The sequence below is a fragment of the Erithacus rubecula genome, assembly GCF_903797595.1.
Source record: "Erithacus rubecula genome assembly, chromosome: 1".
Taxonomy (NCBI): domain Eukaryota; kingdom Metazoa; phylum Chordata; class Aves; order Passeriformes; family Muscicapidae; genus Erithacus; species Erithacus rubecula.
In genome coordinates, this window is record NC_136658.1 from 34,268,402 (window position 1) to 34,340,490 (window position 72,089).

The following is a 72,089-nucleotide window of genomic DNA, read 5'->3' on the forward strand; positions in this document are numbered from 1 at the left end:
ACTGTTAAACTACAGCAACATCCATTTTAAAAAATCTATTGCCTGTTCTCTAATCACTGCAGGGAACAGGATACAGGAACAGAAGTTTTCTCTCTCCTGTTGACTACAAGCTGGAGACATAGGCTTGTGTGAACCTCATTAAGTTCCCTGGGGCCGAGTGCCAGGTGCTGCACCTAGGTCAGGGAAATTCCAAGCACAAATCCAGGCTGGGCAGAGAATGCATTGAGACTAGCCCTAAGGAGAAAGACTTGGAGGTGGTGGTGGTGGATGGGGAGCTCATCATGACCTGGCAAAGTGCACCTGTGGTCCAGAAAGCCAGCTGCATCCTGGGCTGCACCAAGAGAAGTGTGGCCATCAGGCAGAGGAAATGTGATTCTATCCCTCTGGTCTGCCCTCCTGAGATCCCACCTGCAGTGCTGTGTCCAGCTCTGGGGTGCAGTGTAAGAAAGGCCTCTGTAAGGAACCCAGAGAAAACCATTAAATCGCAGGCCTGGAGCACCTCTGCTGTGGAGACAGGCTGAGAGAGCTGGGGCTTTTCTTCCATGGAGACCTCACAGTGCCTTCCAGTGCCCAAAGGGGCTAAAGAAGGCTGGAGGGGGACTTTTTGTAAGGACATGTCCAGCAGGACCAGGAGGAATGAAGTGCGCAGTCCCTGTGTTCTGTGCACACCCTCTCGACCTCACTGGATACATTCCTCTTGTGGAAGAAAGGGTCAAAGTTTGCAAGCTGCACTTTTCAGCTGCCAGCAATGAAAAGTTTTAGTTGGAATCTGATAATGGGCTCCTGAAGTTCAAGATAAGAAAGACTCCAACTCAAAGAATCAACATCTACTACTGTTTTAATCTGATAGAAAGGCTGCAAGAGGCCATGAGAGAGTTCAGGGGACTGTTCAACTGGCAGAGTCAGAAGGAAATTACTGATTTGAAATTGTGGTTGAGCATTCCCCTGTTGCTATTTATTCTGCCAGAGCTGTCTTTCCCACAGATCAGGGTCCCTTGATCCCTCAAGCCACAAGTTCAGGCTTTAGTCAGACAATAGGTCAAGCAGCACACCAGTAGTGTGTCTTTCTTGCTGCAGATACTAAGCTTTAGGACCCAGTTACTGAGCAGCTACAGTTTACAAGCCCTGGCTTTCATTCTGTGTTTCATGTACCATTGCTGGCTTTACTAATTGGCTGAATAGCAGAATTATGCATTCAACATACAAATGCATGCTAGTTTTGCATTTGGCATGTGTATCCTTTTTAGCTTACCAAGGATTTATGTGTTTTAAGTGAGTAGAGTATATGTATCTACCTGCAAGTTCTCTTTGCTTCAACTGAAGCTCACTCTTGTTTTCACTGTCAGAATGAGCAATTCTCATTACCCCTGAACTCAGCATGAGGCATATGCAGTAGTTAATAATTTTCACTATAATTCTAAAAGATACTAATTTAAAGAAGTACTGTGTGTTCAGGAGTTTATGGTTGGGACCCTTTTTCTCACCTGTGCTAAGAAAAGGAGTCCTTTTACCCTGTATCTTTTCACTGTTTTGCATAATTTCTTTGACTATTTTGGGTGTCTTATCTCCTTTTAGCCTCAAACCTTTGATTAAATTTAGACTGAAGTGAATATTTTCAAAATTGAGTAAAGTATTCAGCTATTATCAACAATGCACTTGCAGAGGTATCTTACACTGGCAATATCTTAGTTGTAGCTGGAAAAACCCCATGTAAAATAACAAGGATATGGCCTTGATATCACCAGGAAAGCACTCGGAGAAAGATGAGTCTTTTGGGCTACTGATCATCTCAAGAGGTCTGAGGTCTCTCCTGGGGTATGATTAGTAACACTTAAGAGTGAGAAAAGTTTTGGGTTGGAGCAGCTTCTTCCATCTTCGCACATATGTGACTTTGCATTCATGACATGCTTTATTTTGGATCTCACATGTCAGGATCATTCTCTGACTCCAATTATTCTGAGGTGCATTTGTAAGACTTCATGCTATACCTTTGGCTTTATGATTGAGTAATGTGTGTGTGCATATGTATTCATGCAACCAGACCTTATCTTGCTTCTGTTTCACCTGGGTGAATGATAGCTATTCAGAATGTGATTGAAGACAGATTTACACTGCACATTATCCTTGCATTTAATTGTAACACATAATACACTCCACTTATGGCTAATCCATGGCATGTAAGAACATGTCACAACTAATAACTAATTGTAATAGGACTGTATTTTAAGTGGTAGAAGCCATTTGGCTGCTGCTTGTTGTTCAACTTCAGCATTGCTAATGCCCTTGTCACTTTAAAAAGACATTCACATAGAAATAAATGCATTTCATGCTTTGTTACTGTTGCTATTCTTACCTTCTTCCTCCACTGATGTTATTATCATGTGAGGTCTAATTTTGATAGTAATCTCCAAAAGCCCTTGTCACTTTACTGTCTATTATGTGCCAGTCCTACACCTGGGGTGCTATATAAATGCTAATAATACATCAATATGCTCATTCTTTATGAGTTCTGTAGGTGGAATTCCATCTGGTTTGTGTATGTCAATTCAGATGCTGGTGTGAAATGTCATTGCTGTTCAGAATTTGTGACGGTTTATGAGCAGTTGGAAAATGACAGGAAAAAAATCACAAGACTGGACCTGCTTGTCATTTGAACAAAGATATCCAGCCATGTGCTTAAGAGAGTGGCTGTGACTGGTGTGGAATACCCAGGTGGTGTAATTTTTCTCTGAAAAGCCTTAAAGTAATTAGGATATTAATCAATCTTTTCTGCTTTTTCTGAATATTTTCAGCTCATCATAATGTATTTAAGAAAGTTTTGATACTCAGGGTACTGACATTTCTTTCACAAACTCTATCTACTTTGAACTTTGAGAGTTAGTGGTAGGAATTTGAAGCATGCCCAGGCTCCCAGAAGAGCTTCCCTACCTTCAGCCATGTAACTGGTCTCAAATGGGCTGGTCCTCAGTTCCAGAAAGATCAGTCTTGGCTTCCATGTTGCCATGGATTTTTTTTACTATTTTTTACTGTTCCCTGGGCTGCACTTGTTTCCTTCTCCATGAGATACTGATGGATTTGACTAAATTAAGCTAGGGAAACTTAATTTTAAGAACCTTGTAATCTTAAATGCAAGTAGCTAGAGAATATAGGAGATAAATTTGTGACTTTTCCTAGTTGCAAATTGGATAATGTCTGGTGTTCTTACTGGCCTGTCTAAATTATGTTCTCAGCTTCTTTAAGTATACATTCCTTGCTAAGGATTAACATTACCGTGGATTAAAAAGGGAAGCAATTCAGTGTTTCATTGGTAAAGAAGAAACAAGTTTTCCCTTAGTTTCATCTCTTGGCCACTTCCACCGTAACAGGTGAACAAACCTAAAACAAGAAAGTCGTAATAATTAGTAGAAATTAACATCTTAAATAGTACATTGCTTGGTGCACATCCTGGATACATATTTGTTACAGCTGCACAGGGGCTGCCTGGTGGGCTGAGACTGAGAAATGGAAGAGTTTTACTGCGCGCGGAAAATCGCATCATCGCCATCACCCGGGGATTAAGGCTGGTCAGGCAGTGTGAGAACTGAGAAGCAAAGAATGCAGGGGGTGGAAGGAGGAGGAGGAGGAGGAGGGGAGGAAGGCAGAGCCCCCAGAGGCTGCCAAGCTGCCGGCCAGAGCTGGCGGCATGGCCGGGAGCAGGAGCCAGGCCACCCTCCGTGCGTGGCTCGTGTGCCCTGCGCTGCTCAGCTGCTTTTGGCTGGGCTTCCTCACAGGTGAGTAACACACCCAGGGCTCAGCCCCCTTCCAAACCCTGCAGCCCCTGCTGGGATTAACCCCCCAGCAGGGAGATTACTGCTTTTAGGGGAATGGCAAAGTCCTCGTGCCACTGCTCTGCTAAGCTTTTCTGTCTAGCAGTTTCAATCTTCGCGGAGTGAGGAGCAGAACGGCTCTGTGCTTCAGCCCTGGTGAGCTGACAGCTTCCCAAAACAGGCAGCCAGGCATTCAAAGAGAAAGGATTCATACAAGAGTTTGAGACTTCAGCGATTGCAAGATCTCCCAGATTTTTTTTTTTTTAATTTTTATTTCCTGTTTTTTACTGAAGATATTTTTAAATGCTCATTTTCAGTTGCTATTTTAGAAATTAAGGGTGGAATGTAGAGGAGGAGTTTGACTGACAGCCAAGTTACTGAAGTTTTCATTATGCACACTGAACTTTACTAGAGATTCTTTTCTGAAGTCACAGCATTTGATTTTAAATTAAAATTGCATGTCCGTTTTAAACTTGTGTTGTAGAACAAACCTAAGACTAAAGCATGAAAGAAAAAATCCATGAGGGCTATTAAATATATCAAATATTAATTTAAGAGATCCCTGAGCTGCTAATTTCTGGTGCTTGTGCTATGCTAGTACATTTCCCTGAACATAATCCTTTGGCCCTGCCCCAAAACAGGATACTGGGCATGATGGACTTTTGATCTGATCAAGCACCATTGTTCAATTCAGAGTGTTACTACAATTGTATTTAAGTGTAACAGGTCATATATACATGTGACAGCACATGTATTTCTCTTTCTTATGAAAACTTCCCAGTTTGGGATTGTCTAACTATAATGACAAAAGGATGTTTTTGTTGTTTTTCTTAAGATAAATTCATATAGTTGATATACCCTCTCCTACTACTATTTATGGCTACTGAATAAACATGTTAAAACCGATTTGGGTGACAGTTAATTTTATTCTTTTAATTATTAAATAGACCAACACCTCCCTTCCCCAAGTCTGTAACTATTACAGTGCTGGCAGGGTGGCTGTTTAGTCCTAGACCTTCACTTCAAATATGTTTCCACATCTATTTTAAAATATATGCATAAATTAAATACATTTCATTGTGAGTGTCAGGACTTCAAACCTCACACTACAAACAGTTAATTGAGAATTTAAACTATAGTTTAAAATTAATGAGAGATGAGTCTGCCTTAAAAAGGGGATTTATCAGGCATTTAGGGTTTACTATTTTATTGTATCACTTTTATGCATTTCAGTCTATTGAATATATTTTACTTTTCTGCTTGAGCCCTCAGACACTGACAGAGGGTGCTCTAAGCCCTGTTCATCCTTGTGGTTTTAACTATTTAGTACTACAGGTTGCACCTGTGCTCAAACATGTGAGGACATTCTTGCTAAGCAGGAAACTTTTCAAATGTGTTTCAGGATGGTTTACAAAAGTGACTGAGAAAAACCCTAACTCTTCAGATGTCCATCAAAATGTGAGACAGAAACTTGTGGCTGAAATGAAAGCAGAGAACATCAGGAAATTTCTTCGGTAAGCCTTGAGCACCATTTTTTGAACAACTTTATCAGTCAAAAAAGCCAGAAAGTGATAACATCAGCTCCAAGGACAGACCTCTGAAAGCAGAGCTTTTAAGATGCTTTGGAAGTATTTAGCTTGTACAGAATGTCTGAGGGAAGAAGGGAGAGGCTTACAACTCTTCTGTCCCCCCCTCCTCATTTTTGAAGTTGCCTCTTTGAAGTGGTTCCACTGTCAAGTGTCCTTCCCTCAGCTGCATAACTGCCAGTGCTTACCAGCCTTCATGATTTCCCATCTTCATGATTTAATGAAGTGTGCCTTTTCTTTTCCTTCTCAAGTATCTGAAGCTCTAACCTCAGATAACTTTGTTTTGATTCAGACTTAGATGGTTTTGCTGTGTTTGGGATGTGATGATTGACATGAATTCCATCTGACTGATGTCTGTTCAGGGTCTCTTTAAACTTCCAGTTTGAGCAGCTAGTCTAAGTAGAAAATTAATCTGTTAAAAAATAATGCTACAAATTTGCATGGCACTGAGTTGCATGTACACTTAAAACTTATAATTCCTTTAGTGTGGCTATACTGTATAATGTGCTGTTATTTGGGAGCTCTGACATCCCAATTTATTCTGTCTTCTGTTTCAGAGATAAAGGGCTCTGTCCATGTCTGGTTGGTTAAGGCTTGCATGATATAACTGTTTATAAATATACTTTCTTGCATTGTAATGCATCCATGCAGTTCTTTTAAAGCATCTAAAATGCTATGGATATAAAAATACCCTTTTTTTTTTTTTACCATTCCACTGAAAATGAAAAAATAAACCCACATTATACTGTATATTTATATTTTCTATAGACAAACAAATATATCCACATGAGAAGTAAATAAATACTAACTGTGGTGAGTAAAATGTTTGGATTCAGCATGTAAGTCAGCAGCTGCATCAAGAACATCAAAGGATTACTGACAAATTTGATTTCTACACATTTGTTCTATACCCAAAACGTTTCATACCTAACATCAATTAGCTTTTTTAAGTCTGCAGCCCTAATCTTATTTTGTATTTGTTGCTTTCAGCAAATTGGAGAGTTCTTGAAAATTATGTTTGAATGAGAATCTAGGCAACATAGCACGAAAGAGTTCTGTAATTTTCCAAAGTCTCTTGGCTGTAGTATATTAATGGCTTCTCATTTGTCTGCTTGCTTTGGTGATGGGCCAAATGCTTCATGCTGGTTGGGGTTTTTATGGCTAAATTCAAATAAAAATCAGGAAAGGAAGAGAAAGTGTATTAGCACACTTTCAAAAAAGTTTGTCAAAAGAATAAAAAACGTGAACTTGAGAATTTTCCTCCATATTCTTCCTTTTTCAGACTACTACATCAGCTTTTATCATGTGAGGAAAAAAAACCAATCTAAGAGTCTCAGAAAATACAGATGCTTTGGTCTCAGCATTATATCATAACTCTGGAAAGTATTCAACTGTTTGGAAGGGAAAGTTTGAAAAAAATAATGTGTGTTTTTCCTGGTGGCATATGTTGTATTTAGTATACTTAAAGAATTAAAAGGTACTTAAAATAATAGTGAGAATTAAAGTGAAAGAAGCAAACAAGTGACAGGCTTGGCAAAGGTTTATTCCAGACTTTGGTGCATACCCTCACAGTTTAACGGGAGGGAATTACACCAGCAGAGAGAAATAGGTTGTGATCTACTTAGAGAATCTGGATGCATTCAAATCCTGGGCCAGGTGGGACTCATGTGAAAGAACTTTATGTTAAGAGTGCAGTGTTCCTGTAGATGAGCTGTGATGATTGAAAGAGGCCCCAGGTGGCTGAAAAAGGCTGATATTGTGCCCCTCCATTAGTAAGGACAGTCTGGAGGGACTCTGAGCTGCTCAGCTTCAGGTCTGGAAGGGTGATAAATATCCTTCTGAAACCTGTTTCTAAACACATGAAGGACAGAAATATAGTTTGGAAGAGTCAGCATTTATTTACTATTTGTTTGCATGGTGAGCATGTTGCCTTCTGTAAGGAAATGACTGGCTATGTGCATGAGTGTAGACATTATAGTGGCTCTAACAACCTTGATTTTAACAAGGCTTTGAACATCATTCTCCTTTGGAAGCTGGGGAAGTGCACACTGCAGAACAGGGGTTGCAAACAGCCTGAAATGACAGGCTGAAGTGGTATTAATTGTGGCATTTGCTACCACTAATTAATGGTAATTGCTGGTATCTGACATTTATGGAGCAGCCATTGACAAGTAGCCTGTTGGGAATTGGAAGCTGATGCAGAATATCTGGTTGACCGATGAGCTTTCACCATTCCTTACTTGTTCAGTGGGCCAAAGAAATTGTACACAGATTTCTGTAGGGTAGCCTGGAGGGACTGGGTTTTGTTTGTGACTATTTATCACCATTATGTGTTATATCTGATTTGGAAGTAAATGTTGATAAGAAGGTTTTGTTATTCAGGCTTTCAATTAAGAAAAAAGAGCAAACCTGTGCAAATAATTTAATGTAATGATTTTTAAGTTAAACTTATTAGGAAATTAGGACATGTTGTGGCAGCAGTATAAATCCATGATCAGATACCAGAATTATCTGGAAGGCTCCTTTCTGAATGCATAGCTTTCCTATATTTATATGTTTCTTGCATACTGCTAATATTCTTTTGCTGAATCTTTGACATTAATTTTTATTGCTTGTATGCAGATGCAGCTATTCCTGTTGTGCAAAGAAAAAAGCTCAATTGACTTATCATAAGGCCTCAGGAAAGATTCTCTGCTCTGAGTATATTTTGTACATGTCCTGCTGCAGACTCTGATAAACAATCATGTTTTATAGCTCAAGCTTTAAGACCTTACTGTCCATGTAATGTGTCTTGAAGATCAGCTTTATACACACTGATCCTATTTCACTATTGTGTCTTTGCATTTGCTGTTTACCAGTGGTTTTCTGTTTTGTTCTAGTTCATTTACCAAGTTGCCTCACCTCGCAGGAACTGAACAGAATCTTCTTCTTGCCAAAAAAATTCAAGGCCAGTGGAAGGAATTTGGATTGGATTCAGCAGAACTTGTTAATTATGATGTGCTTCTTTCATACCCAAATGAAAAGCAGCCAAACTACATTTCAGTAATTGATGATCAAGGGAATGAGGTGATCTTTTCAATGACCAAACTGTATTTATGTAAAACCAAAGAAAACTCCAGTGACCTCATGTTTAGAAAAATGTCTTCCTCTGTATTATCACCTACTCATCTCAGCACGTTGTGCTTTATATTATTAAAAAAAAAAAAAAAAAAGAAAAAAGAAAGAAAAAAGAAAAAAAAAATCCAGTGCAAAGGAAATTAATTAGAAATGGTTTTCCAGGCCTTGCAGAAAGCACAGCAGAGTGGCTGAGATCTCAGTGCCTCATACAGAAGAGTGAGGATGTGTGGAGAGGCTGCAGTTAACACCAGGATACCATAAAGTGTTAGGAGGGTTCAGCTTAAGGATACATCTAGGATAATATCCTGTTCCCATAAACACCCTTAAGTGGATGCACAGGAATGTTTAAAAACAAAGAAATGTATTTCAGGCATGCAGTTCTTCCAGTGTCTAGCTGTTTTCAGCTCAGGGCCCCTCTGAATGTGCTGCAATTAGTCTCTTGAAAAATCCTCATTAGATATTTTCCAAGTATTTATGCAATCAGTGACCCTCATTACATCTCCCTTCCAAGTACCTATCCAAACTCTGCTTGGATATCTGTACAGTATTTGTTTCCACAACATGCTGAGGTAAGGAATTGCAGAGATACTATCAATTTTATGTAGTATTGCCTTGTTTCCCTTGCTCTGAACCTGATCCCACTGGCTTCCTGTGGTGTCTCCTGAGTTAGCTGGAAATACAAATGAACTAGTCAGTCTGTAGACACCTTCTCCCTTTTGAATACCTGGGGAAATAAAGAAGTAGATGTAAACTCTGACAAGGAACCTGAGCAAGGAGAGGAGGTGGTACTGCTAGAGAAGCATCATAGCACATAGGTAAGGATGAAGAGCCAGGGTAGAAAACAAGGAATATGTGCTCAGGGATGATATGGTTTTAGAGTGACTAATGAGCATCTTCTGACTCTGAGTATCTGTCTCATTGTATTCATGTCTGCATTCTATTACAAAATTTATACTCTGGATACCTACTGGTATTTTTGTTTGTACTTATGTGTACTAGTTAGAACTGTATGGAACTGAACCACTGACAAAGCTAACTAATTTGGCAAAAGCCAAGGCTTTTGATACTTCTCATCCATAAAACTGCACTATTTTGAAACAGTAATTATTTGACAAGGAGTCTGATGCACAGAAATGGAATAACTGTCTCTTCTGACTTTAGTTTGAGATATAATTAGCATTAGCTTAGTGTGTGAATTTGAGCCTAAAATGTTTGACCAAAGACTACTGTTATTTTTTAATAGGTTTTCAATACATCATTGTTTGAACCACCCCCACAGGGATATGAAAATGTTACTGATATACTACCACCATATAATGCTTTTTCAGCACAAGGAGTGCCAGAGGTAAGAAAAGAAATTATATAATGGTACTATTACCTACTCTTTGAAACACTTTCTGGGACAGATTGCTCCAACTTCTCAAAATATTTGTTGCAGTAGATTTAATTACCATTTGTCCTAAATAAAGAACATTGAGGCACAAATAAGTCACATATTATGCAAAGGTTAGAAGTCTTTTATGACTAAAAAAAGAGCTCTCTCAAATTGCTACAACTCTCAATCACATAATAAGATAAAAGTTTTTATCTTAATGGAAAATTTTGGATACTTTTCTGATTGCTCCATATTATTCAGTCACATGTAGCAGACTTGCTTAAGGCGCAGGTAGAAGTAGCAATATTTATTTCAAGTTGAAAGACATTTTAGATTAAATAATGCCTTCAAAGGCCACAAAGGTTCCTCACTTAATTTGCTGATTCATTATGGAGCAGACAAGGGACAACATTGCAATACATAAATGAGTGAAATTATATAGTGGAGAGTTTGTGTATGCAAGGCATACCACTGCTTTGGCACAGCCAGAGAGGTTTGTCAGTTTACCAAAGTACTCTGGCTTATTTTCCATCCTGTTGTTAGGACTGTTGTTAAGTGCAGGATAATGTCCAAACATCAGAAGTTTGAGCCAAAGCTTCCTATAGAATATTGTGGATATCTTTAGCTATGGTTTCCATGGGCACTGGATCTCGTTTGTAGAATTAAAACCAAATAAAATTCTCTATCATACATAGTGAAAGAAACAGTATTTTGTTTGTTGACTGACCAGTTGCCACAACACTGCTTTTCTTTTCTGACCAGGCAGATCTGGTGTATGTGAATTATGGCCGTACAGAAGATTTTTTTAAGCTGGAGCGTGAAATGGGAATTAACTGTACAGGAAAGATTGTCATTGCCAGATATGGGAAGATCTTCCGAGGAAACAAAGTAAGGGTTGTGTTTTAATTTTCCCTCTGTGGGTCAGACACTGTTCATGGTAGAGTCTGAGGGAATGATTGAGGGCTGTTCGTTGGAATATATGAGCAGAAGGAAGCTGCAATATATCCATTGTGACTGCAGTCTAAGAGTAACTTCCAAATCAGTAAAACCAGATGAATGTATTAAACTCCTGAGACAGAGATGACTGCAAACTCCCCAGGCAGTTCTTGCAAGAAAATAGTTTAGGGAGCTGAGTAGTTTGCAGAGCCAAGTCTTTTGATAGTTGCCATCCATAGGACTGCAGTACTTTGAAATAGTAGCATTTTGACAAGGAGTCTGATGAACAGAAACTGAGTAACTATCTCTTCTGACTTTAGACAACAAATCTGGCAAAATTGGTGATAGTGGAGCAGTGGGGATGGTGGTCAGGTTTTGTGCCTCATTTCTATGCTCTGTGATTTATTTCATAGCCTTGAGCTATGATTAAAGATTTGACACAAATAATGAACATATTGCATTTCACTGTGCTTGGTTCTTCTGCTGAATCTGGGGTAATTTTCACTCTTTCACATACTTGTCTTCTAAAACTATGTCTGCATGGAAGCAAATCTCAGCATTCAGCTATTTTTGCTGCATTAAAAATAAAAAAGCCTCAACTTAAAAGCAAATAATTTCACAGGTTAAAAATGCCATATTAGCAGGAGCCCAGGGGATCATACTTTACTCAGACCCTGCTGATTACTGTGCCCCAGGAGTAGATGCTTATCCAGCTGGCTGGAACCTTCCAGGTGGAGGAGTCCAGCGTGGGAATGTTTTAAATCTGAATGGAGCTGGGGACCCCCTAACACCAGGTTATCCTGCAAAAGGTGAGTGCAAGTTCTGTAGCCTGGGCCATCTTTATAAACTTTACAAACTGCTGCTGAAAGTACGGCACTAGAAATTAATTTGTCTTTAAATTCTTATTGACAGCAGTTGATTTTATGTATCAGACTCGAGTTCTACCTGTGTCATTCTAACTGGTTTTAGTTAGGTGGGGAATAGAGTTTCTAGGAAACTCTTTGTATGGTACCACCCTTGTGATACTTGAAAAAGCAGGATGTGTAGTTTCACAGACTGTGAAGCAGCAGAAAATGACTGAGAACTTAGAGTAATTTTAAAATATCTGTATTTCTCAAGAGGACCAGTTTAAACTGGGTTACACTTCGTCTTCAAAGAGGACTAATAGCTTTACTTGGAGGTATGTTTCCTTGCTGGTAAGTTCCAGGCAGAAAAAAAAACAGTTTAAAATCCTTTTTAAGGGGAATAAAAATCCTGTAGCAAAAATAAGAGCAGCCCAGAGTCTTTCAAAAGTTGGCACCACGTGCTTTCTTGTCCTTGGTGGTATCCTAAACTCGGTCTGAGCTAAGATGCCTGCCAGTGCTGGGTGCTGATGGGGTGGCTATACAGGGATGCTTCTGGAAAACTCATGGGCTTGTGTGGCTGCTGCTGGGGCATAAGACAACCTAAAACCAGGAGGGATTGTGTGTGCCAAGCCCAGTAGACTGAGAGACACTGGTTGTCTTCAGCCCAGATAAATGCATCTGTGGATGTCTTCTGCAGCTTGTCCACCAGCTGCACAGGTTCCATCTTCACCTCACACACCAGCTTGGCTTCCCCAGAGCCAGCCTGGAGGAGATATTATGATATGGTTGGAGAGCAAATCTCACCTTGCATCAAGTGTGGGGGCATCTTTTGCACTGCTGTGCATTGCTGGGTTTGTGGTTCTGTCATTACAGTTTGGTTTTCTAGAAGCAGTGTGTGAGAAATGCTGTAAATATTAAAAATAATCATGCATGCTGGTGGCTGCTCAGCTCAAAAGTGTTTCCAGTTTGGTAAAAGATGCTAAGAATGCTATAAACTTGACATTTTGTTCTGGTTTCTCAGAGTACACTTTCAGGTATAAAGTTAATGATGGTGTAGGGATTCCCAAAATCCCAGTTCATCCCATTGGATATCATGATGCAGAAGTGTTGCTGCGGTGAGTATGCATCAGTCCTCCTCCCCAGAATTCAGTATTGACAAATATGCAGACAAATTTTTCATATTAAAATGGCAAAATCTGTGCTGTTACTTCCATTTGCTTCTCTTTTGTAGTCTAATGTGTGCTTCAGAAAATGTGGAGAATCTAAAGCAATCTGTTTCTGCAATAATGCTTTTAAGAATTTGGTAAAACTCCCTGGGTTTTGCTGCAATAATTATTGAGCGAATTTAAGGTTTCAGCCTAATGCATTTGTCTTGGTTTTCACTTCACAGTGCAATGGGAGGACCTGCAGCTCCAGACAGCAGCTGGAAGGGAAGTCTCAATGTGCCTTATAACATAGGGCCAGGATTCACAGGCAACTCGTCTACAAGGTGAGTTTTCATACTTGCCTGTTTATACAATAATAGAAAAAAAAATCCCTCTGAGGAAAATACTGAAACAATATATCTAGAGATATTCTGGAGATACTTTCTTCTGCTAGGGTTACTTTTGGAGATAATTATAAGAATTGAAAATAAATTGCATTAAAAAAGATTATAAGTTATCAGGCCACATGACAATGACATTTGGCAATAAATTGCAATAAATTGCAAAAAAAGCTAAAGATCACTTTTATGTGACTTTTCCACATAAAAATAGTTTCAGTTTATATGAGGTATTATTTAATTAAGACTGTCAGTGGACCCCAATGAACAGTGTGTAAAAATGTTGTTTCATTATCACTACTCCATCTCCTGGATAACAAGAGTATGTGTGAATATGTAATTTTATAAAGACTTCATTTGTCATTGTTCTTTTCTGCTCTGCTTTAACACTAGCTTAAAATGAATAAAGTAGGAATAACTAAACAAAAAAGTATATTTCACATGATTACAGTGCTGTTTGGGGTATCTTGAAGAACAACTGTGAGAAAACAGTATGATTCATCCACAAAACTTGAATTTTGAGTGGACTTTTTAGCATCTTCCTATTTGGTAGAGCAAAATTTTTTTTTTTTTTTTTTTTTTTTGTAGATATCAATGTATTGTAAATGTATTCATTCTATGCTTCTTTCTCAGAGTAGTTACATATCAAGATGAACCTTTTGATTCTAGGTAGAAAGTCATTTGTACATGGAAAATGTGCACGTTCAAGGCACTGGTGTCAGTTATTTTCTGGGCAAAGATCCAGTGCTGTCCTGAAGTAGGTTTTGATTTTGACAGCTATGCAGATTTGCTGCTGAAAAGATAACTTCAAATGTGGAACTCCTGAGGTTTTGCCAGACACACAACCCTCCTCCCCCAACCCCATTGTTTGGTGTTTTGTTTCTTCCATAGGTTAAAGGGCCTGAATACTGTGTTATTTTTATCTCTCCAAATGCCTGGATTCCCTTTGTTTTTATAAAATTTCACAAGTGGATTTACTGGTGGGGGACAGGGAAGAAAAAACTGTGCTTCTAGTAGAAGGTTTTCTGTCTGTAATGGGAGATTCCCTGCCCATGACAGAAGGTTGGTACTAGATGACCTTTAAGGTCCCTGCCAACATTTGTGATTCTTTCATTGACAGATCTTGATCACTTAGATTTGCTGTCCTAAACAGAGGTTTCAGTTTATTCTTGGATGAATATTCCTAATGACCTTACCTCATAGTTCTTTATTATTACATGGATTTATGCTATAAAACCAAAGTGTATTCTTTATAAACATCTGCATATCCACAATTATAATTTTGATCAAAATATAGATGTATTTTTAACTACTGTGCATGTTTTTCAGTTTATTCCTCTAGTACACAATTATCTGATTGCTTCCCTTAAATAAAATTTCAATAGAATCTGTAAATCTTTGCAAATTTATAGACTGGCCCAGCTCTTAGGCTTTTTTTCTAAGGCATCAGCAGCAGGCAAAACTGAAATAAAAGATGGAACTCCAAGACAACGTGACAGTGCTGAACACACAAAGCAGAATAGAAACACAAATTTTCTGCTTTCTGTGTTATTAGCATTGGCTTTTTATTGGCCTATTACTCAGAAATGGTTGCTCCATGCTCCCTTTCATTTCAGAAAAGTCAGAATGCATGTTCATACGAGCAATAAAATAACACGGATTTACAATGTCATTGGTATCCTCAGAGGAGCTCTGGAACCAGGTGAGCATCAGGGGCTTGATGGTTTTAATCCCTTCTTTCTTTGGTATTTGCTGAAATTGTACTTGTGTTGTAAGAAACTTAGTAACCATATAATATAGAGTCTTGAGAAATTCTTAACAGCTTTTCTGTCTTTCCCATCACGCTACTTGTCATTGGCATTCCCAAGAATGGCATTCCCATTAAAATACAATAGAATCAGAGAATGTTTTTTTATAATGCCTGTTATTTTACAGTAGGCTTCCCCTTACATCAGTCATACATTTTGCCTTTGCAAAAATTAGCATCCTTGAAATTACAGAAAGCAAGTGATGATTTGTTACCTTAATATTATACTATTGATATGTAGTAGCAGGTTATACCCATGAAAGATTTTTAGATGGAAAAATATTTCTTAAATATTTCTTGTCTTTAGTTGCATACCTTAGTAGAGTAAGTGAATAACTGTAGATTCCTATGAAAAAAGAAAACTTGTAGCACTGGTATTGAACTTCATATTTGATTTGATACAAGTAAAGATGCAGTCAAAGGAAAGCACAGGTAATCCAAGTGCATTTTAAAATATGAATTAATGCTGTATGTTTGTTTCCAGACAGATATATTATTTTGGGTGGCCATAGAGACTCTTGGGTGTTTGGTGGTATTGATCCAACCACTGGTGCTGCTGTTCTGCAAGAAATTGTACGGAGTTTTGGTAAAATGAAGGTGGCAGGTAACTTGCTACAGCTATAAAATGATGGCTATGGAAAACAGCAGCTTTGAGGATCAGTGCTTCTATAAGCTGTTGTGTTGATTTAACTTTTCACCTCCACAGAACGTTTTATTTCTCATTATGAAAGATGTAAATTCATTGAAGAGATGCATATGTAGCATTGAGTGGTGGTTGGCTGAATTTATTCCCTTGTGAGTGTAATGATACCCTCCTAGCTGTGCAGAATGAAAATATTGCATTAAGAAGAAATGCCTCTGCAATAATATGTACCTCTAAGGATTTTAGTGAGGATCTTTTTTACTGTTATATCAGTTAAGTGCTGTTTTTAAAGCAATTTCAATTAACTGTGGTCAGTAGACTTTTAAAGTAAAAGCTGAATTTTCAAGTTTAACTATGTAATTGCAGGTTGGAGACCTAGGCGAACTATTATTTTTGCTAGCTGGGATGCAGAAGAATTTGGATTATTGGGTTCCACAGAGTGGGCTGAGGTAAATAAAAAAACTGTGTAAAACAAAGCAAAATTTGGAAGTGTGTTGCAGGATCTATTCCTAGACTGCAATCAAAAACTTTATGGTAAAATGGAAGCACAACAGACTCCTTCAGGTGTTGTGAGGCACTCATGTATTTATGTAAATTACCTACCTACCTTCTTACAGCACAAGTGAACTAACTCTTCTAAGATTTAAAAATCTACTTTGGTTCAAAGTAATATCCCACAGATGTCTCTATGTGGAAATCTATCCCATGATTTAACAGAATGATAGGATTTTATTTAATCCAGATTGGTCTAACTTTCTATTTCAGAAATTCCTTGGTTTCTATGAATTTAAGTCCAGATCCTGAACCTCTGATCCATAAGCATGCCAAGTGTTTGTATGAAAATCAATCCTACTGGACAAATGGAAGAATAAGTAATGTATGAGTGAATAGTTCAAAATTCCTGTGAATTCCAGCATTGTAGAGCCTCAGGGGCAGGACAGTCAATTAATTCTGTAGGAGGATCCCTATATATACCTGACTATATACCTGCCTGAAAGAAGAATGTTAGGAAATTCAAAAGTGAGGTTCTGGGTATTTTTATCTTCCTTTTCCTGCCTGAGAGAAGAATGTTGGGAAATTCAGAAGTGAGGTTCTAAATACTTTTATCTTGCTTTCCCTGTTGGGCATGTTCAGTTCTCAGTGGTTTTGTTCAACCCCAATAAGAAATATAGGTCTTACAAGAATTTTCATTGCTTTGTCCGTAAAATCCGAATTAGAAATAGAGCAGGAAGAAAATTGCCTGATGAAACACATTTCTGCTGAACTGTGCCAATTTATTAGTACTGAATGGTTTAACAGAAATGTGTTGTCTTGTTCTTCTATTAGAATTTCATTTACAAGTTAATATTTAGCTATGTGGATAGAATCTGTACAATAAGAAAAACCCAATATTTTTTTTTAGTTTAGTTTATTGGCATGGATTTCAGCAAATCACAAAATTGCATAGCAAAATGGCACATGGCAGAAGAGGTAAAAAAACCCCAAGAAATTGCTCTAAAATACCAAAGATATTCTATCATTCTTCTGTTAACAAAGCTGAGATTTCTTTTCCTTTAGATTTGTGCTATTTTTTTCACCCATAAACTGTTTGGCTTCCAGCTGTAACAGAATGTCTTCATCTTACTGCTGGTTTGTGAAACATTAGATGAAGAAAAAGTAATTTAAATTATCTTAATGATTTACTGAGAAATTTTAAATAGTTGGCATTAAAGTTTCACCCCACCTGAACTTCACTGGTGGCAGAAATATACTGTATGTAAAATTTATAGGTACTGTCAAGAAAAAAACCCACACAATTGTTTTAATTTTGAGGAATATGAAACAATGATACTTTAAAGATAAATTTCTCTTGAGCAAGTCATTAATAAATTAGGGAGTTTTCTTATGTTCTATTTGTTAAATAGTAACTGCTTTTCTGTAATGGGTTTTGTTTAATAATTTGGTATCTAGTAATCTATCACTCATCATTTAATGAAATGGCAGCTAATAATATTTTCTAATAAGGTTAGAAAACCATAAGCACAGTTCATATTTGAACATGAGTTTTAATATTATTTTTTCCTTGCTTCATCTTGGTGGTGTGCATTACTACTCTTTTAGGCTTAAATTAGATTCAGTTTCTCTAGAGACATTCCTCACAGCTTACATTCCTCTTCTCTGCAGCTGCCAGATCTGTCATGTATTAAATCTCAGGGAAAATTAACCCCTGATATTCACCATTTCTGTGTAACAGAAAGAATTCAACTCTGGTACCATCTTTTTGCTACACAGATGCTCTCCATTTCTCATAAAAAAAGGAATTTCTTTATGCTGCAAATATGATTTTTGCATATATGCAAGGCCCCATACAGGCAAGTACAGTCTTGCTCCCTCCCATCATATTCATTTGCAGGATCTCCTCTCCTGTTTTTTTTCCTTCTTTTTTGCTATATTAATTTCATTATGTAGTCATGAATTGCCAATTAAATTTTTAGTTCACATGACTTACAAATTATTGGTTGGGTTATAAATTGAATGAATCAAGTAACAATTGCTTAACCTAATTAAATATCTGTCACAAAACCAAAATCTCAGGAAATACCACTTGCTGATTAGAATATCAATTTCAAATATAATTACCAGTTTGCAGAAAAAAAATAAAATAAACAAGATGTCTGTATATTTAGCATGAAAGCAATGCTTAGTGGACTCGAAATAGTCTGCAATAAACTGCATTTTAGTAGAGAATTTCTTGGCTTTGACTTATCCCTTTTTGCAATGGAAGATTGTAGATATGACAGGAGTGCTTGATTTATCAGTGTTAAAATTGAGTTCAGTGCTGGGGGCACATATGAAAAAACTAGGGGTTAAAAGCTTGGAGGGATTCTGGCTGACCTCACAGTCACATGTTGCATGTTCAGGAAGTCCTGAAGTGCAGTGCTAAAATGTTACAATTCTGTTCAATAATTTTCCTGCTCTGTCTTGCTCCTGTGTGCTCCAGCAGGCAGCACCTACACATTTTGTGGATGTTTCCCACAACAAATTAAGTCCCAGAAAGGATTGGTGAATTTCATGTGCCCAGATCATTTACTCCTCTTCAAACAATGTAATTAGTAAGGTACACAGTAATAATTATCCTGAGTGAGATCTTAAAGGTAATGCTTTAAAAAACGGTGCACTTGACATGCTCTTGACTAAAGGCCATTAATTGTAAGTAAGAATTGCACATTTGCAACCCTAGGAAAATGCCAAGGTCCTTCAGGAACGGGCAGTGGCTTACATCAACACAGACTCTTCTATAGAAGGTGGGTCTTTTATTTCACACCTTACCTGACTTTACAGGTGCAACTTCTGTTAGCTCTCAGTAAATTATTTACTGCATGAGATGGGTATTTTGGTGTACAGAATAAGTGTAGCAAATACAGAATTAAGTTGAGAGAGAGAGAAATTTAAATTTTAATATTGCTTTGTTTTGCAAATATCCATGAGATGCAGTCCACATGTCTGAGTCCAGAATGTCTCCTTGGGAGGAGTTTATTATTCTGTGCTAATGAACTGAGCATTCTGAATGTTAAACTGTCTCTTAATTGCATTAGTTGTAATCTACAATTGTAGTTTTAATATATGACAGTCTGCTCCTTGTTCTGGTCACAGCTCCAGCTCCTTTCCCTGTGGAACTATAATATTTTTAGACAATAAATTATTATGATTATAAGGTTTATACTTTGTGGGGTGGGAGGTGCTGAGGTGCTTTGGTGCTTTGAGCTCACCTTGGTTGCTTGCCAGGAGCTGGGAATTATATATTTATTACAGCAGGAATTTTTTTGAAAAATAAGCACTGAAAAGTGTTTCACAAAAAAACTTATCCATCATTATTCAATTTACTGAGTCCTTCATATTATGAAAATATGCATTTAGGAATGCTGCTTAGAAACTGGCCTTTTTTTGAGAGGGCTCAACACTATGATCTATGTCACAAAATCCTTCTGAAATTATGCTGCAATTTATTACAGAGAGACCTCTTTCTGATTTCTGTGCTGAAATAATAGTCAAAAGAGCCCTGTGAAACTGCTCTGCATCATAACCTTGGTTATTCAGGGCATTACTCTTCCCATGTCAAATCCCACTTACTTGGGCTTCCTGTGTGTGAATAAAATGGTTATCTACAGGCATATTTAGGAACGCTTTTTATTCCTGTCAGCTAAAATTTTTGTCTGTCACAAAAGGATTGGAAAGAAAGAAAAGCCAAACCTAGTTTCTAAATGCTCAGTTGGAGTTGGGGAATAAGGAGGGTTAGAACTGTTCCTTCATTTATGCTGCCTACATGCTGTGTAAAAAGTAGAGCAGAATTTCACACCTAGGAAATCTCACAAGTGAAATAATAGCTTTACAACTGCTTCACATTCTCACCATGGATTGTAACTCATATTTTTTAGTTGGTTTGCAGCCAACATGCTGCTGCCTTAACAATTTTCTTCTAAATCTTGATTATTCAAACCTGTCTCTTGCTTAATGCGTTAAAGAGAATGTGAAAGCAAAACAACTGGAAAAGAAGTGTATAATAAGGACAAGAACACCATGTTCAGTGCACTGGTTTAAGTAGCTTGGACATCTCTCACCTGAGCAGTAAAATCCCTTGTAGACTCCTGGTATCCAGGTACTCTGAAAATTATTTTGTTTATCATCATATGTTCTCCACAGCACTTCCTATGCCACTTTTTGCACAGCAAATTATTTCTATTTATTGTCCTACAGCAATGAAAAGAAGCAAAGCAAGTCATTGTTTTGAGCACTTTTGTGGCTTTGATTTCTAGTTTTCAAATACAGACTGTCCTTGGAAACCTCATTAACATTATCTGGTATTTTTTCCATCATCTTACTTTTTGCCTTCTGTTCAATAAAAGCTTTGGGAAGTGTGTGAGTGACAAGGGCTTGTAGCTAATGAGGGATTATGAGGCATACTTTAGAGCCATGATAAGGCATAATTACATTACAGTGGGTATACTATAACCAACACATTATTGTCTTGCAGTGGCAGTAGCTCACAAAGTGAGACCATGCTGTATATTTCTGTATATATTCTGAGGCAAGATCTAAATTCTTGCCTTAGTCAAAAATAGTTTATCTAAGAAAGGAATGCAGGATTTATTTAATCCATTAAGAAGAAAATGCCCCTAATACATGAAGGTAAAATTTCCATGTCTGTGTTTTGTTTTCAGGTAACTACACATTAAGAGTTGACTGTACCCCTCTTCTCTACAAGCTGGTGTATAATCTGACAAAAGAGGTACAGAATCAATTTTTTTTTGCCTTTCTAAGAATAAGTAAGATTCCAAGATTATTTTATAAAATTGGACTATTGAATAGTATCAGTTTTATTTTATTGCTTTGCTGGAAGAATCTTGATTCCACCAAAATCAGTAGCAAAGCATCCCATCAACAGTACACAGTCCATGCTCACAGTTCCTCAGTATTCTTAAAAAGAATTGAAATGTGTCACTGACATAAATGGAATCTTATTTGCAATATACAGAAAAACTAATAATAATAAAAGCAAGATGGTAAAATGCTTGAGCAAAATCAATTCTCTAAATTTATTCTCTGAACATTGAAGGAAATTATTTTTGACACTGGCTAGCTACCATCTCTGTTCTCCCAAATCTCCTCCATATCTCACTGAGATTCTGAAATACATCATAAATATTGAAGGATTAGGAAGGTTTTTTTAACAGGTCTGATGTATGGATTTGCATTATTTCAAGTTGTCTAACCATGACTCCCTTACTTTCACCTCCCAGGATACATTATCATAAGGCTGGAAGGTTGTGATGCATTAAAGCATGAACTTTATCTGCCATACATCTTACCCAGATTAGGCACCTGTCATGAGCCATTGCCACCATCCTCAGATGAGGATTCCTCTCAATTAGCAGAAGACAGCTCTGCCTGATTTAAGCAATGTATACTCCCTGTAAAGGCATGGGGTAGAAAGAGAATGAGACTGATTTGACCAAATGTGGTTGTCTAACTGTGTGAACTGTACTGAAACTGTTTCCCCTCTGATCTTAAGGGAGCTCAGGTCCAGTGTAAAAATGTGCCCTGTAATGGCACGTGGGAGGATGACTCCAGGTACCCATCTCCCATTCTGATAGATGCATTCATCCCAAATTATTTTCAAACACAGTGCACTTTTACCACCTGAAATACCATGGTTGAGATATGGGGAAGTTTATCTATGCCATTCCCATGATTTTTTTTTCTTTTCTACATTTTATTTTCCTATCAGTTCTTTCTATCTTATAAATCTTTCATCCTTGCAGAGGGAAGAAGTTGTGCTGTTCAAATATTAGCTCTGACACTTGGCACACTGAGGAGCATTCTCTTTTGTCTATAAAATTTTCGTGTCCTTAGTGCTGCAGGGCCCTTGATAAAATAATTTGCTTTCTGTCTGCAGTAAACCAGGAAGCCAGGAACTCAGGAAGACATTTTTCTGCAAAAGATAAACAAAGTTACAAAAAAGTTCTCTGGGCTAAAAATAGGACCTCACTCTTGATCTTAAGTCAACTATTCCTGTTTTAAGTAGAAAACTTCCATTAAAGTACCATGCAAAGTACTTGAGACTGACTTGAAAAAATAAATGTCATATTCACTGTTATTTTAGCTTTTAACAGGAGAAGCATGATGTAAATAATAGAAAACCTGTCAGCCTGACCTCTGATTATGCATGTCCAAAGGAAAGTTATTCTGTTAAGACCTCCAACATCTAGTTACCCAAAGATCTCTTTGCTCTTGTATTTTAGTGTGCCAGTTCTCACCAGAAAGAAGTGTAGTGTTCACATGAAGTGTTTCCTTTCAGGGAGTTCTGCATTTAAGGGTGGTCCAGCATACAGATGGGACATTTAGCTGTTGACTGTCCTTTTGGCCCTGCTTTGCTGCCAGGATTTAGACATTTGGTCAGCACCAAATGGTGTCTGCAACACCAAATGCTGTTCAACTCCAATTCCCCTGTGATGATCCCTGCTTCTTTTGCATTTAAACTTAAAACTCTTCATCTTCTCTTGAGTTAGCAGGAATCTTATGCTGATCCTAGATTTGGCTCTAAGTCAGGGCAAATACTATATTTTACTATGCTCTCAGTGTTGTATGAAAAAGCTGACCAAAGTTTTTTGTATGACCAGAGCTGTTAGAATAAAATCTTTGCCAAGCACAGGGTGCTTTTGCTCCCATATGTCAGAGTTCAGCTTTCTCTTATTAATGTGCGGGTTTCACTTTAGCCCTAGGACTTGACCAGAGTACTCTGAAAATGACAGCAGCCAAGCAGTTATTTCACAAAGTTGTTATTTTCCTGCTAGCTGCTGACAGAATCTCAGAGGTCAGAACTCCTTGGAATTTCAATTTGGAGTCTGTATGTTTTTCAAGGCTGAATTTAAGTCTCAACAATATGGTGGGGTCGTGTAAGTGTCCATGAACATTCATGCTTTGTATTTCAGAAAAACAAATTTCCAATCCTCTGCACATCATAACCACTCTTATGTTTAAAGGACTGTGTCTATAAAGGTTGTTAAATTGTAGGTGGAGACCAGGGCTGGAGTCTTGATTTATTTCTACTCTGCCACAGGTTTTCTAAGAGCTTTGGTCAACTTATTTTATACTCTTCTATAGTTTTTCTGGCAGCATGGTGACAGCACTAATACTTACCTTTTCCATCCTGATTACAGAGGTTTTGGGGGTTTCCTTGAGGCAAGGGTGAGACCCACATTTGTACATACAGTGTCTTGCACAATGATTCTCCAGGCTTGGTTGTGTCCCCCTGGAACTGCTATACTATGACTGGTTTGGACCCTTCCTTCTAGCACAATTCTTTTGTACCTTTCCTACAGAACAAGCAGTCAAATTTTAAGTTTAGGCTTGCTGAGAGAATATTGCTGCTGTGCAGGGCAAACCTCAGGGCTAACAGGCTCATAGTTGCCATTTCCTCATTCCTGCTGAAAGCAAAGCAGGTTCTAGTTTCTGGATGAGTCCCATAATATTATATATACTGTTGTATGTGTACATTCACAATTCCCCTGCAGTAGATGAGCTCCAGGCAGCATCCTTAAGCTTTTAACCTGCTCTTTCCTACTGTCTGTAGTTGGTTCCAAGTAGCTGTGAGATTCTTTTCTTGTTTGAGAATGCATAAATGTGTGTAACAAATGTCAATATTCACTTCCCTGCATGCAGCAGCACTGCTGGTTAAGAATGATGCAGGGAGCTGTGAAGATCTCCTTTGATAATGAATCAAGGTAGAGGTTCTTCCAATGAGATTATAATATTTCCCTCCCCAGATTTTAAGCCCTGATGAGGGTTATGAAAATAAATCTCTTTATGACAGCTGGCTTGAGAAAGATCCCTCACCTGAAAATAATACCTATCCCAGGTAAGTTGTCAATATCTTTGGGGATTTTTTACCCAAATATTTTAATCCTATCATGGCATGGCTACTCACCAGAATTTTTTGAGATGTGCTATTTATGGCAGGAATACAAAACCTTCTAGCACAAGGTGACTCTCTGGCAGTATCTTTTATAGTAAAATAAAATAAAATTTTATTATTTTTCTTTAATGATGCTGACATTATTTCTGCAGTGAAATGAAATCTCACACTTTCTAAAGACCTTTTTATTAGTAGAAAAGCAATTTGAAAAGCATTCCAAGAAATGGTGGAGAAAGAGTTCAAAACAGCTTAGTCACCTACCAGGTGAGATAAAATCAGAATTGTTAGCACAGAGTTGAAAGAAGCTGCCTAGAGCAGCAATTAAAAAGCAGTAATTAAACAACTTGAAGTAATTATTCCTTGTTTGTACAATGGATGTAAATGTATTACATTACAAATATATATATGTATGTATTAAGACTTCATATTTGAAGGTACTCCAAAACACTTTTTCTGCCCGTGACTTAGAAAGCCTAAATGTTATTCACAGCATGAGATTACTGACATAAGGTAAAGTGCCTCTTTTTGTGATTTGACAAAAATTTTCTGCATATTCCTGGCCCTGCTAAGGTGAGTTTCATTAGACTCACTGAGATTTGCTCCTTATGAAAAATCTACCAGATCTGATCATTCTTAGCTGATGCTCAGAGTTCCTTGCTGAAATAGAAAGGTGGAACAGAAGAAACTTCGCTTTTGGTAGGGTTTGGGGGTTTTTTCTCCTTTTTTTTTTTTTTTTTTTTGAGAAGGACTAATTATTCACCAGGTCAGGCCTATGAACTTCAAAGGTAAATATTTGAACATGCCCAGGACGCTGGGCTGTCTGCTGCCGTGTCCTCAGCTCCCCATCAGATGGCAGCGGCGGCCCGCGGCCGTGCCTTCCTTTCCCAATGGGAATGATTTACCCGTCTCTGCTGTGCCAAGCACACAGACACATCTGTCTGTACACACACTGCTGCCCAATTCGGATTAGCTTGGAAATGCCATTGATGTTTTAAGACGGCAGAGACACGCCTGATACAATTTTATGGCTCCTGTGCATAAAGTGTTTGTGTTTTTAATGTCATCACTGCCATAATTAGGATTCTACAATTAAAAGATCTTCCTAGCACCATTGTATACTGAATCAGGGTGTTGCAATAAAATCAGTTAAATAATTAAGCTTGCCACTCATCTAGTCTTTGATCTCACTAGTGTCCCTGATGTGCCCGTCAGAAGAGCTGACCTGGATTTCTCTGAAAAATCTGCATTTTGCATAAATTACTACCATCCTGTTCAGTAAGTGCTCTCACTAAGATGTTGTCTTTTCTGCATGCAGAATAAATAAACTGGGGTCAGGCAGTGATTTTGAAGCTTATTTCCAGCGACTGGGAATTGCATCAGGCAGAGCTCGTTACACCAAGAACAGGGTAAGTCTGACAGATTGCTTGAAGAAGTTTGATGGTGCTGAGCAGTCATCCTGCTAAAAGCATTTATTAATAATTAATAAAAAAACCTTCAAAACATCTTTGACTGGTTTGTATATAAGTGACATTTCTTAATTTAGCAAAGAACCTAAATGTTTGGAGAATGAAACCTGTTACAGTGATGTGTATATTCTATAGGATTTCAAGTACACAGAAAGGTATTTATAGAGTCTGATTGAAGGTGGATAGTTTGTTCCACCATGCTATTAATAGTCCCCTTAATATACAAACCTTCCATAGTTGTGTTCAGAAACAGCTGCACAAGGTAAAAAGGGGCTGTGATAGAGGACTTTTGTTATCCAAACTCCAAACTGTTTTTAGTCTTGGAGAAGGCAACCTCTGTGCAATGAAAAAGGCAGGTCTGTGTGGGTGGAGAGAAAGAAGCCTCCTCACTTAATCCTGTGCAACAGTCCATGGATTCAGGTTGGTTTAATTTTTTAATGGGAACACACAAAAATGAAGGATTGTAAATTGTGTTGTGGAGCAAATAGCTTTTTGATTTGGAAACCAAACAAAACATCAGGGTCGTAAAGGGATCAATACATCTTTTAACTGCAGCCAGAATACAGGGCATTGACAAAATTGTTTGCTCTTTTCCAGAAAACAGACAAATTCAGCAATTATCCTGTTTATCACACTGTGTATGAGACATTTGAGCTAGTGGAAAAATTTTATGACCCCACCTTCAAGAAACAGCTAACAATTGCCCAGTTACGAGGCAAACTGGTTTATGAACTGGCAGATTCCCAGGTCATTCCCTTCGACGCTAGAGACTACGGAGAAGCCTTAAAAGGATACAGCAACAGGATTTATAAATTGGCCAAGAAGCATGAAGAACAGCTGGAACTTTACAAAGTATCATTTGGTGAGTAACAGCCACAGGACTGTTTCTTATGTGCATTAATTAGAATCATGCAAGGACATATTACATCTGTCATAGCTCTGCAAATTAATTACTTTTTTTCTTGTTTGAATTTTGCCATCACAGTAAAGAACCTCTAGTTTTGTTTTTTTTCCTAAACACAACACAGGTTTAACACATTATTGCCTTGATAAGAGGGTTATCACAATTTTCATGCATATTATTAATTACAAGCATTATTACAGTGCCCATGGGCAGTCAAGGACCTCAAATGTAGGACAAAGAGGGATCCCAGCCTGCTTCTCACTCCCTTGCTTAAAAAAGAAGACAAGTCAAGTGCTTGTGGCAACTGCTTGTAAATTCAGGGACATAGGTGTCCATTCCTCCTCATCCAAAATTTCATTTGACCCTGGGGAGGGAGCTTCACCATCCTCCTCAGTGCCTGGTTGCCAGTTTTAAGCCACAGGAGCCCTTTTCCAGCTCTCCTGCATGAGCACATCCATTTGCTGAGCTCCTGAACACGCTGCTCTGGAGCCCATGAAACAGCTCTAAAGCAGCAGAGTGCTCTGGATCCCAGGCTGGCATAGCTCCCACAGACATTTTTTGTCTCCCCTTTTTTTCTTTTTTTTTTTTTTTTTTTTTTTTCCTTCTTGCCTTCATCACTCCTTATGTTTCTGCACCAAGGAGATTTTTCAGTCAATCCTAACTCACCTAGGCTGAACCCATGATTTAGAGATATAAACCACCTTTTGGAGATGCAGTTCTCATTTGAGGTATGTGAAACATTGTTAAGTAACTCAAATTGAACCCACATTTGGGAGAAATTAAAATTTACATTTGAAATGTCATGTAATGGTTTAGGTGAAAAATTGTTGACTATTTTGAAAAGACAGCCTTTTTTGTAAAAAGATATCTTGAGGCAGATGAAGCCTTGTATGATGGATTATCTGGTCTGAGATTCTGTAAAACACCAAGAGTTATTTCAATATGTTCTAGTGTTCACTGCAGCATGTCTTGTAAGATCAAATCTATTTTTTTTTGCAGTAGTAGAACATCCATCAAAATATCTGTGAAAGAATTTATTTTCATTGTTTGATTTTCTATCTCTTTTCAGATTAAAAGTTCCTAACCAATGCATCTATTCTTGTTTATTCCTAGAATCTAGAAGCAATCTTCTAATTTTAGCTTTTTTTCTACCCAAATAACACAGAAACATTTCCTTAATAACTTTATAAATGTATCATTTCGACTATTATTTTAGTCTTATCATTATTTTCATGGTTTTTCTCTGATACCTGATGAATTTTAAATTATTTCTTGAATTAAGCTATATTTTAAAATTTTTTATTTATTCTATTGCACCAGAGTGTATTAAATAACATAGGTAGGCTTTACAATACTGTGAAAATTAAAGTTTATTTCACTCAGCATTTTCACAGAATTGCTCACTGACAACACTGAATGTCGGAAAATTGCTGATTAAGCCTGACTAAATAATATAACTGTCCTTTAAAAGAATAGATTAAGGTTCTTATTTACATTTGGTTTCACATTTTAGCTGTCCATCTGCAACAATGAAGACTGGAACTGTTTTTTTCATAAAATATGTGCTTGTAGTCATATGCTATTGGGAAATAATGTTTTCAAGAGAAGAAAACAAACGTGATGTTTTCTAAAATAACATTGACAACTCTGAATAGCTAGTGAAAATGAACATGAAATTTCTTATAAAGATGTCAGATGATCTTTTGGTTTTTTGGGGTTTTTTTTGTTTTTTTTCTCTTTTAAATCCCCTCCTACTGCTTCCGAAATATAATTTGTTGCTGTGACATGGCCATGCTGTCAGCAGGGCAGAGCTCTGCCCCCTGGCAAACTTAGAGCTCTTGACACAGGGTTGTGGACATGTGCAAATTCTCACCCTCACAAGGTGACATGTCCCTCTGAGCTGCAGCCTGTAAACAGCTTGCATACATAAAATCTGTGCCTCAACTGCACCAACTAAACAACAGCAATGAGACAAAAAAGAGGCAAGTGTAGGCTTGTGGTGAATAAATAAGTTTGCTAGAAATAGAAGAGCAAGTGAGTCTGAGGAGCAGCTTTCAATAGGAATCCTGGGAACAGAAAGCCTGTCATGTGAAGTTGGGTGATAAATCTATAAACAGTGGAGGGATAATAGTTACCAACAGAGGACTGGATTTAGGAGATGATCTAATCATAAGTCCCATCTTCCTGCACAATTGAAGAGAGGGCACTCTGGTTTAGCTAAAGTTTTCTGTAACTTGTGGGAAAACTTTACAACTTTTAAACTGTCTTTCTCTCTACTTGAGTTTTGATGGGGCCAGAAGTTAGCCTGTAAAATGCACCTGTGATTTATTCTACAAAAATCACTTGCATACATCATTACTTTTCCCAGGTCTGTATTAAATAGAGCCTTCCTCAAGAAAAGAAAATCATCACAGCTGCTACTGCCATTAAAAGGAAGGCCTGCTGCTTCTCCACATGTTATTCCACATGTCTTGGATGTACTGGGCTGGGAGGGGGCAGGAAAAAGCAGCAGCCATTCCTGCCCACCTGCCTGCAGACAGTCAGGCAAACAAACCCCTGGGGTCTGAGTGGCAATGCCATGGGACAGCACAGAGGGACAGGGCAGAGACACCTCCTGTGCTGCAATCCCAGTGTGCAGCAGACACAGGGCTTGGCTGCTTTAATCTGTGTCTGCCCCTCTGTGCCTTTTGTGCCTCACCCAGCTCTGCTCAATGCATGCATCACACTCTCCTGTTGTGCTGTGAATGGGACATCTTTCTCCTAGAGGAAATCCTGCTGTTCACCCGCAGTCTTCTGGAACAGCTGGTATTTCTGACAGAAATCAGGCTTTTTATACCTGAACACTGCAGTGCATTTGTTAAACAGGTAACTGCAGAGCTCTCAGTTTGCAAAGACAGACAATTTTTTTGCTTGCAAGGCAGAGGGAAGATGTATGATAGTGAAAGCTTTCTCAAGCACTCTGCTTTACTGTTGGTCTCATTGCAAAAGGTATTTGCCAGTAGTGCAGCTCTTTAAAGTCTGCACTAGAAAAAACAATCAATTATGTAAAGACAACAAAATTAATGCTACATTATCATCAAGACAAATGTAGTTCTCCTACTGGGCAACTATATTTGGCTTAGTGAATACTATAAAGTTGTTCATGTACTCCTTCCATTCTTAGATCCTCTTTTTTCTGCTGTGGCAAACTTCTCAAAGGCTGCTGCTGAATTTCACAGGAGACTTGAACAAGTTGACAAGAAAGAGTAAGTCAGAAAAAAAATAAATTATATATATGCATATGTATATATTTATGTCCAGGTTTGCCTTAGGTACCCAGAGTGGCAGTTCTTTATTTCTTCTACTAGGAAGGATTCTCTCTGATTAATGTAGAAGAGAGCTCTGAACCTTGAGACAGGCAGTATCTTTTAAGATGAATTAAGAGATACAAGAATGTTTCCTGTGATTGATACTATGAGCTATAGTATATCATATATATATATGAGCTATGGAGCTTATTACTAGTATCAGGTTGTCATTAAAATTACTGTAACATATGGAAAGGGAATGAAAATTAGAGTTGGACTGAGAGCTCTGTTTAGACACCTACACTTGAGTGTTGTAGGTGATGCCAGAATCTGTACTTTCAGAACACTTCAAAGACAGAGGATGATGCTTCAGAGTATCTGAGATATCCATATGATGCTTGAAAGCCTAAGGCCCCTGCAGGACTCCTGTGCCCTCTGAGTGCAGTGAATACAGACCACATATGGTACCAGTCATGTTTAGGCAGCTGAATCCCATCCTTACTACATTACTGCATAGATTAGAACAGGACAATAAACATTTAGCTTATGGGTAGACACCAAAAATTTAGCTATCTTCATCTATGTAAAACTCAGCCTTCCTCTCCCCTCTGGTAAGTGGCATCTTTCCAGTGCCATTTAATACTAAGCAAGTATCTGACACTCTCAGAAAGTTTCCCATTTTATTTTTCAAAGTGTGAAATGTTGTTTTCTAACAGAGAAATATCAGTTCATTAATATAACATGGATTTAGCATCTCCATTTGCAAAACCTCAGCTTTTTTGTGAACTGTAGACCACACTTGTCTTTATTTATTTATTTATTTATTTATTTTTGGTCAGAAAAAGAAAGTGTTGTAAATGAAACTGGGAAGTCATGTTTCGCTGCTGTGTGACATTTCTCTGTCTCCCTCTGCTGCAGTCCAGTTGCAGTGCGCATCATGAACGATCAGCTGATGCTGACAGAAAGAGCTTTCACTGATCCTCTGGGCTTGCCAGGAAGGAGATTTTACAGGTGAGGCTAAAAGTTTCTTGACCTGCTGTCTAAGGCACTTTATTTTTGCAGCTGTCTGGTCAGTTGAATTGCTGTCTAAGTCTTGCAGGAATTGCAGAGTTCAACATATTGCTTTAAGTACAATCCAGTGAGTATTGGACTTGCTTATAACCCCTAAGGTGAACTCCTTGACTACATCAGTCTTGTGGAGCCAAATTCCTCTCTTTTGGCTGTCTTTTCATCAGCTCTGATTAAACCACAACAACATTATATTCTTTTACCTTTAGATGTGCAGTATACTGCTGTTACAAGTTGCTCTTATCATCTGCAAAGTGAGGCTGAGTGGGGAATGAATGAACTGTATTGAAAAGACAGGTGAAACAGGGAGACAAGAACGAGAACAGATGTGTAGTGAGAGTCAGTGAAGGGAGAAGCTGAGAAGGGAAAGCTGGGAGAGGGAGAGACCTTTCAGCACAGGATAAAGGCCTGAGCTGTGCTACAGAACTCCATCTGTCTCAGCTTTGGCTGCTTCTGTGGGTGCTCCAAATAGCTTAAACCACTAACTACTATATCCTTTCTAGAAGCCCAGTGCTTTTATTAGGAATACCTGACAAGAATCCAGCTTTCAGGGGTGTATCTCACTTTGCTCTCAGTATCCCCCTTTTCCTAACAACTGGATATATCTGACTCCCTGATAGATGGTTTTCACGCCATGCCAGAAGTCTTTCAGGTAGAACTGAGAATCACATTTCCATCCTCTTAGGATAAACTGTCAATCACACTTTGACAAGAATGAAGTAATTTCTTTCCAGAAATTTTCTTGTTGGGTGTTGGATATCATTTGGACCTGTCTAGGTTTCTTTTTTTAATTATTACTTCTTACTTGCTTGCATTTATTAATGTCATTTTAATGTTTCATTTCATTTGGGAGGACTCTTTCACATGGTGTAAATGTGCTTTGATACTTCATAGTTAAAATCAATTTAAGAGCAGATCTACAGCTATTCATTATTTAGGAAACAAAATACTATACCAAAAAATAAGATCAACATTTTGTGCAGTTCTAATAGAATATGATCACTTACTTTCTAAAGAATTCATGCTTCAAGAATTCACCCACAGATTATTTTTCCTCTCCTTTTAAATTACTTTCCCAGGAAAGTAATCTGCTGACCATCATGCAGCTACTTAGTTGTTTTTGAGGTTTCTATTCCATTTCTCACAACACACCTATAACTAGCATTATTCTCTGTTCCAGACTGCCAAATTACTTTGACAGGTTTGTTGAGCTCCCATTTTCAAAAAGTGTAATATGTTTTTGTTCCTAATTAGCAAATGTGTCATCTCTTCCCAAGGAGAAGGCCATCTGACCTAAATCTGTGCCCTTTCCAACAGATTTTGCTCTTGGGACTGTCCTTTTATAGACCAATTTCTTGGGTATTTAGTAAGTTCTGATCTTCCTGAGATTCATAGCTGCTTTATACAGTAGATATGCAATGAACACACATGCCATTAATAGTTTCTTTAATTTGGAATAATTGTCTTTTTCTTCCTTTCCCACAGACATGTCATCTTTGCTCCAAGCAGCCACAACAAATATGCAGGAGAGTCCTTCCCAGGAATCTATGATGCCATGTTTGATATTGAAAGCAAAGCTGATCAACAGGAAGCCTGGGAAGAAGTGAAGAGGCAGATTTCCATTGCAGCCTTCACTGTGCAGGCAGCAGCAGAAACACTGAAGGAAGTAGCATAAGGTGATGGCTTTGAAAACTCACACAGTGGAGAGTGGCACACAGAGCTGTCACTGTGGCTGCTGCAGTGGCTCAGAGTCCCTGACTGCCTGAGTCTCCAGCCTCCCAAACTGCATGGTAGGGGAGCAGAGCTCTGTGTGTCAGAGAATTGCTGCATCTCTGGTGCTGACACAACTGTAGCTTTATGAACTGCCCAGGATGGAAGCAAATTTGGGTGTGGGGAGAAGTGGGAAGGGGGAGAAGCAGGAACAATCAGTTGCTGATTAGAATTTTCTGAGAGACCTGCCAACTTTGAGGACCTGATGTTTTGGATGTATAGTTATGGAAACAATTATTTGCCAAGCTACCTGAAAAGTTTGTCCACAGCAGTGATCAACAGCACACATTTTGACAGAAGAAATGTAATATTCTGCCTGTCTATTTTTCTTCTTCTGATAATTAATTTTATAATAGAAGACACCAAAGGCATCTCTGCATTTCAGAATCTAGTCTGCAGGACTGGTGAATGCTCTTTACACTGATTTGCTTTATTTTCCTTTAAAAAAATTAAAAAGTGACTTTCCTACTGTTTACCAAAGCAGTACTGCCCATTCTTAATAATCAGGGAAAACAGCTGCTTATATGCAAAAATCCAAAAGCAAGTTCAGTGGAGTGCACATCCATCCCTCTGAAAGCCACTATGAATCTCCCCCCTTTATTTGCTCTTTGGAAAATAATGACTTTGGATGGGTACCAAAAGCTGATCTCCCTGTTCTTTTTGGCACTTTCTGTAGTTCCAAACCCATGGCAGCTTTTGTTCCTGTTTTTTCCCAGGCGATCTCTTTCATAATTTTTCCATCTGAAGAAGTTGGAGGACATTGTTAGTATTAGCATGGAGCTTGAGATAATTCTGTCTTCAAATAAGACCTGAAGAATGTTTCTCATCAGGAGCTGCTTTTACATTCAAAGAGGAACTGAAATGCATGAGAAGGCCAGTTGCACAAAACTGTTTAATTTGTATAAAAAGATAAATAAATAAAAAAAAAAAATCTTACTTTATTTGCCCTTTAGATGTACTTCTCATCTACATGCTTTGAAACTATTAAAATTGTTAATTTTACTGAATCACATTGTGGGAACTGACACTAACTAATTTCTTCTCCTATGTAAAATACACTACAGGTTTTCTCACTACCATAAATTGCACCAGGTTGTGGGAATAAAATCTTCCTTGTTTTATGCGGAATAGAACAGATGTGGTCCTAAAAAGACCAGAATTAGAGAAGTAGGACAGAAGAATTGTTCCCATCTCAGATGCCTTGAATTCAAACAAGGGAACCAGAAATAACTTGTGGGAAGTTGTTTTAGGGAATATATGCACCAAGAAGAGAGGCTTTCACTAGCATCACTTCCAATAAGCCTCCATGAAAGAAGAAGAATTGTGTACTTGTGAATGTTGTTCTCAAAATGGGACTGGTACATAACTGCACTGGTTGGTTTTTATTTTTATTTTTTTTCATTTACTCAAACTGTGTGCCCTTCCTACTCCATCATGACTACATTAACTGCAACAGGCAGCACTGAATGTGCTCCCAAGGGAGGGTTAGGATATCTAGATGGTGGAAAAAAGCCATTAGTGCCTCTTCCTTATGGGCAGCAACCAAATTCAGATCTATCAGTAGCTGCTGCTGTAGGAACATCAGAGTATAAGGCAAACAAGGAGTCTCCATACTGAAAGGAAATATTTGATGAAACTTTCTTTTTCCTTCATTTACAGAAATGTATAAACCAGTGAACAAACAGTAAACACAACTCTTTCAGTGGCAGCTAGCCTTTGAGGTTCTGTACTATTATGTTGCTGGTGCAAAAGAGCATACAGTCTCTCCTTGCTTCCCTGTGCAGTCTGAAGCTGTAAGAATAAATTACAGCTCACAGCAGGCTGAATGCACAGCTGGCATTGATCGCTTTGCTCTTCTGTCAACTTAATTGATAATGGTGTGAATGTGAGATTCATCATGACCAGCTACATCCTGAGAAGTATACAAAATAGATTAAATCTATTTTCATTCCTGTCCATAAAGTTCTACTGAGGGAGAGTAACATCCAAACCCTTATAAATAAGGAAACCAAACCACTTATAAATGGTTTATACTAATTTCTGTTATTCTTGGTATTGAAAGGATCAATTACTCAGAGCTCCAATCACCTTTCCTTCCTCATCGAGTAGAATCTTATATTCTATAGATAAGCAAACAAGCCTCTGTTGCTGTCCCCCAGTCCGAAGTGTAGCTCTGCACCCCATAATTTTAAAGTGTGGCAAGGGAATTTTTCACACTCTCTTCACCAACAGTAACACTGGATCACCTACTCTGTCCTTCCCCAATTCCATCTGCCCAGTTCCTTCACTCAGCCTGGCTGAAGCAATCAGTGAATCTTAAAACTGGGAGAAACCAACCCTTCAGCTTAGACTGGAGTTGCAAAACAATCTGGCAAAATTAAACCTGCATGGACCAAGTATCACTTGGATATTTGGGTTGTCAACTGCCTCCTTAGAAAATCAGTTCCAAAGGGACAGTGCTTGGAAGTTTATTTCAGTTTGGAGACAATTTTAGCAGGACCTGTTGCATTAGTGTAAGAGGTAATAGTTTAAACTGGAGTGGGGTCAATTTACATTAGATATACAAGTAGGATATTTACAATGCAGGTGAGGAAACACTGGAACAAGTTGCCCAGATGATGGTAGATGCCCCATCCCTGGAAACATTAATGGTGACTGTTCTGAATAACCTGACGTAGTTGAAGATGGCAATGGGATTGGACTGGATGGCCTTTAAAGGTCCCTTCCAACCCCAACCTTCGTTTGATCCTATGATTCAGATTCTCTTATGATTGAAATATCTTTGGTTTGCCTTTGGGAAGAAATCTGTAACCCTAGGTGCTGTATCTCCAGGTGATATTGTGTCAAACTCATCTGGAGACCTCTCTCTGCAGCTGGTAGAAATTGGATATACTCAGCATGACCTGGCTTTTATTCCTCTCTAAACTCCTCTTAGTTTCATGAGATTTCAGTGTGCACTTAACAGTGCCTATTGAAAAAGCTGAACGCTCATGATGGTGAACATCACGGACTTCCCTATGGCAGAGCAGAGAAGACAATGCAAATTAAATGAAATACACAGATATCTTTCTTGCTTCTGCTGTTCTGAGCACAACATAAGTGCTCTGTTCCTCACTGCCCAGCACCTGCTCACAGAAAGTGTCCTTAGAGAAATTAAGAAGCTGAATTGAGCAAGCTGTCTTTGTTAAGTCAAAACATTGCTCCCTTTACACCACTGAGACTTGTGCCAGTTAGAATCTATGAAGACAAGGATGTTCCTCTCAGCATCAACAGTGTTTCTGCTGATGGATGCTGCATCCTTAAACATCTTCTTCAGCTTGGGGAGTTCAAGGAATAGAGGAGGAGGAGGGGTAAGAGTTAGTTAGGGACCTCATGCAGGAGGGGCTGGACGTGGTTCAAATAAACTCTAAACATGCTCCAACCTTTCATTAAGGGAAAGAATGGGAGAGGCAATAATAGAAAAACATTTCACAGGAGGGTATTGGATAAGAATAGACTTGCTAAGTTTACATGGCACCTTCCCCAGATGTGCTTTGCTAGTTTGCTGACAGTGCAGCTGACGTGTTCCTGATGCTGTCATCCACATTACTTCCAAACTTGGCTATACTTTCCGAAGGGAACCCAAGTCACAGTTGCTGGACTGTTGTGACAACACACCCTTATGTAACCCCTAAGAAGCAGTTCAGGCAGAGGAAACTTGGTTAGCTGTGAACACTGAGCACTGAAAGATTTAGATCCCTCTGAGGTCACTCATTCCTTCAGATATTTCTGTAACTAACACTCTCCTACTGAAGCATTGCTTTTGTTTTCTCAGCTCTGTCTCCTAAGCCCTATTTCCATACTCTCTGCTGGAGCCTGCATGCCTGGACACCTCCTGCCTGCACTAAAGCTCTCTTCAGTCTGCAGCACACACATTATCCTGGCACTATCCTTACTGGACTGTGGCTACTGACAGCAGTATGTGTTGTCCACTGCCATTGCAGAGGAGCCAAAATTAATATCCTGCCAGTCTTATAACAGGCAGAAAGAAACACTTCCCAAGTAAAGACAGGCGCATTGTTAGTATGCTCAACATCTTAACTGTATGATCAAAGAATGATTAGTCTCTATTAAAGAAAAAGAAGAAAGCATAGTACAAACCTTCCAGTAGAAAGGCAGTTACAGTATTTGTAAGGTGTGTCTCTTCCTGGGATCTCTGTTATCCAGAAGAGCTCCTTCCCGTTATCCCATGTCAGTAGTCCTCTACACCACACCCCATTCCCCTGTTGTTTTCAAGGCCCCTGCATGTATTCCTCTGTGACACAGCACTAGAATCAGAAGTATGTTGCTCTACACAGTAAACCTGCTTTAGTTTTAGGAGTTATATTAAAAAAATGTCTACACCAAGCAACTACAGAATGAGAAACAAGGTAAACCAAGTAAGACAATAGTCACCTGGACATGAGAAAAGTTTTAACAGCCAAACAAGCCAGAACAAAGCTGGAGGCAGGGTAAAAGAAGTTCAGACAAAGCAAGCCTGGCAGGTTCCAGGACCCTGCAGAGCTGGAATGAAGCTTCTGCCACGCTACCAGTCACAGGAATCCTGTGCTCATTGAACTGTCAGTAGAGATTGGCACCTGGGGACCTGGGGGAGGTCACAAGTTTTTTAATGAACAATCATTAAGGACAGCTATTTATCCATTATCATATGCACAGTGTTCAGTCCTGGCAAACTTGAGAAATGGTGAAATTAACCCAGCTTTTCTTTCTGTATTTTCAAACCACCCCTGCTGACATAATTCAGCATGACTGGACTTTGGTTTTGCAAATATCATTCTTCTCATGTGCAGTCTGATAAAAAACAACCTGAGGACCAGGTATTTTATAGGACTCAAGAGTGTGACTGCAGGACTTGGCACTTGCCTCTCAGGCAGCATTACACTCTGTTTTGTACTAAAACACTATTAGCAGAATATGGAGAAGCTCTGGCAAAATCCATCAGCCCTCTCATGGCTACTGCTGAGTCTGCATTAAACTATACTTACAACTTTAGTGAAGAATACCTGCAATGCATGGAGGAAAAAGGAGCATGTACAACACTGCAAGTTGTTATGCTTATTGAAGTACCCTTATGGGACAGCTTAAGGAAAAACACATGTGCATTATATAATACAGCTGTGAAATACAAAAACTCATTACAGTTACACACAGTTTAGCTTAAGAATTATGCACTCAGCATTTGGGTATTGCCACTAAACCACACTGAATTTTTTGCCACTATTCACTGTACTAGTCCCAACCATACCCAAGTCTTTGGGCAATGTGTGCCAACACAACTGTTTAATAATAAATGTGACAAATTTATCTGGCTGTTTTGTAAAGTAAAATGTCGAGGAAAAATAACAGCAAAAGAAGCACTGACCACTGACACTGTGCTAACACAACAAGGAGGTGAACCCTTGCAAAGGTATGAGAGAAGTATAAAACACTGTCAAGTTTAGCAGATGTTGGTGCTTAGCATTATTATTAAGCAGGAGTTATTGCTTTGTATTATCCTTAGCATGTCTTCTCTGAATTATTTTTCAACAAATATGTGACAATCTTTCTCTTAAAAGCTTATTTTCAACTACATTTCAATAGCCTCCATTCAATTCACCAACCTTCTCTTCTTTACAGCTGTAAAGTGCTCTTGGAAAGCACAAGCATCCCACCTAAGTTATCCAGTAAAACTGGTACCAGAAGAGCCAACAAGCTTCCAGTTCACAAACCTGCAGTTAAAGAACTTAAACTACTTCTTTATAGTAGGTTTACCTCTTTATAGTAGATTTTGCTCATCAGTAGACACTCCAAATTTTAACTGCTTTCACTATGGGTACAATATTTAAAATTTGGGTTGTTTACATACAAAAAGATACAACCTGGTAACAAGGCATTCCCATGAAAAAATCCTAAATTAAGTCCCTTGGGGTAGAGAAGCACACAGTATCAATTCTGCCTCCTTATACACAAGCCTGATATCCAATTAAGGAGGAACAAATTAGGTTAAGCACATTAGGCTAGAAACACATTAGGTTAGTTTTCTCCCAAGCATGGCATTCAGCAATAATATTGCAGTATCAATATTTATCATAGGCTTAAATCACATTTCAGAGAACAAGGTTTCTAGACTAAAAATATTTCATAGGTCATTGTAAGGTAACAGATCTACCTTCAGGTAGCTTTAAATGCATTTTGTTGCAATGCAGCTTTCATTAAAATTTAACAAGGAACTAAAGCTTCAAACACTTGTTTGTAGTACGTAACAAAAATATTTTATTCAAAAGGATGCCTCCTTTTTTGCTTAACACTCATCTAACTGTGAATTAGTTTGTAATGTCTGTGACAAGACCTTGGCTACCCTATGATTAAAACATCTACCCAAACTTTGGGAAAACACCAGGTATTTATTATCATAGAAGATATAAGGCTTCAAGAGGTGAACCCTTTTCTACACTGAGCCAGAAGTTTTGGAAAGCATCTTCTTTTTCCAAGAAACCAGAAACAAACATCCAAGTAACAGTACTCAGCAACTCTAGAAACAGCCAATCTATATGGAATTATTCCACTTCCACTAAGTTTGTGACAACTCAAAAATCTTGGGATTGAACTATTTCTGTGAATAAGACAGGCCCCCATATCAGTAACCACACTCAGATTTCTGCAAAACTCACAGATCCTGACTGGGCTGTAGCATTAGAAAGCAACAAACAAAGAAGTGAATTACAGATGGGGAAAAACCCCTTGGCAATGCACTTTCCCTCCTATATAGACTCACATATGGAAAATGTCCACTTAAATTTTCCTTCAACAGCCACATTGCAAACTAACATGGAAGTTCTCACCCATAACAAAAGGAGTCAAGCACCAACCCCAAATGCAACCAGCATGTAATAAGAATTTTATTGAATACATTTAGAAAAAAACTAGAGCACGAAGACATGAGATTAATTTCTGTGTGTAAGTTTTATGAACGCGCAGAATCAAACAGCCATGCGAAAAGTCATCTCCTCTTCAACTGTAATTCAAGACTCTTAGAATGGCAAAATTATTACCACCCTAAAACAGTGTTCCAGACACAGAACTCATTACTTCAAAAAGGATCTTCCTGACAGAAGTAAAAAAATTTAGTAGCAGACTGGGAAAGACTGATCATTAACAGGTACAGTATTTAATCAATACTCATGCCATATTTAAAGAATGCAAGCCAAGAATGCATCATTATGTAGAATAGGTACATTCTTTCCAAGGTAAAATTCCTAGTAAAACTAATTCCTAAACTACTGAAAAGGTGACTTGATAATGTACACAATCCAGAATACCATCCAATGTAAGATTTTTTTGTCAAGTCGTATCAGTTCCATGTATGACCTAAGAGTCAGAGTAGCTGATCGGCCCTGTGCTTTGTGGTGTATTAGCATTTCACATAAATTCCAATTCCTCCAAGAAATGTTGTTACAGATGATAGAATTGTTAAGACTGGAAAAACCTCTAAGATGACCAACACCAAGGTAGCACCAGCACCCTCTTCACCATTAAGCCATGCCCTTAAGTGCCATATCCATGTTTTTTTGAACAACTCCAGGCATGACGACTACACTACTTTCCTGGGCAGCTTGTTCTAATGCCTGACAACCCTTTCCATGAAAATAATTTTTCCCAACATTCCAGCTAAATTTCTATTGACACACCTTGAGGCCATTTCCTCTCATTCTATCACTTGCTACCTGGGATGTAACGTTTGGTACAAAATATGTTGTGTTAGATAAGAAAATGAGCTTATACATGAGGGAAAAGATTAAGATTTCTGTCATAAACTTGTACACCCATGCAACTTTTCATATTACGAATGGATGATGAAGGTGAAGTTTTATATGCACCTGGACAGTCAGTTCTGACTCGTGTAACATGCTTGTCTACATGTGTAACATGTAAACCCATAATGAAACACATTACAACTCTTAATACCTATGTAAAAAAAATACAGTTAGACTGCATCAACTTAATCAATTTGATAAACAGAGCACAACATCCGAAAGCATGAAAAAAAGACAAGTCCAACACCAGGTATTCTTGTTCATACTGGCTTCCAATTTAGTGTCATGTTATTAGACAGGTGAAGGCCTGTGGTCAAAAATCACTTTACTTGACAAATCTTCCTTTTGGGAAAGTATCAATCATGATTGGTTTAGTACACTACAATTGGCCTCACCTTCTCTCCACATTTACTAATAAAAGTTACAGCCAAGCCAATAATCAAAGTGTCTGCTACAACTATGCATGTAAAGATGTCATTTCATGGAACACCAGGATCAACCTTTGCCATGTTGAAGCCTGTTGAGAGCAACTGCTCAAAAAACACTAATTCAGTGAGTGATACAGCTCTTGCAGCTTCAGGATAGATGCAGACATATGGTTATAAAAAACTGCTAAGAATTGCTGCACTTAAACAGACAGTTTATGGCAGTCTAGGCCATCTGAAGGTTTATCTTTTTATTTTGAAAAGCATCCCAGGCCAGAGAAACTATGCTGTTATAGCAAAATCTATACATTCTTGCCTGACGAAAGCTGGAGGCATTTTTATGGGTTCTTTGCTTGCTTTCTAAAATAGGTAAATTTTAAAAGTAGTTGTATTGCCGCTGATGGGGAGAGTCATTTTAGAACACCTGAAGTATCTTTAGTTTTGTGCTGAAAGTATGAAGAGCAGAAAAGCAGGAGGAATGACTAAAACACAAAAGCAAAACTGGGGACTGTGTTTACAGGAGCTTTCTCCCACTTTTGGCCAAGGTGACAAAGCTACGAGCAGAACATAGCTTGAAAGAGTGTAAGGAGTAGTAACAGCATCCCAAAGGCTGCAGCTTTCACACAGATGGCCCCTTCATCCACGTTTCTCTCCATTTAGGGTTTAGTGCACTAAGGCAAAAGACAACTTATTTAAAAACAGAAATTCTGTTTTCAAAGGAATTCCATTTTCCATGTAGTTCTTTAAAATGGATTTTACATTATGTAAACCTCCTGCACATGAGGATGCAAATTAAGTGAATGTATGCTTCCCACAGTTTTTAGACATATAGCCATATGATAGACACATTTGAACTTGCTTGTTAAACAAGAACTTTATCCTGGCATTTAAGCACTACTAATTTTGCTGTCCAAGTTCAGAGTTCTGCACACACAAACACAGATGGCATGCTAGTAGCTACAGATATCTAGAATTTTTCATCCACTAATGTTCTCAGTCTCATACTAATAAGTACTCCACTTGTTGGTTCAGAACACAAAGAACATCTGTTCAATTTTCAGAGGACCACGTGGCAGGCACACGTTTTATAAGCTTGTACCCTATCACTTTACAGTACTTGATATTTTCAAATTTAAAAAGAAGAGGAAAAGAAAGGCATTATTAGAGGTTAACAGAATTTATACAGTGGAACTTAGAGCTGAAAATTTTTAGGAGGGCCCAAGTATAGAGTATACAATCATGCTCAAACTAAGTAATCAAGGACAAAGGATCTTAAAATGAAGGTAGAGAAGCACCAAAACTATTTTATATATTTTTATATATATATATATGCTTGTATCACCAGTGTTACTTTCTTGGTGTTCAGGGATGGTTTCTTTGGTAATATATTTCCTACTACTTTCAGCATGAAGTAGGACTTCAAGTACTGTTAGAGACAGAAGTCTGAGCTCAAGTCAAATCATACCTATCAGAAAACAGCAAGATTCTTAGAAATCTCCACTTCAGAATGCCTTCACTACACTTTGTGCTTCTCCTAACACTACTCCAGGCCTGCCAAGGCTGGCAGATGAGCATCCTTGCATTTCAACATGGTTCTCTTTTTACCTCATTTAAACAAGACCTCTTGTTTACATATATAGGATTAGGCACAATCAATAATGGTGTGCATTTTTTATTACTTTTATACTAAAACATTTTTATTTCAGCTGCAAGCCAAAATTAAGAAACTACTCCAAGCGAAAATAGAAAGCAACATTACTCTGTGTGCTGCTGCTTGGATAAAAAATCTCATTTTTATAGTTATCCTATTTTTAGCCACATACCTTTACTGATGGCCTGAAAACAAACCTAAGGTCTTGATTTCTAATTACAGTCTCTTGAAAAGATACAGTATCCTTTTAAAGTACTGAGGCAGACATTTCAAAGCATGTTGTTTCTCCGAAGATTTGTCCTGTGTATAACTACAGGTCTTAGATGGCCATCCTCAGAGTCAAGAGATACACACATCTATGTGAAAAATTGTTTTACTAAGACACCTGTAATATGTCCTGGCTTCTCCTACTACACATATCCACCTACTTTGAGAAGAGTCTTGAGATTTTCAATCTTGTAAAATAGGACAGACTATACATTCTAAAGGCTGTCAAATATATACAGCACTTTGGTAATTTTACAAAAGTTTGCTGTTTGCATACTCTTCAGAGCTGAAATGCTAAGTTATACAGCCATTTCGCTGTCCATTTGCTTTCATATTTAACTATTCAAATAGCAAATGCAAAACAGTAAAAAAAAAATTCCCTTCTTGCCACCTTTTTTAAAAATTTTAACCTGATCTGCTTTGATACATGAAAGACAGCAGGAATCAGCAAGTACTGAAATCCTTGGAATACCATTCATTTCATCCCTCTATAGCCAACAGGTATTGAAACAAACTTTTGTTTCAGAACACAGAGGTCTACATGTGTACTTCATACTTCTGTTTATGGAACCTTTTACTCTATATGTGGAATTGCATGCTAATCAGTTCAAACTCAGATTTTTCTATCTGCATTACTATATGCTTCATAACAGTGTTGAATTTAACACAGGTTACCAAATGCATCCAGTCTAAACAGAACAGCTGAAAAACAAAGACACCCACTGTGAACAGAGAGCACATCTACTGGGATAATCAGTGCATGGTAGGGAAGGTTGCAAGCAAAGGGAAATAGCTGTTTTACTCTAAATTCCCATGGAGACATTGCATCTAGCACAAACACACCCATGGGAGCAAGAGCAGAAATAACTGTAACCCTTTCAAGTTTAAACCCCCATTTACTGTGCGTCAAAATTCTTTCTAGAAGGGAACAGATGAACCAGCATTAAAAAAAAAAAAGGAATCGATATAAAAGTTAAATATTTGATTACAGTAGCAAGTCACCACTTCATCATGGGAAATAAGTTGTCTCTTGAAATTGTTATTTATCTGAACTCTCCTGTTTTGGTTGTGTGTTGGATACTGGTAACTCCAGACTAGCCCATAGCAGGGGCTCTGCTTTTCTCATAGTGAGCTCAATCTTTGTAGCAGTCATGTTCACGTAGCTCCTCTTTACATCAATCACCTGGAACAGAAAAGGGATTTCACACTTCGATTTAACAGATTGACAGACACTGGGGAATTAAGTTAGGGGGCACCTCATCACTAAATTTCAGTAGATATTTAGGTAGATGAAGATCCCTCTGGTATCTTGAAAAATCAGCTGTTTCCCATTCCCAAGTTACGGAATGTTTATGGCATAAACATATCTAATATACATTAGCTGACACATGTAGGCAAGGGCTTTCTACAACACCACTACCACGGCGCTGGGATCAGAAAGGAAGGTGGAAGGACACTTTCTGTACAAAGCAGTGCCCATTGTGATGTCACACACTGGATCTCCTGGGTCAATTTATTCAGATTTAAATGCAATTACTCAATGCTATGCAACAGAAATTCATTCAAATAACAGTACTGAGGAAAAACAAACCATTCTGAAAGAGAAGCTAAAAGCTTATGTTTTGATTTCTTTCTGGGGTTTTTTTGTTTCTTTTTAATAGAAAAAATATTTTTACACTTACTCCCCATAACTTCACACTGCGATGAAACTCCTTTTCTCCTTCAAATACAATATGGATATTTACCTTAACAAGAAAAACAGAAAATAAGAAAATTTTATCATGTTAATAAAACATCTGACACCTCAAGCACGTTTAAACAGAATATACCATGTTAGGACTTAGATCCTACAATGACCAAAGTGATAAAATTGTTTCTCAGAAATAGAAGCAAGTATCTATTTTAATAGATTCTAATAGAGTTGCAGTCAACAGTGACCACTGGTAGCTTATCATTTTAGATAAAGAAATCAGAGAAGCATTTTAACACTTGTTTAATATTAGTAGCTGTGAAACAGTATACAATGAAGAATGGTATCAAATAACATCAACTCATACAACTAAATGCTGAATCTGTAACTATTTATACATACACTGATGCAAACCCGTCACACTTGGGTTTTAATTATGGAAGTCAAATTAATTTTTTTTTTTTTTTTGCATATTGTATTGCCGCTTTTAAAAAAACCCACACATGAAAGTGCAGATGTTCAAACAGAAGGCAGAAAAAAAGCTATACATACTTGAACAAAAACAAATGCCAAGGAAAAGCAGTTACTCAAAAGAGAGTCTTATGCTATCTCTGCCTTGTAAATAAAGCTGAACAGATTTTCCTAGGTTCAAGTAGCTGGTAGAGGCTCACCATTGTGCTATTAGCTTCTACGTAGCTCAGATCAGGGACAGAGTTTTTAGCATATACAGATATAGTCACTTCTCCTCCAGTCTGGTGCCAATCATGTCTGCATGGAACTACTTTTGTACCCTATATAAGGAAAAAGGTACAGGGGAAAAAAAAAAAATTTAGAATTACATTAGAGTATTTTTTTACAAGATTAACAGCATAATAGCTAATAAAGGACTATATTTCATCTTTACAGGAGACTGCTAGATTCCACTTGCAACTCTTTTTGTTAAGTATTTCAGTATCTCCCTCTCAAACTACAACAAAAAGTTACTTTGTGGATCAACTTCCTTTCCAAGACCACAGTTAGCCAGCAGGTTACAGAAAGGAACTGAATGAAGAGAAAGAATGCCATGCCACCAAGAGTGCTTCATATTCCTGCAAAAAAATATTTATTACCCTCTGTTCTCTGATGCAGAAAAAAGAAATTGTGAAAAAACCCTCAAAATAAAAACAAAAAGCTTAAGTAAATAACCCCCTTGCTGGATAGAAACCCATTATCTCAATACACAATTAATATACACATGGTTTATTTAAATGCAGGTAAATTCTTTACTCTCTTTTTCTACATTTTAGGCTCATGACTTCAGCTACTTTTTAATCTCTACTGTCTGCACTTGCAAATAATTATTGAACAAAAATACAAATCTTCAAAGCAAGCAGCAATTATAGAATTTAGAGGAAGTAAAGGATTTGTGAAGTAATTGCTCTAGAATGAGGTAACAAAACTACAATTTTTCTATCTTTATTTTCATCTGTTAAACAATCCTGATGTTTCCAGAGTCAAACACATTTTGCCTCAGCAACAGACAATATATTTGTAACAAGAACTTTGTGTTCACCTATATCCATGTTGTGACCAAATGTTTTTCAAGTGTTTTGGTCCATTATTATATTCCATTATTTTCTTAAAGAATCAAGTATACCTGTATCACAGACTACTTCACTCCATTTCTCAGTTTTCCTGCTGTGCACAGTATCCTCCACATTATGTCAGAGGTACTGATCTGTAACAGCTCAGCTACAGTAATAATCAAGCCACAAGCTACATTTCAGTATCCAAAATTCAGAATGGCCAGTTACAGAATGCAATCTTAATGCTACTTACTGCATCCTTTTTAGTCCATACGTGTGTTCCTCTTGTGCAGCCTTCTTGAGCTAAGAACGTATTGAAGTCAGAAGTTTTTCTTTTACAACAGCTCCAATACTTCATCCTTGAAAGTTTGCAAAGTAATTAACAATCAATATTTAGGACACTATTTACTGTGAACCTTTAAGATCTTTCCTTTATGTAATATTACTGTTACTTTAGCACTGCCATTTTTGACTGAAGATGGAATACAGAATAAATTAAGGCAACATCTACAAAGAAAGCACGAACACACAACAGACTACTTGAAAAAACCTGAAGTTAACTGAATACTAACCCTTCACAGAACACAGGTACAAAAATGGAAGTGAGCTGAATACTAACCCTTCATGGAATATAGGTACACCAGAATGGTATATACATACTTCTTCTGCGCTGTGTGGTCCTTCGTATGTCTGGTGGGACAAAGCATTTAAAGTGCATTACTATTACAGGATTTGGAGTAAAGAAAAAACAAAACAAAACAACAAAACCCAGAAATAATGGCCAAAGTTTGACAAAGTTTTTGGGTAAATAATCTAGATCTAATGCTTGCCCTAGCTTTTCAAAGTAGCCATTCAACCTTCCTCCACAGAAGATTCTCTGGCACTGGTAAGAACCCCTACCCTGTTTTAGTTCAATGGCACACATCAATGGTGACACAATCTGTGCTCATAAAGGTCACTGCAGATCCTCGGACTTCTGTCTTTAAAATGCTCTGAGCATTCAGAGAAAACAAGAACTTAACTTGAAAATAATTTAAATTCATTATTCATAAAACACATGGATTCTCAAAAGAAAGAAAAATAAGCAATATACAACTCAGCCACTGAACATCAGGTCAATTCTTCCCAGTACAAAGACTGCCAAAGTTCTCCTCCCACCAGAGCTTCAATAGATAATTCAAAGTCTGTCAGGTAAAATAGCTATTTAAATCTTACTGTCTCATTTTGCACAATGCAAATGTGTCACCTTTCACTTTAAATGACTATGTAATACAATGACTAATTTTGGTGCTAGAAGTGTTAAAACACTGACTTTTAAAATTTTCTTGCAGGAATCATTGACTAAAATATGTAGACGCTTCTATCTATACACAGATTATCAAGAGCAACTCAAGTGTTATCAGCAAGCCACCTCTCACCAATATTATATTTAATATGTTAAAACACATTAGAACCATGGATTTGAGAAGCTTACTAATAAGAAGTTTGTGATAGTTTAAAAAAAAAAATTACTTTCTGCACACAACTCACATTTGTCTATACAAAAGCGTGTTATCAAATCTGCATTTGTAAAACCCAATGGACCTTGTGCCTTTTGTAAATAAACTTGTAGTACATAAAAACCAAACAATGCTCACTTAATAGCTGATCAGCTGGATTTAGAGTACAACTGAACACTTACTTTCGAACAGCCTGCATTTTTACATGCCGTCCCAATCTTGATTTCATCACTATCTTCATCTGAAAACAAAATATTATGAAAATAGAAAATGTATTGTATAATCTACTGAACACTTTGCTTTTATTAAGAACTAAAATGAGCCAAAGAGGAGATTAGAAAAACCTCCCTCTTCAAGCTTCTATTTTCTGCCTGACACTGAAATCTGCCAGAGAGGTACAATGAAACATTCAAAAAGCTGTATTACCTAGGCATCAAATTCTAGGCTCTATATCTTTACACATTTTAAGTGGGGTAAATAAAGATGAAGAAGATGATTACAATCACAGGAGAAGTGAACTATCATTCAACTTGTTCAGTTTTGTAAAACTAAATGTAAAAGGCTTCAACTGCTGTCTATAAATACACACAAGGCAATAATTTGGATACCATGGAGAAAGAAGAGCTAAATTAGTTTGGCACAAGAACAAAAGAGCATAAAATAACCCTAAGCGTAGGTTGAAGTTATAAAGTTTCTTAAGGAGCAGCACAGTTCTGCAACCAAATTCCAAACAATATCTGAGAAGAAAAAAAGAGAAAAACAGACAAGGGAGAACCAACTAGTCTTTGGAGGAATTTCAAAGATTTATGAAGGCTTTATATGATACTGTCTCTGTAACAATAGGAAGTAAAGTCCATTTCTTGGTAACTCTGCCAGTTACATATTCAGAAATGAGTATTTCCCATTATGTCCACTCTAACCAGGAAATCACAGAAAAGACACTGTTCAAACAATGCTAAGGACAATGTACTGCTCCTGACAACCAAGTCTCCATGTTATTCACATCTGAACCTCAATCATCATTCCCTGGACTGGAAGGCACTTCCCAGATTATTAAGAAAAAGAACAATTACATGAAACTATCACTTCAGAAATGACAAGATCAGCATTTCATTTATTTGTGTGACACGTAGCATCACAGACTTACTTGATTTCTCTGCCTCCTTACCTTTTCTCCCTTCGTTTTCTGATGACAGTTTCAGTTTATCGAGAGCTTGTTTCAAGGAAGCTGACACTTTCAGCTGCAGATTTGTCATTGGCTCATCTGGGCTAGAAAAGGCCATGTATTAGTGTCAACTTACTTTATGAAAAAGAATTAATAGAAGACAAAGTAGTAACTTTTAATCTTCCCACAAGCCTCTTCCTTTTAAACCTGCCTTCAACAAACAAACTACATTTGTAAATGCCAATCCTTACTGTTTATGAAAAAACAGACTAGAAACTTAGAAGGTAGTCTTGGCTTTCAACTAGAAATCCTAAATACAAAAAATAAATCAGAGATACTAAGGCATCTAAATACAAGCACCCCCAAATTATTTTTATTGCTGTTTAAAACAACACAGCTTCTAGTGGCATTTTATGTATAGGGTTATAGACTTAAATTTTTGCTTCTTGTGGATCCAAGTGCTGAAAGATCAAGTACTTCTTTGCCATAATCAGAATTCTTTTCTTATATTTTGAAGCTCATCACTGCTACCAAAACCAAGGTCCTCTAAGGTTAATTTCAGAAATTTTACACTATATGAAATGCACAACACTGAATAACCAAACAAGCTTTAACTTGGCCAACTGACTACAAATTTGGAAAACCTTAAGTTTCATATACCGTACCTTGGCCTCTTAATTGTTTCCAATGGTTTTGGTGCCTGAATTATGTGTTCTTGAAACTTGGGTTTCAGTTCAGCTAGCTCCTTTCGCTCAGAGGTAGTTTTGACTTCTGGTTTAACAGGTTCAGGAGGTTTCTCACTGTTATGGAGACCCTTTGTGCAGCCCTATTGTGGAATGATATGTATATATCATTGTTATTGATATATAAATGCACTGTAGTTTGTGTGCATTAAACAATTAACAAAAACTGCAACAAATTTTCATGACTCATTTCTTAAGCACCATCTTCTCCTTTAGCCCATTCTAAACACTGACTGCAGGAAAACCCTGCCACTGAATTGGAAAATATTCTCCTTTTGGATGTAAGTTAAAAGAAAAATGCATACTTTTTTGTAGTCAAGCAAAGCAGCAATAAATATTGACCACCCTTCTTTATTAGCAAATAGCTCTATCAAAATCTATTTTGATAATTTTAATAATTACAGCTTGAAAATGAGCCTTGACTTCAGCATTATATGAAGAAAAATAGAGCATACAAGAATTATGACAGTTTTAACAGAAGTAGGCTAATTTAAAACATGTAAGCACATGCACCATTTAATATTAATCACTTTCACTTGACAAGTATAAAAATCATAAATAATCATGAGTACATACCGCAATGCTTAAGAAGTCAGAAAAGTCTGTTGTTCTCCTCTTACAACATGACCAGCCCTATAAACATTTTGGAATAGAAATAACACAGGCATGACTACCAGACTTGACAACGGCTTAAAAAAAGCAAAATATTTATTATATTGCTTTAAAAGATGTGGCACATCAAAATTAGCAATTGCTTTCTTCTCTTCTGTGGACAATATTATCATCAGCATTTTTAAAAGCCAGAGAAGTCCTCTAGTTTGCTGATGCTGCCTTAATCAGAAAGTTCAGTAAATGTGAGGCAATACTTCCATGACAAGTTAGGTGCCAACTCTGTACAGCAGAAAATAGAAATGTTACTTCACCTCATAAAGTAACACACAATCAAAACAAACAAACACTACACCTGAGACCAGGCTCACCTGTGGCCCAATGCACAAGCCCTCTTCCAAAAATGATAGGGATTTTTTCTTTCTTGTCTTGAGCACCACTCAAACATTTCAATTGCTTATTTCCCACCAAAAGAGCTGGATACGTGCATTGCACAGCTATCCAACTACATCAATCAAGAGCACTTTTTATTATATAAACCAGAAATTCAATTTTAGAGCAAATTGCCTTGCCACTGTGAATAATATATCTTAGAACTCAAAGAACCTTATCAGAGGCAACAGTTTGACTAATGCACCACCGCTTTCAAAGCTTAAGTGGTGCAATACAATGGGTGTTAGGTAGGTGGTTCTAAAATACCTTCAAAATATTAACCATTTCCACATGGAAAGGAGACAAAAGGTTCATCCTGCCCACCTAGATTATCTAGAACTTACAGCAGGAAGAAAACTGCTTATTTGCAACTATGATCATTTTTAATTAGATCAAGAGGAAGGATAAGGAGAAGAGGGAAAGTGGCATTGTTTATAAACAGTGAATATGAAAGAGAGTAAACATAAGTTTCTTTGAGCTAACTGTATAATTTCTCTCTTTATAATTACATTAGAAGCATTTTGTACTGTGGTCTGAGTACAGGTATAGTTTTTATAGTACAAAAAAAAAGTTACCATAGTCTAAGCAACTGTACAGTATTTGATCTAAGAGTATTTGTCCCAATTTGCCAGTGGCATACAATGGCCAATTCCAGAGTCAGGTAATGCAATATAAACAACAGCTCACAGCAAACACACTGCCCAGCACAAATGCAGAAGCTTTCACAAGGCCAAAAGACACCACACTGTTGGTACGAGATGCACTTCCAGTAGAAGTGGCTCCTAAGTACCAGGAAAAAAACCAAAAGACTCACACTCCTCAAAGCTCAGCTAAACAGCAGTTTAGTTTCTAAGAAAAATCATTTAAGCTACATTATTAATAAAGTGCCAGACTCCATTTTTGGACACCAGATTTCTGGCTACACACAATTAAATTATTAGAATGATTTCCAGTAGTGTTTCAGCAGTTGTGTCTCAAACAATTCTCTGTCAGCACTTAGTAGATCCTGAAGAGGGCAAACAGTTTAGCACAGAACCAAGGATGGGCTGTGCAGTTGGCCTAAGCACTGGAGGGAGACCTGTCACAGGTATATTTAATTCAGCACTGAAGATGGAGCCCAAGAATCCTGGACAGCTGCATAAGAGGCGTGGGTGACCAACCCCAATTTAACCAACATCCTCATTTGGCTCATTAAATGAACATGACTGTTTTTTACAGCAGACAAATGTCACATACACATTAGTGCCCTGGTCACATTAGACCACAAGCAGCTGCTCTAAATTCCAAACAGGTTAATTAACTGAAAGAGTATGAAACTTCTCAATGGCTCCACAGTCCTATTTAGAGGACCTAATTAAACTGCTGAGAGACCTAAAGTCAGTCAATCAACAGGAAACAAGTCATCTAGACCTGCATGGCATTTAGACCATATGAGTGGAGTTTTTAATTTCTTTTTCAGGAAATGAGTAACTGTGCTTTTCTAATTTCATGGGGTTGTTCGTGACAGGCTGAACATCAGTTTTCAACACTGAAAAATCTAGAAATAAAAAGATGAAAAAACAAAAAGATAATACTTAAAAGGATAGCTGCATACTTACTTTCAGAGCATCATGAAAAACAGGCACACCTGGATGGTATGTGCATGAACCTAGAAGACAATGATTATTATTAATATTAAGGCATACCAAGAATCTTTATTCATACGTTTACAATCCCAGCAAAAATGTCACATTTGCAATTCATGTATGTCATGAGCTGCCCCACTTCCCCGAGTGCACATCATTACTCAGAAAAATCCAGATTCCACAAAAAAAGGTGAGTGCATATAGTAGACATAAATAATCAGGTCTTTCTTCTTAAGTACTATACAACACAAACTAGAAAGCAGGTATCTAAGACAAACTACTACTTTCACATGGGGCAAGTAAACTTTCTATGGTCCATCCCCAGCCTTCATCAGTAATCAGGCCTTAGAGGTAATAATGATTATACTTATTATAATGATAATACTGGCAATAATGGTAATTTTACAGAAATTAGGAAGTGTCCCCCATGGCTACTTGAAAGACATAAAATATTGATTTACCACTTCAAATACTTCTATTTGAACCTGATCTTTCTATCAAGAAGTATTCTGTTAAAAAAAGTCTCTGAATGCAAATCATGACTTCATGATTTTAATCATAATTACCTAGTTCTTTTCTCAATGTTTGTAGTATCCTAAACTACCTAAGGACTTGAACCCAAAGTTTAGTCTTCCACATGCACATTCTATTCTACTGACATTCTAGCATGTCAATACTTTTTATTACTAATAGATTCTGTACAAACACTACACTGGAACACAACCTCCACTAATAAAAGTGTTTGTACTCACAGATGTTTATCAGCATTGCACAGCTGTTCTCTTTTACTTGTATTCCCTCCACGTGAGAAAACTGCTGATTATAAAACTTCTCACTGATATTTACTGCATGAACAGTATTTTACTGACTTGACTCTAAACACTATTTTCTACCCTTTAAAGCAAAATTAGAAGCATTTAAAAGTGACACAAGAAGTAACAATTCAAATAATAGGAAACAAAAGAAAAAAGTGATTAATAAATTTATTAGCAATCTTCCTACAGATATTTAATAGGCAAAAACCCATTCCAAACTTGTTTGTTGTAATCGTTTTCATAAATATGCATATTTTTTAAAGAAACCTTGCATTATATACTTTTATTTTATATTCAGTGCCTAAGTCTAAAGCACTAATACAGTCTAAGAGATATCAGTTCCCATCTTAACTCAAAATTCACCTATTTTGGGACATAAGTCCTTCAGCAAGATTTACAAATATATCTATAAACCTCTATCAATTCCTTCAGTTTCAGGATGAAAAGCTAATGCTGGTAAAACACACAGGAAAATTAAAAAGGAAAAAACCCCGTTATTTTGCATATAGATCAGGACTTCACTGTTAAATCAAATAAAAAATAAAAGTAGAGGTTATTCTTTTCCAAAAGAATGAAAGTATGTCATTAGAAGCATTATGAGAGTAAAAATAAACCCTGTTTTGTAGCAAAGATTATTTCTGACTCAGAGGACTTAAATGAGTATTTGTAATCCTCCACTAGAGAGATGCTGTTAGTAACAGCAACTCTTCTAGAGACCAGAACCATCTCACAATCAGCCAGCTCAGGGGTGGCTGCTCTCCAGCTCAAGGCAGGCACAGACAAGTGCCTGCTCCTCCTTCTGCCCAAGGGCAATCCTTTTCCTCGCTCCCTGGAGCCTGCTCTGCAGCAGGCCCGTGGTGGAGCAAATGACATCCCACTTGGCTGCTGCCTCCCGTGCTCCAGGAGAGAGGATGCCAGGAAAGGAGCTCTGCAGTGCCTCAGCACAGCCAGTGGCATCTGTCCCCTGAGCAGCCTGACCACTGTCCCTGCTAGAGGACAGGCAAACACCAGCTCCTCTGCACTCACACCGAGTCCAACAGCTCTTGTCTGACACGAGGGATCCCTTCTCACACTGGGCAGGGAAAACCGGGAAATTAGGATACAAGCAGATAAAAGCATATTCTAGTTCTGATTTGTATGAGATCAGGTTGTTGAAGCCTGATCCAATACCAAAGTATTTCAAAGTAATTTTCCCTAACCCTCAGGTAATTTTTGGAGACACAAATACCATACTTTGTTAAGTTTTTGTTTCTTTGGAGCTTTTTTGATGCCAATTTCATAGCCAAATTGATGTTACCATGCACACACTTGTCACCTTACTGCTACATCTTTAAAGCACTTTATTAGTCCTTTCATTAAATGTCAAAGAAATTTGTAGAGTTCACCCAAATGCAAAACCTGGTTCTCTGTAGTGATCTGTGATTAATTACATTTACCTTCAGAATTGCTTAGTCTAGAACACAGTGATTCCACTACATGTAACAGCCACTTACTGAAACAGGTTTCATGTCATGAAATTGTTTTCCCCAATTCAAGCACCACAGAGTTAGCATATGGCCATGCCAACCTGACCTAGTTTACTACAGCTCGATCACACAAACCGTAAAGAAGTGTTACTTTTATAATGTGTACTGGTCACAAATCCTAATAGGATTTTTCCCTCTCTTTTTATTTTTTATTTTTTAGATTAATAATAAATGTCTTTCTCTGCTTTGCCATTTGGGCAAAGGAGTGTAGAGGATGGGGGTGGAAGAGATCAGTAAATGTAAGCATTCCACAAATGTGCCTCCTTTTGCTGTTACTAACATTAGCAAGTCCTACTCAATATGTTGTCCCTCTCCATGCAAAAACACGTAGCTCAGAAAAACAAACACTCTTTATTGCAACGGTTCTAAACCACGGAAAATGCACAGGCTAGAACATGTTACAACTTCTAACCCTGGGGGGTGCTAAAAATTAAAATAGCACAAAGAGGGCATTCTAGAAATGCAACCAACAGAGTTACTTTATGAACCAGGTGAGAGCGAGCTTTCTGAAAACTCAGATCACCCCTCAGCAGCCCGTGCGGAATTTTCAAACGCCAAACGACCGAGCTTTAAATACGTTTCACCAGGAATCGCAGCACACACAGGAGAAGCACTGCAAGCGCTCAGGGCACCTGGAAAAGCAGCGTGCCATTCGGACACATGTGGTTACCTGCTGCCAGTCCACACACTTGAAAGAAAAAACACCGAAAAAACAAAGCAAAACCAAACTAACAACCAAAAAGCCGCTGTTAACTGTCATGAACGCAACACCCCAGAGGCCCTCAGCAGCGAAGCCAGTGTCGGCCCTGCGAACCTCTGGCACCCGTGACAGCGCCGGCCCCTCACGGTGTCCCGGGTGACAGCCCCGCGGCCCGGGCCGGGCTCACTCCGCCCCGCAGCCGCCCCCGCTCCCCGCACAGCCCCGGCCCCTCCGCCGCTCTCACCCTCCGTGTTGTTCTCGGGGTCGAAGCGCTGCCCGCAGCCCCGGTTGTAACACAGCAGCGACATGACCGCGGCACCCCTTGCCCGGGAGAGCGGAGCCCGGCGGAAGGAAGAGGGAGGGAGGGAAGGAGAGAAGGAAGGAAGGAAGCCGGGCAGCAGCTCCGGGGCGGGGCGGTCCCGCGGCGGAAAGGGCCGGCCCGAGCCTTCCGGAATCTTCACGAAGCTTCGGGCAGCGGCCGGAGCGCGCGGGCGGCGCGCAGGCGCAGACCCGGCCCGGTAGCGGGACCGCGGCCGCGGGGGGGGCTCGGCCTGGGCAGAGCTTTTTATTTTACTTTATTTCACTTTCCTTTCCATTTGAAATCAATGCTTGTGTGTATGTAATGCACTAATTTATGTTCTCGTAGTTCCCTTAAAATTTCCCTGGCTGCTCCTGACAGCTGGCCAACTTATATATGCTTGTATATATTGTGCGTGTATGTTAAATAATATAATAGTTTCCAGTGGAAGAGACCTTCAAGATGTTATAAATGAGAAACAAATCTCGATATATAGCAAAATTTGGATTTATTATATGTAGACAGAGCAATGCAGCGCTGGGGAAAATATGAGGGGTCACTGCTCACTCCACACTTCCACTGAATTTGGTTTGCAGCTCCATTTTTATAGTATAGTTTTCCTTGCAGTAATCAATAATTGTTATTGTTTTGTTGTAATGATTCTTCAAGATAAGCAATGATGGTCAAAGAAACTTATAAACTTCCGTGGGACAGCTCTTCCTTCAGACACTTGGTCATGTAACCATGTGGTCTTGGTAGATAAACAAAAAGAAATAGGAAGCCTGATCTTTAACAGATAGTTTGTGATTGATTACACAAAGGCAGGAAATCTGATTCTGCAAAAAAACCTTTCAGACTATGGAGAAATGAAGAAAGTTTCTAATACTGAGTCTAAAACCTGCAGTTTGAAACTTCTTGTCACTACATGCTTTTCTAAATATGTAACTACAGACATCTGCATTTCTACAGCCACTTACTGATTCCTCCTAGTTAAATGTCTTTTGCACAGCTTTTAAAACAGAATTGCCTAGGTGTTCTTACAGCATGTGACAAATCCTGAGGCATATGTGCACAGAATGAACAAAAAGAAGTACTTCTTAAAAGGGGGTTTCAGGATGCAAGAAGAATGATCAGGAGTCTGCTTTCAATGTAGCCCTGAACTTTTGCACACTTGTGAATTGATGCCTGAGGTATGCTGGCATCTTTTTATGTGTGTTTCACATACAGCTTCACACTTGATTGAGCCACTGAATATCAAGTGCTTCCTTCTCATCTGCAGTTCCCATTGAGACCTCTTGTAATTTAAAGCACAAAAAGCCCCCATTTTCTTGCTATTTACTGGAAGCATTTTAATGTATAAATATGAGTGGTAATAAGAGTTTGGTAAGAAAGGGGAGAGGTAAGAATGCTTCTCTTTCTACATTAAATCATTTAATGCTTTTGTTAGATGCCTTATAAAATAAGATGGACAGAAATGTTGTGTATAGATGTGTCATTACCATAAGATGAAGAATTGTTATTAAACCATAAAATTCATCTGTTTGCCTGTCAGTAAAAGTGCCACATGAAAATAAAATGTGATCTATACCCATAAAAAAAGTTTTGTGGTATTTCTGTGAGCGTGGTTGCATCTCAGCCATAGTGTGCAAGCATACATCCGTTTCAGAAGGAGCCAACATTTTGTTGGCTTTATGAAATGCAAAAAAAGTTATGCTTCTGCAGAGGCAGCATCATTTTCTGTTCAAGAGTATTTTTTTTAAACTAAAGAGGAGTTATTTTAGCAGTGTGGCATTTACAGGATTAAACAGTAGCATTCCTGTGATGTTAGTAATGGGGTTTGGTTCTAACACTCAGAGGAGACCTGTGAAAAGAAAAATATAATCCATGTATTCCCAGAAAGTATCGGGTGAGGAAAATATTCCTCACCTAATTGCTGTCTCACTGATATAGAGACATACCTTTGTATCTTTCCATATAGAAATCAAAAAAGAATGTATTTGCTTCATAATTCAAAATTCTAGTGTGTGACATTGAAGAAAATTCATCTAAAAGTTTATTGTTAACTGTAACACACACAGAACTCTGATAGTTACTGAGTTATATCCATTGGCTTTGTATGTGACATTAAATAGAATGAGGTTTTTTTGTTCCATAGAGCACTATAGAAGCAAATAAAGGTTTGTAATTGAATGAATTTGGCCTGCTCAAAACACTACAAATTGACAGTACATAATCCTCATCTCACAAAAGTCTGCATGGCTTCAGAAGGGCATTTTCTGTGCTTGGTAGGAAGGCATGAGAGGCTTTCAATCCAGTTTTGGAAAGGTAGAAAGTAACTCGTTCAAATATGATTTAGATAATCGTCTTGTGGACATGATAGACTTAAATCTAATTTATTCTTGTATATTTTGTTTAGAAACTTTTCATTTGAGATTCAGAGTGATAAGGAATAATGGTCTAATGGATGATTACTGGGTTTTGGTTCCCTAGAACTTAAAACGTAAAAAATATGTAGATTTTTTTTTTTATGTGTTTTATCCTTTGTTTTCAGTTTCAAAATCTTCCACAGTGTTGGATTCCAGAGTATTAGGCAAGCTTTTATGGTGCCTTTAGTGATTGGTATTAGATGTTATAAGTCATCTTAGCTGAAAAATAGTGAAAGATTTGTCAGTCTATGCTTTTTATTTTAATTACATCTGCTCTATTTTTCTCATGTTAGAAATGTTATGGTTGAAAATTTTTGGAAGCAGTATTCTACCTTAAACAGACATAACACAGGAGAATGTATGCTGTGGGTTTTATATATGTATGATAGCAGAGGGATTTATATCACTATATCCCCTCCCCCCCGCTTTTTTTTTTTATTTTTTTTTTTTTTTCATAGAGCAAGATTCTGTGCAAAGATTTCCCTGAAAAAAGCAACCCTGAATTTCTACCAGTTGAAAAGTCATTCTATCTTGTCCGTGGCTAATGGGACTTAGGTGTATTTCCAAGTATTGGAAATACTTGAAATGGTGTAGTTTCTTTGTAGAACTGAAATCTGTAAAGAAACAGGATGTTTCAGTTCACTTCTCAAAATGCAGAATCTTTGCTTGCCAGTCTGTTGGATGGGGAGTCGTTCATCCTGGAGTCTTCAAATCAAGATATTGTTCATGCAGAACTGCAGAACATGGGATTGTGAAAAAGGTCCAAACTAAACCAGTTTTCAATAAATCTGAGGAAGAGGGAGGAGAAGGTTTTTCAAGGCTCAATCTTTAGGCTAGAGCTGTTGCGTCACACCGGAATATTTTTGCTTCTAATCAGAGGCAGAGAACATTTTGGGCTCCTTCAACTTCCTTGGAACAGAGAGGGAGTCCTTGAAATTTAAATGGATTCTGAGGATTAATTTAAAATCAAGGCAGGTAGCTCTGTTTCAGATCTGAAAATACCAAAATGTGAAATAATTAAACAAATCCTTTCTTTAGGAAGGTTAGCAGATGTTTAAAATACAAATGTAAATCCTTGTAAAGTTAAATGCCAAAAGCCTGCAGAGATTGCAAGAAACTGTCCTGTTCAACTGAATATGTTCAGTTTTGATGGGCAGAACATCTTAAGATGTCACACCTTGTGGACAAGCAGAACAACTGACTTTTTGGGACAGAACATTTTTCTCCCCCTTCTGTGATTTTTTAAATGCCAGGTTTTCCCAGGAGGTAAGAGAGATTAAACAGCATCCGCTTCTAATAATCCACCAGAGTGCTTGCTGCTAAAGCATGACCTGAATTTAAGTAGATGCTTCATTAAGGCTCACCACCTCCTTTGATATCAGACTTTAGCACAGGCTTGCTGTGTGATTGTTGGAATTCATTTAAGGCAGAATTTTCAGAGGTAATTTTCTAAGTAACCTGGGTGCCCGCAATATCTAGAAAACATTATCATATTTTAGGCAGTTTTCAGAAGTCTGATTTCAGGTGCTGCTAAGGAGACTGGAAATTTTGTTACTGAGTCCAATAGGATATGGGATAATATGTTGATGTTCCCTATTTAAATTTTTCTATGCCTTTGACCTTGCTGCAGAAAGTAAAACCTGTTTGATACAATATGCACAGCCATTCTCCAGAGTGTTGCTTTTTCATAAGTTGTAGTGATGCGTGTTTTATAATGACCTTTTCCATCTTTCCTGCAGCTGAAACAAGACTGAAGTACTACACAATCTGTGAATTATTAAACATAAATGCTATGTTGAAATTTAAAGAATTCAACTCCCTAGATGACATAAAATAGAAAGATAATTTGCGTAGCTACATAGAGCACACTAATGCTGTGACCCAAAGCAATTCAAACACAAAGTTGATGGATTACGGGAGTGCTGGTGGGAGAAGAATTGAAGCTAAATATGCCATCCAGAGGGACTTTAGAGAGGTGGGCCTGTGTAAACCTTATGAAGTTCAGCAAGGCAAAGTGCAAGGTCCTGCATGTGGATTAGGGCAGTCCCAAGCACAGGGCAGAGAATGGAATAAGAGCAGCTCTGAAGACTTGGGCGTGTTGGTGGCAGTGTGCACTCCCAGCCCAGAATGCCGACCATATGTGCTGGGCTGCATCAAAAGCAGCGTGGCCAGCAGGGCAAGGGAGAGGATTCTGTTCTCTGCTCTACTCTGATGACATCTCACCTGCTGTGTTCAGCTCTGGGACCCCCAGCACAAGAAAGATGTTGGCCCGTTGGAGCAAGTCCAGAGGAGAGCCATGAAGATGCCAGAGGGCTGGAACACCCCTCTTGTGAAGACAGGCTGAGTGAGCGGGGTTTGTTCAGCCTAGAGAAGAGAAGACTGAAGGGAGAGACCTAGAGCATCCTTCTAGTATACAAGCAGGACTGCAAGGGAACTGGAGAGGGACTTTTCACACAGATGTGTAGCGATGGGACAAACTGAAAGAAGTCAGGTTCAGATTAGGTATTAGGGAGTTCTTTACTGTGAGGGTGGTGAGGCAATGGAACAGGTTGCTCAGAGAATGGGAGTGTTCCAGTCCAGGTTGGATGGGGCTTTGAACAACTTTGTGCCACTTTTGAACAACAATATCCAGTGATGTTAGTGGGTAGCATCACTTCCCATGGAAGGTGGTTTGGAACTAGATGTTGGTTAGAGTCCTTTCTCCAACTTAATGGTTCTATGAGTCTTTAGATCAGATATTTAAGACTTTAACTTGGTGAATATTTTCATGGAGTGTTTGAGGTTCCATCTCCATCTTTTTGTCTTTTTTATTTCTTTTCCTTTGGAGGTGACTAACACAGCTAAATCTGGTTGAAGTTCTTAGCACCAGTTTCAGCAACAGAAAGGGCTTACATTTGAAGTGTCCTGGCCTTGGTTCTGCTAAATAATGGTAAATACTTTGCTCCTGTGCACTTTCCTTATGATTACTCTCACTTGGTCAATATTACCAAACTCAGTCAAGGGGCTCTCTTGGGCAGTTCCTCACATCTGATGTTATTTCAAAATAAGGGTATTTAAATGCCTGAATACACCGTGTAAATTTGTTTGTTGTAAGGATTCTGAAACTTGAATGTAATGGCTTCAGGCTTTTCTGGAGCTGACGTCTGGCTACTTACTTAAGAGCAAAGGATTTTGTGTGCTGATTTTATTTGGAAACTACAGAAGTTTTAAGAATAAATTGTGGCAATGGTAGAAAAGGTTGTAACACAGCTAGTGAGGCTATGATCTGGTTATGGTCTTTTTTTCATTCAGTTTACTGCAAGCAAGTGTATTCAAGCAGAAGCAGCTATCCAGCATACTGATTACATTTGTTTCTGAGGCTGTGAAGTTAGTGGGACTAATTGCACATGCAATGGGAGAAGTGTGCTAAAGAATTTGCAGGACCACTTTTTGTAAAGCATTTTCATAGTGGTGTTAACAATGGATTTCTCTGTTCATTGATAATGAAATAAATTGGATTGAATCACAACACTTGTGAGAGGGATAAGACATGGAAAAAGCCCACTTAGTTTTCTGTCAAGAAGTTTAATTTTGGTTATGGAAAATTTAAATCTTCGCAAATATAAAACAGAAGGGTTTGCAAAATGACAGTTTGAGTTTTTGTGTGTAACTCCTATTTATGCATTAAAGAAGATGGGGCAGTAACATGTGAAGAGTGCAGACTGAAAAACAGCAAACGCATTATGAACTCAGTGTGTGCTGGTTAAATAAGTGCTAAGAATTTCTGTCAGCCAGAAGGTGGTAGCAGAATTCTCCTGTAACAGCTCTGGATTGTCTTCCAGAAGGCATTCTCAATACAAAGTGATTTTGAAACGCAGTTCAGAAAACATATTTTTTTAGTAGCAGGAACAAATAACACTGACTTTTTTTTTTTTTTTTTTTTTTTTTTTTTCATTTGGCAGCATCTTTGAGTAGAAAAGTGTCTGCACTTATGCCTGAGATGTCATGCATTGGGAATGCATGTAGGATCTGTTACTTGAGTTTTGCCTCTGTTTTTTTTGCAATTGTAATTATGGTTTTTGCAGACTTTTGAATGCCAAAGGGAGCCATTTATGGGCTGAAATGACAAGAGATTTATTTTTCTCATAGTATCACAAGACTGGAAGATGTCAGTACCATGAGAAGCCCAGTTAACACATTATTTCCATCCAGAGGAACTCTGTCATTCTTTCACAGATAGAAACAAATGCAAAGAGCAATATCCATTGGCTGGGACTGATGCAGCACCCCAGTCATACTCTTATCAAGTGTAACAACTTGGAGATGCAAAGGGATAGGTTTTATTACTCTGTTTTATTGTTTTGTGATGGACTTGTGTGACCTTCTGTGCACATAGTCATTCCTATTTCAACAGAGACACTCTTCATCATCACTGCAAGAAACTTGTGAGAAATTCAGGCTCTGGAGCATAACCTGTCCTTCATTTTTTCTTAACCACTGTGTCACAGCTCTGATGATACACAGTCCTCCTCTGCAGACTTCTTTAGGAAATTGTTCTGTACCTAAGAGATAGTTTCTATGGTAACTATGATTATGATTTTTGTGGGTTTTGAGGGATTTTTTGTTTTGACAGGTTTTTAAAAAAAAACTTCCTGGATAGTTTGGAAATAGACGAAGCAAGGCTTCAGTGTGACATTAGGAAGAATCATCACAATAAAATAAATTAGAAAAATTAAAAATTCTGTCCTTGATCTAGGTACCAGTAAACTGAAACAGCAACAGCAGTTCAAAAGAGCATCAGTCTATTGGTTATAAGCTGCGTGGCTTATAAGTAAGCAGGCTGGAGCTGCTGGAGCTATGCAGGAAAGAAAAAAAAAACAACATAAAAAGGAGAAGGCCCAGAGCAAGCTCTGCCACTCTTACAATTTTGCACCTGACGGTCTTTTTAAAATTGGCTATTTACAGTGACTGCAGCTTTCATAATCTCCTCTTACTGAAGTTCTGATTGAGAAAAACATTCACCCAGAACAGTACAACAACAGACTATTTTGTCACATGTGCTTCTCTTCCCATTTACTGTTCTTTACAGTATAAATATGAAGTTGTTTGGGGCACTGTGTGCAGAATTTCTAGTGGATCCACAACAATGACAGTGATGAAGGTATGAAATGAGCTGGTTTTTGAACTCAGCAAAAGATGGAAGGAAATACAAATTGTAAGTAGATATAGATAACAATAGATATATGAATATTAGAATACAGATATAGAAAGCATGGTAAAGACCAGTGGGTATGTACTGTGTGAAAAATATGCCAAGATAGTGAGATAATCACAAAATTCATACATCTATTTTGCATATATGCTGGGAAAGCATTTTCATAGGAAAGGTCTATTTTAGACAAAGGTAGGTGTTGTAAAGATGCCAGAGGTAAGATTGTAGAATACATTTTAACAGCTGGGCATTTGAAAACCTAGGTTTTGCCAACAGCCCTGTTTTCTGTTGAGGCAGAATATAGGAAAGGGTTAACCCAAAATTAACTTATTCAATGAAAATTCAAATGTTTATGTAATAAATAATAAGTGTCCTAAAATTGTATTTAGAGGTCATTGCTGTAATGCTTACCAGTTCACTTTCTGTATTTAATTGTTTCATCTCCAAAAAAGGAGACAAAGTGCTTATTTTGTGGAACCAAAACAATGACATGAAATCAAAGGGAGATGATGAAGAAAAAGATATCTTAGTGGAATGCTTTGATATTTTGTCAGTACTGTTAAAAAAATACATTATCCTTCTGTTTTGTTGCAAAATGGGGGAAAAGGACCACATTATTCATAAATTATTTGCAGATATGGAGTTCAGTGCAGTTCTGAATTGTACAGTGACTGCAATTTCAAATGTGCAGGGTGAAAAAGTGTAATTTATAGATAGGCACAGTGAATCTTTTAGAAATGATATATGATTTTTCAATCTCGAAATCTGAGAAGTCTTAATGAAACCCAAAGATGTTCCCATTTACTTTAAATTGGTACTTGGCATCTCCTTTGAGATTATTGAATGTTATTTTATCTTCATATAATGCTGAATGACTATTTGCTGAAAAATTGAGGTTCTTTTAAGGTTCCTTATGTTGGACACTAAATTAATTGAGTTATCTGAACTCTATTAGTCATCTGAAACATCTTGGTCTCTATTTCCTGCTCTTAGTGACTTATTAATGTGGCTGTGGCAGGAGAGGAAAAGAGCAAAGGAGAAAATGTCAGTGCAGTTATTTACATGTAATGCTTCCATCTGGAGAGCAATGACCACCACAATTCTTGCAAAGAGCCTGGATTCTACAAAATTCTGGAGAGTCATTTTCCTAGAACTGAATAAAAACCCTATAGCAGTAAAAAGTGGAAAAGACACATTCTTGTAGAGTGTCCTATGTTGACCTCTTTGAAATTTTCCATTGAGACCAAGTGAGGAATGAGGACACCCACCTGCTACTTGTCCTTCACACAGCTCATATTTCCCTTTATCCTACTGCAATGATGTAAGTGAAGTATGCAGCCTGTGTCTATTGAGCTGTAAATAAATGGATCTGTCAATCAGTGAGAAATTTTAAAAATAGGAAGACCGTACATTTGATCATATGTAACCACTAGGAGAAACTAAAGCACTGAAACAGGAGTGAGTAATTAGAAGCAGGACCAGCAAAACCAGGGTATATATTTGTAATTTCAGCTGCTGGCTGGTCTCAGAATTCTCCAAAGTAGCATGTAAATAGTCCTGTGACTAGCTGTTTTAGCCTAAATCCATGATAAAACTAAAGGGTTATTTCAAAATATGTGTGAACAAGCAATCAGTTACTAGAGTTCTTAAAAAAAAGTAAACCCCATATTTGTTGTGCAAGGGAAGCTGGAGGTCCTTGTATTGAGACTTCTGTGGTTGTAGGCTAGGTCCCAGTGGATGCAAGCACTTTGCATACTGATCTTGTGCTGGCAGTAGAAGAGCACAGAGGCTTTGGAACAGGCCTTCTGAGAGGATGCTCAGCTGCAGAACAAATGATATGATGGCCAGATCTGCCTTAGATGGTCTCAGCACCATGGATCAAAGCCTCCAATGTAAAAAAATGTGACATTATGTGATACTAGACTGACCATAGATTTTACTAGTTTTGAACTTATTTGGTGAAATGTCTGTTTTGGTTTTTATTTTCCCCCAGATTGGTGCTCAGATCTCTGCAGTTGATGGCACTTTCTGTGTCATTTTGCCTTTATTACAGTGTGCCATAATGCTTGCTTACCATCTCCATAGGAAACTGTATTAGCAAGCAAAATATTTATGTGCATGCTAGAGCCTGTTTCAGAGCTTAAGGTGATGATGTGGGTATTTTCCTTATGATCTTCTAGGTATTTGTATTGCTATTCCATTCTGGAAAAAACAGTCTCATCAGCAAGAACTGTGAGATTTCCCTGTTTTCACAGTTACGTGAATGCCACCTTTCCTCAAGTAATAATCACTTGCTAACTTTGCATTTGTTGCTCTTTCAGATTTCACAGCCAGAACTGACACTGCTGACAGCTTGATAAACTGTTTGCCACTTACGATGGCTTTGCCTCTTCCAGGAACATTCTTTCCTGTGTATACTCACTTTGAAGAGCCACCCTGATTTTTACCTGAAGCCTCTGCACAAATTAGGCAGCCTTTGCTCCTGCAGAATTACCCAGGGTGAAAAATGTGAAATTGTAGCTCAAGGAAACATTGCCTATAATAGAAGAACAAGTTTATGTGGAAGAATTCTGTGGCACTAATAATGAGGGTACCCCTTGATGTGGGTCCTAGTTTCACGTGGATCTTGGCAGTAGGATGATACAGTTGAAGATAAACTTTACAGGTTGCATCTTGCATTTCAGTTCATCGTCTGCCTTGGTAATTTTCTGTTTGCTTTTTAGGCAATTTGATGACAAATTTACCAATAGGTGGTGCTGCTGCTCTAAATCCTCTCCATTCAGTCTTGATCTGAGAAGGGAATCCTGGCACTGGTATTTCAACATTCTGGTGATTTCTCAGGATCTAAAGAAAAAAGACGATTAAATATTGCTCAGGTATAGTCTTTTCTATGTATTCCTGGGAAGATAATTATCATAATGAATCAGGCTCTTTTATTGTAGTCATGTTATTGAGGTTGGATATAACATCTCTCAAAACAATTAGACTAATCCCACACGTGAAAGATCTTGGACTGTCTGACTCTGCTTGCCATAGTGCCAAGTAACATGCAATGGATGTTTTAATACACACTGAAGTAATTGTTTTCATACATAATGCTTGGGAACAGAGAGAGAGATATTGAAAATTACTTGTCTGAGTCATGTGGGAAGTCTTTATCAAGACAATAAAATCCAGGTAACTTGTGTCATACCGAATTTACTTGCTGTTGGTCAGCCACTGCTTCCTTAAGAAATAATTTGAGAAAGGGGTCCGTCTTGTCTGGCACTGACAGAAAAATCATTGTAACATCAGAACAGCAGGAATGTGGTTATGCTACCTCTCTCTTTTTTTCTAGAGGCAAAGAGGCGTAGCTGTTTTATTACATTTGTTGTCATTAGTCAAGACTACTGCTTGTTTGTCTGAGGCTACCAATAAACACAGTGTGATTCATGCAGAACTGCTTGAGGGATGGCTTGTCTCCAAAAGCACAGTTTAGCCTTTATTTGGCAGTTGTTTGCTTAATGCAGAAAAATGTGTATGAAAGCTATGAAAAATGAATCTGTGCTGTAACACCCAGCTTGTAAAATCCACTTGATTTATCCTGCAGAAGATATTGCAATATAAAGGAATAATGAAGACAATGCCTGCCTTCATTTTCTCTTGTTTTTTGGTTATGCTGTCATCTTTGATATTATTGCAATGGATTCAGGCCTATATGGAGTCATCATGACTAATAAAATGTCTTTAAAATCAAAGATGATCTGTGATGCTGAGCTTTGAAAGGGCATTTTTTAAAATGTAATTGTAACGTATGTGGAATTTTCTTTCCCTTGTATGATTACTCTGATTTAATCATGAACCGTAAGGGAGTTCCATGCAGTGGAACAGAGTAGTAGAGCATTTGAAAAGGCATTGTTGCCTCTCCAGAAGTAGGTCATCCTCCATAAGTGCTGTGTTACTGTTGTAGGCTGATTATTGCCTCTGTCCTTTCCTCTGTAAAACAGTGGTTTCTCTCTTGTGCCATTTGAATCTCTGGAAATCTTTGGGCCACTTCCTTTGGGTCTTTGGTCTTGGAGAAGCAAACATATTTCTTAATTGCAATATGCAGGAACTGTCATTTCTAATGAAAAAAAAAAAGAAATATATCAGGGACTAAGGAGGAAAAGGATGAATTAGGAAACTTTGAAGTCATCGATATAAACAATGGTCTCTGCAGAAACTGGGCACACAAGGGTGAGGAATGCAAAAGTAAAAATGCAGAAACAAAAGAGATCCATGCTGGGAATAAAGCCCAGATTTTTCTACACCCAGGTGAAGAGGGCTAAGAAGGCAATTGCCTGGAAACTCTGAGTAATTGGATTAATCTCCATTAGCATTTAAATTTGGATCAAGAGTGCACTTTTGAATTGAACTCCCACCATCCGCATTTTCTCTGCTTTTGTTCAGACTGGTCTCAGAGCAGCTAAACTAGAAACATCCCAGGTGAAATCAGGATGGAAGAGGCACTCTGGGAGCACACCTTCCATTTTAGTTGGTGATGAGCATGCAGGAGATAGGAATAGATGAGATATAATCTAGCCCAGTAATCTGAAAGAAAACCCCTGAAATTGTGTAGTGCAGGCATCATATGATAATGATGATATGAAAGCCCTTGATGACAGACAGGGCTTTTGGTCTGCTGATGTTGGTCACTGCTGAGTGCTAAGGACAGTGCAGCTTGGTGGGTGGGCTGCAGTGGGGTTCCACCAGGGACCATGGTCCTTGGGCCAGTCTTCACATGGAGATGCTTCACAATCTTCATGCCTTCAGAGCAGCCTTCTCAGGAGCAGGCTGGCTCTCTGTGTCTGTCACAGGGGAGAGCTGGGTGGGCACCAACTGACCCTGTCCTTGTGGGTAAAGGGGAGCACAGAGCTCCAGCTGGCCAAGGTGATTAACGTGGGTGGAGGGTGAGCACCCCACTGAGAGAGGGGACAGCTGCAGGGCCACAGCCTACCTGGCTGACCAGCAAGGGAGTGAAGGATTGAAGAAACTTGAATGTGGCAGTCTCCTTGCTGGAGTCCTAGTTGTGCAGTACTGTTCCCCTAAAATGTTTATATTGTCTTGCAAAGTAGTATTTATTTATTTATTTTAATTTGCAGGTCCTGTTAAAAACAAATTGGTTTAGCTCTACTACACAGTGTGAATAACGCTCTTCATTCCTTGATATTGCTTCCTTCAGGGTATTTAAACTGTGTTATCATCTCCCTTCAGGCTCCTTTTATCTGACAGTATATATTAGACTCCCGTTTTCTCTATTTTTTATGTCACAGTCTCAAATCTTGTCTTAATTTATTTGCCTGTTTCTGTCCTTAAATATGTGGGATAAGCTAGTATACTGAATAGAAAATTTATTATAATTCTAGAAAGATCACTGTTGCATTATATAAAGCTTCTCAGGGTTTGACTTAGGCTTTTAAATATATCTACTGTTCCATCTTCTATTACCCACCCAGCCTTGTTTGATTAGGGATGTTAAATTATATATATCTAATGGAAGGGATTTTAGGGTGTTGTTTAGACTTTTTTTTTTTTTTTTTTTTTTTTTTTTTTGTGTTCGGGTTTTGTTTGTTCAGTAAATGAGATCTAGAGAAAATGTGTTTGTTTAAAAGCAAGTTAAAATTCTATGAAAAATTTTTTTTCAACGTGATATTTGTTCTCCTCAATTCTACAGAAAGTCTGCAGTCCTGCCCCAGGTATGGATGTCTTTGCATTGGGCATAATCTCATTAGTATCACCAGGACTTTCTACTGGTAGTAAAGTAGACCAATATAAATCCAGTTTGATTAAAACACAGCTATGACAACACACAAAGCAAAAGAAAAGGCTTAGCTAAGGAAGTGGTGCATGGTTGGAGGATGAGGGACAGTGGGAATCCATGAAAACAGAGGCATTGTGCAGCTTCTGTGTCTGGAGGTTTCCAAGAGCAGACAAGATAAAGCAGGATACAATGGGGTGTGACCTCAGATGTGGCCCTTCTTTGAGCAGAAGATTGGACTAGAGACCTTCTGAAGTTCCTTCCAACCTGAATTTCCCTATGATGCTATGGAAAAGAATGACAGTGTCTGAGAAAATAGAAATAACGCACAGGAGTAAATCATTGTTTACTGATCTTCCTTCTGTAGTTGATAATATATTAGATTTGTAGAACCTCAAGAAAGAAGATATTTTCATTTTTTAACAGTTAGGATCATCCAATTGCTACCAAAATACACATGTAGAATATTTTCTGGTCTTATCTTCAAGGTCACAGAATCAAGTTTACAAACACCTGTAGATATTTATGTTTGACAATAGAGCCTTATTTTGGAACCACAGCATATTCTATAAGCAGTTTGCTGAAGCAAATACCCTTTTACGTGACCATTTAAATCAATCATGATTTGTCATTTTGAAAGGGTCAGGACCTTGAAATATAGCAGTATATGGACTCCCTATTAAAGAGTCTTCCAATCTTTTTTAAAGTCTTTTAGCCTTTTATAATCCTATAGCAAATTCTATAGCATCTTTTTGTAAAGGTTCAAAATGCCTACTCACAGAACCTTGTGTTCTGAGCTACCAAAATGTATTTTTCATTATTATTATTGTTATAGATTATTCTTCAGAAGTTCTTCCATCTAAGTATAAATTTAGTCCATGGTTGCTTGGGATATGAAATCAGAGGAGATCATGACACTAGACAGCATAGGGCAGGTTTCTGACATAATTCTAAATGTGCTTTAAATTAGGGGGAGGTCAAGTATTTACCCACATTGGGTATTACACTGTGGTTGAATGAGATGAAGGATATTGGTGTATTCAGTATGAAGCCAGTGAAAAAAACCAACAACCTGTTAAATGAACAAAGGCAGATTTATCAGGGAAAAAAAAAATTAGATGTAAACATGCTTGTTATGTACAAGTGCTTCCACAGAGATCTGGCTGAAGAAAAAAACTCATGACTTGTTCTTTGACCTCAAGAATTCACTCAACATTTCCCAGTTCAGTCAGATGTGTTGATTCCTGTAGCTATGGGGTATCTGCCCATTCTCCTCCCTTCCTCCTGCTCTTGCCTGCTTCTGCCTCTCAATTTTCTTTTACTTCTTTCCTGATTTTTTCTCTCATTTCCCTTCCTTTCCTCATGTCTCACACATCTGGACACTAACAGCCTGTAGACATGATTTTTCTAAACATCCAGTGTGTTACTACTCTAATAATACAGAAGGAAAGGGAATGAACTGTAAAGTCATTGGCGGATGAAGGAAAACCTGGTTTGTATCACATGGGAGCACAGGACTCAGAATAGTGTGGGGGTTTTTATTTCTAAGGAAGAATTGTAATGATATGTAAATTGAAGGCAGAAGAATGGAGGCCCAGACTGCTGCATGAATAATGCTTCTGTAGCTCTGAACAATGAGGAGAAGAGTTTTTTCAGATGGCTCTTGCAGGCACTTCTACACCGGTTACATAGAAAACCACATCCAGTTTTGTCCAGACATTTAAAGTGTCCATTTGGGGATTTCTGTTCAGGAGGTGTTCCTGATGACCTAACTCATTGGTGGAAGGAAAAACAGAACATTGAACACAGACAATGCTGTTGAGTCCACCTGAATGAGTGTCGGAGATGTAGGTTTTTTTCAAGACAAGTCAACTGTGAACATCAAGCCAAATATTCTTCAAATTATGAAAAGAATTATTAATTTTCTTATGGCTAAAGAATTTTTATTGGTATATCCAATGGCAGGGCTTTTTGTTTTCTTTTTATGTGTAGTGCAAAAATAATTGAGGAGTGGAAACTTCTTTTTAGGACCGTAATAATTAATCAAAATGGAGCATATTATAAAATATGGCTTGGATGTTCATCTGATGCAAATAAGCTCTTGTTTGAAATCAATATAGCTGTGGCAGTTTATGCCAGCAAAGGGCTTGGCTCCTTTTCTTTTGGATGAGTAATATACCCAAGCAATAATTTTTCTTTCGTATAGTTAAGTGCCAGATTTCAACCTGTTCATTCACAAAGCCATGGAACATAATCAGTTGTAGACTACCCTGTCTCCCATAATTCAGTGCTTTCTAGGATAGGATTTATCACTATCTGTTTTTCTCTTCAGTGTCAGCCAGGTGAAATAATGTAATTGTGAGTTTAGTCATGCTGCTAGTCTGAAATTAAAAGTTGAATAGGACTGGAATTTCTTCGTAACAGTGCCTCCAAAAATCTGGCATAATACTCATGAAGTCTGCAATGTTACAGTAGTGTCAAATATTTCCTGCCCTTGGATATTTACTGACAGGAAAGAAACAGTGGGTCTTGGTTGATGAAGAGCTGTTTTTTGACAGAGATGGAGAGGTAATTTGTCAGAAACAATGCTGCAGCATTGTAGCAGCAGCATAGGAGATCTCAGCAGGAGATGTTTGAGAGGAGATCTTCTCAATTATATTTTTAATCAGAGCTGATATAATTCATTAATTCTCACATTTCTACAAGCACAAGCTCCACCAAATCATGTATGTTCAAATATTGTCTTCCCTTTCAGCACAGAGATGCTGATGTGGAGGCAGGCAGATCGAGATTCCCAGTGCTGCCACAGGGACACAGCTGCATGTCACTCCCTCAAGTAACAAACAATAGGACAAACAGAAATGTACTCAAGTTGTGCCAGGGGAGGTTTAGATTCAACACGAGGAAAAAAATCCTTCACTGAAAGGGTGGTCAAAAATTATAACAGGCTGCCCAGGGAGATGCTGAAGTCACGGTCTCTGGAAGAGTTCAAAAAGGTGCAGATGTGGTGCTTATAGACATGGTTTATTGGTGGACTTGGCAGTGTTGGGTTAGACTCATTGATCTGAGAGGTCTTTCCCAACCTTAATGATTCTATAATTCTGTGACACAGAGGGCGAGAGAAATGGGCCAGGTTCTCTTCATGCCTTTTGGATTTGGCTTAGGTTGGTGATTGTGGATATGCCTTTTTTGTTCCCCATATAAACTGGGGATTAATCTCTGCATCCTGTTCCACATGTGACCCCTCAT

At 38.1% G+C, this 72,089-nt stretch overlaps 2 protein-coding genes across 2 annotated transcripts; one reads left to right on the forward strand and one right to left on the reverse strand.

The window, feature by feature from the left end:
* The first annotated feature begins 3,654 nt into the window (after window positions 1-3,654).
* LOC306801343 (N-acetylated-alpha-linked acidic dipeptidase 2-like) lies at window positions 3,655-34,645 on the forward strand. Its single transcript, XM_079304318.1, has 19 exons — window positions 3,655-3,770; window positions 5,209-5,320; window positions 8,272-8,458; window positions 9,753-9,854; window positions 10,647-10,772; window positions 11,443-11,629; window positions 12,687-12,780; window positions 13,056-13,154; window positions 14,825-14,910; window positions 15,500-15,619; window positions 16,025-16,107; window positions 18,879-18,942; window positions 20,857-20,924; window positions 23,962-24,053; window positions 25,426-25,516; window positions 26,174-26,438; window positions 29,644-29,725; window positions 30,686-30,778; window positions 32,321-34,645. Exons 1-19 carry the CDS (start codon window positions 3,683-3,685, stop codon window positions 32,508-32,510), a joined length of 2,229 nt encoding a protein of 742 aa, XP_079160444.1. The 5' UTR covers window positions 3,655-3,682; the 3' UTR covers window positions 32,511-34,645.
* Window positions 34,646-39,498: 4,853 nt separating this feature from the next.
* Window positions 39,499-55,649, reverse strand: CHORDC1 (cysteine and histidine rich domain containing 1). Its single transcript, XM_079304372.1, has 11 exons — window positions 55,394-55,649; window positions 52,082-52,131; window positions 50,019-50,075; window positions 49,365-49,525; window positions 48,703-48,803; window positions 47,717-47,775; window positions 46,655-46,725; window positions 46,289-46,394; window positions 45,142-45,261; window positions 44,463-44,525; window positions 39,499-43,963 (listed from the first exon to the last, which is right to left on the reverse strand). The coding sequence occupies exons 1-11, from the start codon at window positions 55,455-55,457 to the stop codon at window positions 43,820-43,822; spliced, it is 996 nt and encodes a 331-aa protein (XP_079160498.1). The 5' UTR covers window positions 55,458-55,649; the 3' UTR covers window positions 39,499-43,819.
* Window positions 55,650-72,089: the final 16,440 nt, after the last annotated feature.

What these genes read in the sequence shown, in the direction of transcription:
- CHORDC1 (XM_079304372.1), bottom strand. Translation starts at nt 55,457, where the DNA reads ATGTCGCTGCTGTGTTACAACCGGGGCTGCGGGCAGCGCTTCGACCCC. An exon ending in CCCCGAGAACAACACGGAGG is followed by an intron (nt 52,132 to 55,393) that starts GTGAGAGCGGCG and finishes ATTGTCTTCTAG; the next exon opens with GTTCATGCACATACCATCCA. An exon ending in GAAACAATTAAGAGGCCAAG is followed by an intron (nt 48,804 to 49,364) that starts GTACGGTATATG and finishes GGCCTTTTCTAG; the next exon opens with CCCAGATGAGCCAATGACAA.
- LOC306801343 (XM_079304318.1), top strand. Translation starts at nt 3,683, where the DNA reads ATGGCCGGGAGCAGGAGCCAGGCCACCCTCCGTGCGTGGCTCGTGTGC. An exon ending in AACATCAGGAAATTTCTTCG is followed by an intron (nt 5,321 to 8,271) that starts GTAAGCCTTGAG and finishes GTTTTGTTCTAG; the next exon opens with TTCATTTACCAAGTTGCCTC. An exon ending in GATGCAGAAGTGTTGCTGCG is followed by an intron (nt 12,781 to 13,055) that starts GTGAGTATGCAT and finishes TTCACTTCACAG; the next exon opens with TGCAATGGGAGGACCTGCAG.